This window comes from Mustelus asterias, chromosome 4 (assembly GCF_964213995.1).
Source record: "Mustelus asterias chromosome 4, sMusAst1.hap1.1, whole genome shotgun sequence".
Taxonomy (NCBI): Eukaryota; Metazoa; Chordata; class Chondrichthyes; order Carcharhiniformes; family Triakidae; genus Mustelus; species Mustelus asterias.
Window position 1 is genome coordinate 16,267,362 of NC_135804.1, and position 72,089 is coordinate 16,339,450.

A 72,089-nucleotide genomic window follows, 5' to 3' on the forward strand; every position below is an offset into this window, starting at 1 on the left:
AGCAACATGGCAACAACGCAAATCCCAATTACCAAACTGCATGATTCATATTGAAGATGCCCAAAGGCTAATCATTTTAACATTACACATCTCAATACAAAGTGCCTATGTTATATAAAATTACATTACAGCTTAGAAACAGGCCATTTGTCCCAACCAGTCTATGCCAAAGTTCATAGAATCATAGAATCCCTACAGTGCAGAAGGAGGCCACTTGGCCCATCGAGTTTGTACCGACCACAATCCCAGCCAGGCCCTATCCCCATAACCCCTAGGATTACCCTGCTAATCCCTGACACTAGGGAACAATTTATCATGGCCAATCAACCTTAGCCGCACATCTTCGGAGTGTGGGAAGAAACTGGAGCACCCGGAGGAAACCCCACGCAGACACAGGGAGAATGTGCAAACTCCACACAGACAGTGACCCGAGTCTGGAGTTGAACTCGGATCCCTGGCGCCGTGAGGTAGCAGTGCTAACCAGTTACTTTAACCAGGAGTTAAAGACTCCTCCCATCCTACATCTCATCCCACCAGCATATTCATTCGAATCCTTTCTGCATCATGTGCAGTGGACAAGTTTCTCCTTCAATGCATCCTGTAGAAAATTACCATCAAGCTCGTTTCAAGCAAGTAAAATGAGTGCAGTTGCACATTTTATTGTACTGGCAGATTCCTCCAATTATTTCCTGGTTTCTTGTTTCTCTGCTTGAGAATACTTTGGGAAACTACAATGAGACTCCTGAATTATCCTTGAAATTCCTCATTGGAAAGCAGCTATCTTGGAAGCACAGTGCTTCCAAGTTTCATTGTACAGGACTGGGAGATTTGAATCTAGGCCAGTAGTGAGCCTTGCTGCCGCACAGCGCCAGGGACCTGGGTTCAATTCTGGCCTTGGGTGACCGATTGTGTGGAGTTTGCACGTTCTCCCCGTATCTGCGTGGGTTTCCTCTGGGTGCTCCGGTTTCCTCCCACACTCCAAAGATGTGCAGGTTAGGTGGATTGGCCATGCTATATTGTCCCCTAGTGTCTCAAGATCTGTGGGTTAGGGGGATTAGTTGGGTAAATACCTGGGTTTATGGGGATAGGGCCTGGGTGGGGTGCTCTGTCTGTGTAGACCCGATGGGCCGAATGGCTTCCTTATGCGCTACACAGATTCTATGATTCTATGATCCTGGTTGATGGAGGATCTATGCTGATCTTTGGCCTCCCGGGTGCAGGAGTGGGTCTGTCGAAAGGCCGTGTTGTGGGTTAACACCAAGGCCTTGTTAAAATTGCAATTTGTAGACCCAGGATGGGTGGATTAGATTCACTCTGACTGTCTACCTCGCTTCCATGGCCCTGGAGAGGGACCACAATTACATGCACCAGACATGTTTGAGACATTCTGTGACTGATGGGTATCTCAGGGTTGAGAGACAATAATTGGCAATAGTGTGATATCATTATTATTTGGGTAATGCTGCTGTATTATGGCTGGTTATTTATTGTGAGATTAATATTTGCGTTGCCTTGAAGCACTTGTCTTAATGGTTTCCATTCCTAGTTTGGTGACAATGGGGTAATTCAACATCGCCTCTGTAAGTAAGGCCTGGCTGCTCGTTTGAGTTGGCGGGGGGAGGCGGGTGGGATTTGGTGGTGGGGGGGGGGGGCTTCTATGATATCAGATTCAGCACTGAGTGGAAGCAGAGTTGCTTACTACTGGGATGGAAAGGCGAGGAGTCTCACCTCTTATCACACTTCAGCATCCCCTGCTGGCCAAAATACAATGTTTTGGGGGGAAAAAAATAACTGAGGACTTAGCCAAAGCTGTGCAGTTATTCCCTCTGCTGGAGACAACTGATTTCTTGGTGGTGCTACAGGAGGTAGAATGAGGTAATATTTCTGAAGGATTTTCTCTTAAATACATGGAAACAGAGTAGACTCTGAATTAAACCTGGAATAGACTCCGGTAACTGGTTACAGGCTCTGTATTCAAACATCTCTTTGGGGAGCCTCTCCCTCAGTCTGCTTACACTGAGAACAAAGGCTGGTCTGTAAAACGGCTGCAAATTCTAATTGTTAACATTTCATGAGCTGAAAACCAAGCCAAAAGAAATTTTGTCTCTCCGTTTTCTGTTCCTCTTTTTCTCTTTACCCTTCTATCTCTGCCTCCTTCTATCTGTTTCTCCCTCTCTTTTTGATTTCTCTGACTGTCTTTAGCTAACATGAATAGCAAAGAAAAATGGCAAGTCGAATGTTATCTTGCACAAATCAGTGGAAAGTCCTACGTTTAAGGTAACAGCACTTAGCAGCAACCCTAAGCAAAGTAGCCCATCCGCAGATTTTTTTTTGCGTGAACAAAAGAAAGTCACATGGAATCCCAGTCAGCATTCTTTACAACTCTCGCCGGAGCCCCACTTCCTCAGGAATTACATCATTGTATTTTAGATATTATCAGCTAACGTACAGCACACCAGTGTAAAATTTATCCGCTGCTCTGTGAATCTCTTCGCCATTCGAAAGTGTTAGAGAGAGAGACCGGCAGATTTAGTTTTGTTAAGTAATCTTGTATCGAGTTACCTGTCAGCGCAGTGAGCCCTAGACACATTTTGAAAGACTTTCCGAGGATTACAGCGTTGACCACATTTCAGAAGTACTTCATTGTGGAGCACGTTGAGAAGTCCTGAGGTTCTGGCAGGTGGCAGATCAACGCAAATGTCTCTCTTATTATATTTGTTTGCTAATCCTTCACTTTCCGAAATTGAAATGATATTAGCTCAGGGTTACACAGGGTCCTCTTTAGCCTCGGGGCTTGGGCAGCCACATGGATTGCACCTGCCTACGCCAAGTCTGGCACCGTGCCCAACCTGCCTGGAGCATTTTGAGACATGCTTGACCTTGCAAACTGCTCCCTTGTCCTGGAATCGGTTTTTGCTTATCCACTTAGGCAGTGATTTATTTTTCTGAACAGCTTTCAATGCCTGTGAACATTAACCCTTGCCGAATTGAGACTTCACCATGCCAGATATGTTCCTGGTCAATGAAATGGTTGGTTTTTTTTAATTCATTCTTGGGACACAGCCATCGTGGCTGGGCTAGCATTTATTTCCCATTCCTAGTTGCCTGAGGGCAGTTGAGAGTTAACTACAGTGCTGTGGCTCTGGAGTCACATGTAGGCTGGACCAGGTAAGGATGACAGATTTCCTTCCCTAAAGGACATTAGTGAACCATGTGAGTTTTTCCGACAATTGACAGTGGTTTTGGTCATCAGTAGATTCTTAACTCCGGATCATTTTTATTGAATTCAAATTCCATCATATGCCGTGGCGGAATTCGAACCTGGGTCCCCAGAACGTCAGCTGAGTTTTTGAATTTTTGGTTTTGTCCATTCATGGGATATGGGCACCATTGGCTGGCCAGCATGATTTGCCCATCCCTAGCTGGCCCAGGGCAGTTGAGAGTAACCACATTGTTGTGGCTCTGGAGTCACATGAAGGCCAGACCAGGTAAGGATGGCAGATTTCTTTCCCTAAAGGGCATTAGTGAACCGGATGGGTTTTCGGACAATGGACGATGGTTTTCATGGTCACTAGTAGATTCTTAATTGCAGATATTTGTTATTGAAGTCAAATTCCGCCATCTGCAGTGGCGGGATTCGAACCCGGATCCCCACAACATTAGCTGAGTTTCTGGATTGATAGCCTAGTGATACTACCACTAGGCCATTGCCTCCCTATTAAGTGAGATTGGCAGCGGGGGGGGACAGCATTTTAAGGAGTGGGAGGGCAATAGTGGAAACTAGCCGGGACTTTCCAGACTTGGACTGGAGAACTGTGTATGGTATGGCAGCAGGTCGGCAGGCGACACCTCTTTGTAGTTACATAAGATAGTGGGAAAGGACATAAATTTGCCAATAAACAGGCATGTCACAGTATCATCCAAACGCACTGTTTCACAGGTGTAACATGTCTGTCTACATCCCTGCTTTGAAGTTAGAAATAAATTGCGTTATCGTTTAATTTCCTCTGCTTTGAAATGCCTTAAAACTTTTTCTGAGGATGAAGGGCAAGCAAGTGGCTCCAGCGCACTGCCAATCTTGATTCATCCCTTAGGAAATGTGAGGTAATAAAGATGTGCAGGTTAGGTGGATTGGCCGTGCTAAATTGCCCCTTCGTGTTAGGGGGATTAGCAGGGCAAATACGTGGGGTTACAGGGATGGGGCCTGGCTGCGATTGTTGTCAGTGCAGGATCGATGGACTGAATGGCCTCCTTCTGCACTGTCGGAATTCTATGTTTCTAACTGGATTGACTGAGCTTCAGATTCTCCATCCTCAGGTTAGAGAATAGATTGGCCAGTATTTTACCGCCTCGCCCGCCCCGAAACCTGGGCAGGTGAGACTCGCAGAACAGAACTCTCTGTTGGCCTTGGGCGGGATTTTACGAGCCTTGCCTAAGCAAGGTCATAAAATCCGTGCAACTATGTCTGCACTCATTCATTCCACATAGAATGGCTGAAAATGTCAATATACCGTGAGAAAAACTCATGAGAGACTGCAGACATTTTTTTGAACTCAGTCAGAATAAATTTATGACTTAGTATTTTAATTAATGGTTATATAATCCTTTATCATTGGTAAACAATTGATGGCTGAAAATATTAAATTTCAAGGAATTCATCCATAAAATATTTCTCCATAATGATATTTAACTTCATCATCTCATTGAGTGGTGGAGCAGACTCAATGGGCCGAATGGCCTACTCTGTTCCTATGTCTTATGGTCTTCATCAGTGGAGCAAGGTGTTACCACCACAAGAGCTTCCTCCAATTTATTAGAAATCCAAGACATTATTTAAGATAATAGATGAAGGCTGATTTCAGAATAGGCCACAGTCTTAATTTATGGATTATCAAGTTGAGCCTAGGAAAGAGGATTGTAGTGAAAGTGTAAAGGTTATGGGCAGGATTTTATGGCTTCGCTTGTCCTGAAACCGTAAAATCCCGCCCGAAACCTTTCCACGTTCTGCCCTTCGCCCGCTCCGATTCCCATAGTGGGCAGGACGGTAAAATTCCGGCCTATGCATGAGACATGCTTGCCCTTGCAAACCTGAAGAAAGTGAATAGTTTCAATAGCTGGGATCAGTGGTGCCAGAAGATAGAAGTATGAAAATGGAAATTAAGCAACGAATTAACTCTGGTTGGAGTAATTGGAAGAAGTGCAGTGGAGTGTTATACGATAGCAAAATATTGTTGAAACTGAACGGAAGAATCTATAAGAAAGCCACACTCCGGCGCCTGTTCGGGTACACTGAGGGAGAATTTAGCATGACCAATGCATCTAATCAGCACATCTTTCGGACTGTGGGAGGAAATCGGAGCACGTGCAGGAAGCCCACGCAGACACGGGGAGAACGTGCAGAGAACGTGCAGTCGCCACACAGACAGTGACCCAAGCCGGGAATCAAACCTGGATCACTGGCACTGTGAGGAAACAGTGCTAACCACTGTGCCGCCGGTTGTGCCACCATGCTACCAACTGAATCACAACTGACAATTCAAATGCCTCCATTCTACCAGAAAGATGATGAAGGTATTATTGTTACTCCTCGTCACTTCCCTCATGTCTCCATGCTCAGCAGGCTACCTCCCTTGACACCTGGATTGGCTTGGAAGAAAGCAGTGGCATGGTAGCGGTGGGACTACCTGCGCTTGATGTTCCATGCAGATCATGGTGTGACTGTAGGGCAGTATGTCATCTGAAGTGGAGGCAGTGAAAAACAGGATTCCTCCAATGTACCCCGATGCGCTGACTGGCCGAGCACAATTCCTGATGTCATTGCACTTCCATTTCTAAACTCCTGGCAAATTCCGCTTCCTTGTTTATTTCGCCAGCACAATCAGAATGGCAAAAGACATACACATCCTTTACTGCGTGGGTTTTCTCTGGGTGCTTCGGTTTCCTCCCACAATCCGAAAGACGTGCTGATTGGTACATAAGAGCACAAGAACATAAGAAATTGGAGCAGGAGTAGGCCATCTAGCCCCTCGAGCCTGCCCCGCCATTCAATAAGATCATGGCTGATCTGATAGTGGTTTAGTTCCACTTACCCGCCCGCTCCCCATTACCCTTAATTCCCTTATTGATCAGAAATCTATCTACCTGTGACTTAAACATATTTAACGAGGTAGACTCCACTGCTTCAATGGGCAGAGAATTCCAGAGATTCATTACCCTCTGAGAGAAGAAGTTCCTCCTCAACTCTGTCCTAAACTGACTCCCCCTTATTTTGAGGCTGTGTCCTCTAGTTCTTGTTTCCTTTCTGAGTGGAAAGAATCTCTCTGCCTCTACCCTGTCTAGCCCCTTCATTATCTTATATGTCTCCATAAGATCTCCCCTCAGCCTTCTAAACTCCAACGAGTACAGGCCCAATCTACTCAATCTCTCCTCATAAGCCAACCCCTTCATCTCCGGTATCAACCTGGTGAACCTTCTCTGCACTCCCTCCAAGGCCAACGTATCCTCCAGCAAATAAGGGGACCAAAACTGCACACAGTACTCCAGTTGCGGCCTCACCAGTACCTTGTACAATTGCAGCAAGATCTCACTGCTTTTATACTCCATCCCCTTCGCGATAAAGGCCAACATTCCATTTGCCTTCTTGATCACTTGCTGCACCTGCAAACTGAGTTTTTGCGATTCATACACAAGGACCCTCAGGTCCCTCCGCACAGTAGCATGTTGTAATTTTTCACCATTTAAATAATAGTCCATTTTACTATTATTCCTTCCAAAGTGGATAACCTCACACTTGTCAACGTTATACTCCATCTGCCAGATCCTCGCCCACTCACTTAGCCTATCCAAATCTCTCTGCAGACTTTCAGCATCCTCCATGCAATTCGCTTTCCCACTCATCTTTGTATCATCCGCAAACTTTGTTACCCTACACTCGGTCCCCTCCTCCAGATCGTCTATGTATATGGTAAACAGTTAAGGCCCCAGCACCGATCCCTGCGGCCTGGTGCATTGGCCATGCTAAATTCTCCTTTAGTGTACCTGAACAGGTGCCGTAGTGTGGCGACGAGGGGATTTTCACAATAACTTCACTGCAGTGTTAATGTCAGCCTACTTGTGACACTCATAGATCAACTTCAAACTTTTAAGAACTTTAAACTTATATTTTAATTTCTTTTTGGGTTTTAAATCTCATTTTTATGTTCCCTGGATTTGGACACACATAAGTGAAAACAGCTTCTCTATATCTAACTTATCAAAGCAGTTCATAATTTTTAAGCACTTCTGTCAGGTCACCTTTCAGCCTTCCCTTTACTAGAGAGATGAGATCCAGCCTGTTTAATCTTTTAGCTGTGCCTTATCTTCCTTGTGAGTATTATTTCCACTTTTTTCCCTGCTTCTATATTCTTTTCCGAAGAGGAAGGCCAAAATTTTCCTTAAAGTGTGATCCATCAAAGCTTCTGTACAATTTTAACATAACAAACATCAGGAGATAGGAAGGCAGATATTATGCTCAGTGGAAAATGCCAGCAAGGCTGGAGATGTTGAAGATCCTGCCAAATTTAACAATAGGACCTCATCATAACATGTTTCTTCTGTGTCCCGTCCAGCCATATTGATAGGCTGGCCCATTGACTGCCAGGTGGGAATGCCAGTGGCTAGAGGCTTCAGCTGAGGATCCTTGGATGATCACTGGCAATCGTATGGGGGAGGGGGGGTGGGGAGTGTAAAGAAGTGAGAGTTTGGGGATTGAGGGTGATGTGGAGATGTGCTGGGTAGGGGAAAGGAATTCAGGGGCTGGGTAGGGGAAAGGAAGTGACCATGGTGGGTGGGAGAGGGTGGAAGAGATCAGGACTTGGAAGGCGGTGACTGAGAGAGAGAGAGGTTGCAATCAGCAGCACGGAGACTGAAAGGTTTCTTGAGGGGCTGAGGGAGCACCCCTTCACCTCCAAACCAAGAAGTGCTGCAAAAGTGGATGCCTTGCAGCAAGCTTCATACTGCTCGGTTTCCTGAGCCCTAGAAAATGTGTGTGGCAGCTGTTAATCATAGAAGCCCTACAGTGCAGAAGGAGACCATTCAGCCCATCAAGCTTGCACTGCCTCTCTGACAGGGCACCATACGCAGACCCAGCCCCCCTCCATTCCCTTAACCCCATCATTTACGCCACTAATCCCCGAACCTACATATCTTGGGACATTAAGGGGCAATTTAGCATGGCCAATCAACCTAACCTGCACATCTTTGGACTGTGGGAGGAAACCAGAGCACCCGCAGGAAACCCATGCAGACATGGGGAGAACGTGCAAAATCCACCCAAACAGTGACCCAAGCCTGGAATCAAATCCGGGTCCCTGCTGCTGTGAGGCAGCAGTGTGAACCACTGTGCCACTGTGCCACTCCGCTAAATTTAGATTTGGCTCACCATAGAACTGTGGAAGCCAATTTAAATATGCAAATAGATTGTCCATCTCTTGATAGCAGTTCATTTGCACAATGCAAACATTTGCCACTGCAAAAATGCCAACGGACACGTGGACAGCAGGTTTGGGATGTGAAACCAAAAGAGAAAACGCTGGAAAATCTCAGCAGGTCTGGCAGCATCTGTAAGGTGAGAACAGAGCTGACATTTCGAGTCCAGCTGACCCTTTGGCAAAGCAAGCTTGGGATGTGTTCTCCCAATACCCCATCCTTACCTATTATGGAGTAGTTAATATCAGGGTCAACCTCCTTATTTTTGGATTCTATTCCTGTCGGACAAATCCCAAGCTTTGTGCCTTTATTAAACAAACAGGAAGTTGCAAAGTTGTAGGTTTGCCCAGTCAATCTAATAAATGGGCGAAGCAAAATGTAGTCATGGAAACATAACATGTCAAACAAACTAAATTCCCCTACCCACTGATACCCATCCTCTCCCTTTAATTGGACTTTTTGCCCAGTATTTATGGCTGAGTGTTTCACATTGCCACCCAATGTTGTAAACTTCAGTGCAAGTTCATTCGACCCTCATGTGAATGCAAAAGTCTTTCAGAAATTTGGCGCACAGTGGATTCGATGCTCGAGATTCTGTACCCTGTGCTATTGGACATTGGTGCGCTCTGCGTTAAGATTAGTGGTGATGTGGAGATGCCAGCGTTGGACTGGGGTAACACAGTAAGAAGTCTAACAACACCAGGTTAAAGTCCAACAGGTTTATTTGGTAGCAAAAGCCACTAGCTTTCGGAACAGGCTGTTCCTTCATCAGGTGGGTGGGAGTTCTGATCACAAACAGGGCACAAAGACACAAACTCAATTTACATGAATACATGATAGCCAGGTTCCGCATACATGAGGACGGCCTCAACTGGGATATTGGGTTCATGTCACACTATCTGTAACCCCCACAACTTGCCTGGATGTGCAAAATCTCACGAGCTGTCCTGTCTGGAGACAATACACATCTCTTTAACCTGTGCTTAATGCTCCCTCCACTAACATTGTCTCTACCTTTAAGACTTGATTAGCTGTAAAGACTCACATTCCAATCATTATTCGTGTGAATTGAGTTTGTGTCTTTGTGCCCTGTTTGTGATCAGAACTCCCACCCACCTACGAAGGAACAGCCTGTTCCGAAAGCTAGTGGCTTTTGCTACCAAATAAACCTGTTGGACTTTAACCTGGTGTTGTTAGACTTCTTATTAAGATTAGTGGAACATACTGAACATTTGTCTAAAAGAATATGGGATTCAAAAGAGTTAATCAAGCCCTCTTTACATTCTTCAAGCCAAGAATAACAGTGGAAACTGATGACCAAGGGGTCAAATTATGTGTCAGCATAGGAAACTGTGCGTTGGCACCTTGGAGACAATACATTATACCTGCTTAATTTAACTACATCCAGTAGGGCAGTGTATGATTAAACACAGCCAAACTGCCTCTTCTCCACCCAATTGTGGTTTCTAATATTACATGTATTATTTGGAACTGGTGAAGATACAGTGTGTGGTATTTACATTGTGCCAGTTATTTGATTTTTATAAATATATTTGGCATCTTTTGCCAAGACTGAAACTGATCAGGGGGCAGGTATCAGTTGGGCAGAGATGAAGGCCTCGATTCTCCCATTTTGGGACTAAGTGGCCAGGCAGGCAGGAAAATGGGAGTGTTTCCCATTGGCATTGGCAGCCTCCTTCAGATGGGATTCACTCACCGGTAAGATGCTAATAAGCTCATTTTGACAATCCGCCAGGCAGCTCCGCTGTTCTAGTTCCCTCTTTTGCAAACCACAATCCTTTTAAAGAAATCACAGGCTGTCAATCAAGCTTAAACTCTGTCAACATTGTGGTCAGGATCAATGGGGTACTTGAGATCCATTCAAGTGTGAAGGGAAATGAGCATAAATAAGGTGGCTGGAGGATGATAGAAATCCATTGAGCTGTCAATGGAATCACTCTCAAAGTACTGTACGTTGAATATATTAAGAGATCAAAGGGTTCTTCTGGACAGGAGAGGGTTTCAAAGAATTTAACTTAGTAGGAAGCCTCAGCAACTTCAAATCAAAGCTGAGTACATACACTGGGGCTGAGTGCACCCCTCCAAGTGAAATTAACATCTCATTTCTGTCGGAGGACTTCAAAGGGGTCTGCTCTCACCTGCAACTTCTGACAGGGAGAAAGGAAAATCTCTGCTGCAATGATTTAAAATCCTGCTAAGTGATCGGGGAGATTAAAGTGACCCGGCCACTTCAGAATTTGCACAGCTGACAGGCAAGTATGCAGATTTTGATCAAAGGGCTGCCTGAAATCACCATGATGTGGAGATGCTGGCGTTGGACTGGGGTAAACACAGCAAGGAGTCTAACAACACCAGGTTAAGGTCCAACAGGTTTATTTGGTAGCAAACGCCACTAGCTTTCGGAGCGCTGCTCCTTCGTCAGGTGAGTGGGAGATCTTTAACCTGGTGTTGTTAGACTCCTTACTGTGAAATCACCATGCCAGGGGTGATCTTCAGGTTTGCCAGGTCTAGAAGGGGCAGTCCAGCCATGACACCCCACCCTGGCGGAGACTGGTGAGGTCAGCCCTTTGCCCCCACGCTGAGTCCACCCAACCACTAGGATCCATCAGGGACCCTTCCTTTGCAGCCTAGCAGTAGCGGAGGGTCAAATAGCCACTATATCTACCATTATGAGCACCCTCAGTGCCCAAGGCACCAGGTTAGGGTGTCAGTGCCAGCGTGCCAGGGGAAAGTGCACTGCTGGCACTGCCAAGGTGTGTGGCCTGAAAGGAGGCAGAGTGGGGGGTATCCCCACAAGGATATTAGTGAAGCAGATTGGTTTTTACAACAGTGATAGTTTCATGGACATCATTACTGAAGCGAGCTTGTACAATTCCAGATTTATTGAATTTAAATCCCGCCAGATCACATGATTGGATTTGACCCTGTACCCCCAGAGTAATATTAGCCTGGGCCTCTGTATTATTAACCCAGTGACATTACCAGTGCGCCACATTTCCTTCAAAGAGAGAGCTTTCTGTTCTGTCAGAACTTGCAACTTGCGTCCTCGAAGCAGATGAACTTGGACCTGCTTCTTTCACCAGTAGTGAACTATGGGAAACTCCTGTCAGAGGGTGAGGAGAAGGGTCCTCGGGAGTGCATTGGCTCTGGGTGGAGTACTGCTGTCCTCCTAACTCCACGTTAACCTTTAAAAAATGTTTCAGTCAACCTTCGATCTTCCTGGGAAAATCAGTTCCGGGCGGCCAATTTCTCAGAGGTGCCTGAAACAAATGTTAGGCTCCTGATTAACAGATGTAAGCAGTCTGTTTTGGGTGGCCACCTCGAATGCCTGAGAATTGTCTGATGGCAATTAAACTTGGGACATTCTTTAAGTGCCCTTGGGTGCTTAGCTCCTGATCTTTGAGGACCAATGTCCAGCTGCAATATTCAGGTGAAGCAGTGTTAGAGAATGGGGGAATAATTGGACCAGGGTATGTAACCACCCACCCCTCTCGAGTCACTTTCCACATGGAAAATGCGCTGTTGAGTTCATTTTCTGCTGGCAGAATGAGATCCAGCTGATTTTAACAGCCACTGGACAGTTTTCCACCCACCTCAGATTTGAAGTTGCCAAGAGGTACTTGGGCAGCACAGTGGCACAGTGGTTAGCATTGCTGCCTCACAGCACCAGGGACCTGGGTTCGATTCCGGCCTCGGGTCACTGTCTGTGTGGAGTTCACACATTCTCCTTGTGTCTGCGTGGGTTTCCTCTGGATGCTCCGGTTTCCTCCAACAGTCCAAAGATGTGCAGGTTAGGTTGATTGGCCATGCTAAATTGACCCTTAGTGTCAGGGGATAAGCAGGATAAATATGTGGGGTTACAGGAATAGGGCCTAAGTGGGATTGTGTTCAGTGCAGACTCGATGGGATGAATGGCCTCCTTCTGCACTGTAGGGATTCTATAAGTGCTGGAAAATATCATGGGCCACAAACTGATACCAAAAACATAATGGGACCAGCTGCCAGGGATGTCCTGTTGGAGGTTTGTAATTGGGAAGGGGCAGGGGGTGGCTGGCATGAATCATGGCAGGCGTTTCCTGAGTTTTTCCAGTGAGCCCCATATACACTCTTAGCCCCACAAGGGAAGAAAAATTAAAATAATTAAACTGACTAGAGGCCTCTTCTGACTCCAATCCTTGTTCTCATTAGTTTGGCCAGGGCAGGGAGAAGCTCACTGGGGGCAATTTTCTGAAGGACAGATCTGTGTAAATGATCCTCCAAGGCAGCCAATGTGAAATCTTGGGCTGTAACATCAGCTTAGCTCACATGTAGCGCAAGTCGCCATTTTGGGAAAGGCTTTGAAGCCAGCACTAGCAATGGTTGTTAAATAGCTGATTTCCACTTAAATCGTCTGCTGCGGGGATGGGCAATAAATGCTGGTCTAGCCAGCGATGCCCACATCATAGAATCATAGGTTAAAAGCAAATTACTGCGGATGCTGGAATCTGAAACCAAAAGAGAAAATGCTGTAAAATCTCAGCAGGTCTGGCAGCATCTGTAAGGAGAGAAAAGAGCTGACGTTTCAAGTTAAAGCTTTGACAAATGGCCATCTGGACAGCTCTTTTCTCTCCTTACAGATGCTGCCAGACCTGCTGAGATTTTACAGCATTTTCTCTTTTAGGCATTGAATCATAGAATCTCTACAGTGCAGAAGGGGGCCATTTGGCCCATTGAGCCTGCACCGACAACAGGCTCACCCAGGTCCCATCCCCGTAACTCCACGTATTTATCCTACTAATCCCTCTGACACTAAGAGGCAATTTAGCACAGCCAATCCACCTAAAATGCATATCTTTGCACTGTGGGAAGAAACCAGAATACCCGGAGGAAACCCATGCAGTCACAGGGAGATCGTGCAAACTCCACACAGACAGTGACCCAAGGCCGGAATAGAACCTGGGTCCCTAGCACTGTGAGGTATCCTTTACCCCTTCCCTTACAGGATATCTCTCCTCTACAAAATCCTTTCATCTTGCGTTCAAGAGCTGTTTTTGGGAGCTATCTTCAAAAAGAATAAAAAGACTAGCATTTAAAGTGTCTTTCAAAGACTTTGAAAGACATCCCAAAGCACAACTATTACTGAAACACTTACTGAAGTACTTTTGAAGAGTGCTCACTCTAGTAAGGAAAGAATGGCTAGTGCACTGCAAGAACAGGAGTTAGATAAAGACCAGGTAATCTGTCTGGGATGTTAGTTGAGGAATATTAACCAGGACACTGCCAGTTGGATTGCATAACAACAAGAGTTTAATGATTTTCCCAACATTGGATGTTGGAAAATGTGTCCCTTCACTGACAGGGGATGGGACAATCACGTCATTCATTAACACTGACGTAAAGCCCAGTTTTGCAATTCTCATGATGTTTTCCACTCCCATTGCCGAACTTGATGCAGACAGGAGTGGACAATCCAGGCCCATGTTGATTCTGTCTGATGGCAATATGATTTTCTAAATGGCTTGCTACCACTGTCAGAATAGTGGACTCTTAACCTTTTCCCAATGCCAAAAGTTGGACTATCTGACTATTTGTGTATACATAGAACTTAGAACAGTACAGCACAGAACAGGCCCTTCGGCCCACGATGTTGTGCCGAGCTTTATCTGAAACCAAGATCAAACTATCCCACTCCCTATCATCCTGGTGTGCTCCATGTGCCTATCCAATAACCGCTTAAATGTTCCTAATGACTCCACTATCACTGCAGGCAGTCCATTCCACACCCTAACCACTCTCTGCGTAAAGAACCTACCTCTGATATCCTTCCTATATCTCCCACCACGAACCTATAGTTATGCCCCCTTGTAATAGCTCCATCCACCCGAGGAAATAGTCTTTGAACGTTCACTCTATCTATCCCCTTCATCATTTTATAAACCTCTATTAAGTCTCCCCTCAGCCTCCTCCGCTCCAGAGAGAACAGCCCTAGCTCCCTCAACCTTTCCTCATAAGACGTACCCTCCAAACCAGGCAGCATCCTGGTAAATCTCCTCTGCACTCTTTCCAGCGCTTCCACATCCTTCTTATAGTGAGGTGACCAGAACTGCACACAATATTCCAAATGTGGTCTCACCAAGGTCCTGTACAGGACCTGTGTATGTCTGTCTTCTTCCTTTATTGGAGACTGAGGTTTCATTTCATCAGTGAAACTGTGGCCAGGATATTCCTCAGATTTGTCAGCACTGATACACTACTATAGGCGCAGCAGTGACTATCCTCTGCTTGTGTGAAGAGTGCATTGCTAACCCCGGCATGGGTTTTGGGAGTCAAGTAAACTTTTGCAGGGAGCTCTGTGTGCACCAACAAACTGAGAACAAAGAACAAAGAAAATTACAGCACAGGAACAGGCCCTTTGGCCCTCCAAGCCTGCACCGACCATGCTGCCTGACTGAACTAAAACGCCCTAACCTTCCGGGGACCATATGCCTCTATTCCCATCCTATTAATGTATTTGTCCAGACGCCCCTTAAAACTCACTATCGTATCTGCTTCCACTACCTTCCCCAGCAGCGAGTTCCAGGCACCCACCACCCTCTGTGTAAAAAACTTGCCTCGTACATCTCCTTTAACCTTTCCCCTTGCACCTTAAACCTATGCCCCCTAGTAATTGACTCCTCCACCCTGGGAAAAAGCTTCTGACTATCCACTCTGTCCATGCCCCTCATAATCTTGTAGACTTCTATCAGGGATTAGTAGGATAAATACGTGGAGTTATGGAGATGGGGCCTGGGTGAACCTGTTGTCGGTGCAGGCTCGATAGGTCAAATGGCCTCCTTCTGCACTGTAGGGATTCTATGATTCTATGACCAAAAGAGAAAATGCTGGAAAATCTCAGCAGGTCTGGCAGCATCTGTTAGGAGAGAAAAGAGGTGTCCAGATGACCCTTTGTCAGGTCATCCCTCAACCTCCGTCGTTCCAGTGAGAACAAATCAAGTTTCTCCGACCTCTCCTCATAGCTAAGAAATAAGAAACAAGAAATAAAGCATAGAAATGGATGCTGAAGGGTTGGAAAATGCATGAAGTTGCAGAGCAGAGAGGGCATATTCAACATCTGCTGACATCTCCAAGAGAAAATCCCTGACTACTTTTCCTCTCCTCTGGGGAGGAATGGTCTACGCCAGCGGGCTAAGCAGATTCATAGTGAAACAGCAACAAGTTTATTTGGCGTCTGCTCTTGTTGCGACTGAAGTTCACAGAACAATAGTTCAAACTCGTTTTTGGAGTCTCATTTCCTTGTCCTGCTGAGAGTTTTATGTGATTTGAAATTCAATATCTTGGCAATATTTTCCAAGTCAATGGAGCATTAAAACTGGCACCGTGAAATTCCGACTGCCAGTTCGCCACAAGCTTGTTTTCGCTGCTGGTGTGAACCAAGTTTAGCCCCCCCACCTTGACTTCAATAGGAAGGGAAATGGGGCAGGAGGTAAATCCAGCATCACACCTAATCCCATCAGTTTCCAAATGGATGGCTCCAATTAAAAATTCCCCCACACTTCAGGAGTCATTTGCCAGAACCGATGGTTCCGGATTCATCAGTTAGACTATGTAGGATTCTGTTCCAGCTCTAAACCACAACTGCAACACCCATATCAAGGTCACATTATTCACCACCAGCACTCTGCAGTCTTGAGTCCTGCCCCACACAAAGTGCCACAAATCCATTAACCCTATCCTCACTCATCTCTGGTGCCGAGCAGATAAACCTTACTCATTTTCCAATTCTTTCATGGCTTCACCTCACCTTATCTGGGAAATTTTATCCTTAAAGGTGTCCACCCCTGCTTCCATTATCCCGCACTCTCAGGCCAATCCACATCTACATCCTCAGGCATTCTCTCTTCCTCCAGTCTCCCATTTACTCCTAAACCATTTCCTCTCCTGCTTGCCATCCAACTCATAAGTGTTCTTGTTTTGATTTGATTTATTATTGTCACGTGTACTGGTATACAGTGGAAAGTATTGTTTCTTGCATGCTATACAGACAAAGCATACCATTCATTGAGAAGGAAAGGAGGGTGCAGAATGTAGTGTTACAGTCATAGCTAGAGTGTAGAGGAAGATCAATTTAATATAAGGTAGGTTCATTCAAAAGTCTGATGGCAGCAGGGAAGAAGCTGTTTTTGAGTCGGTTGGTACGTGACCTCAAACCTTTATATCTTTTTCCCGATAGAAGAAAGTGGAAGAGAGCATGTCTGGGGTGCATGGGGTCCTTGATTATGCTGGCTGCTTTTCCGAGGCAGTGGGATGTGTGGACGGGGTCAATGGATGGTAGGCTGGATGCATGATGGACTGGGCTTCGTTCACAACCTTTTGTAGTTTCCTCCAGCCTCAGACAGAGCAAGAACCACACCAAGCTGTGATACAACCAGAAAGGATGCTTTCTATGGTGCATCTGTAAAGGTTGGTGAGAGTTGCAGCAGACATGCCAAATTTCCTTAAGTCTCTGAGAGAATAGAGGCATTGGTGGGCTTTCTGAACTATAGCATTGGCCTGGAGGGACTAGGACAGGTTGTTGGTGACCTAGACACCTAGAAACCTGAAGCTCTCCATCATTCCTACTTCATCCCGGTTGATGCAGGCAGGGATATGTCCTCCATTACACTTCCTGAAGTTGATGACTATCTACTTTGTTTTACTGACATTGAGGGAGAGATTATTTTCGTTGCACCAGTTCACCAGATTCTCTATCTCTTTCCTGTGCTCTGTCTCATCATGTGAGAACCATTGTCATATTGAAAATAGTCAGAAAGTGACTTTTTTTGACAGCTGCAAAAGAAATTTAGCAGAAACACACACACCTAATACAGATTCCCTTCTTCACATTTGCACCTGGCTCCCTCAGCAGTAGTGGAATTAGTCAATCCAGTGGCAGATCATTGCACAAGAGAGAATAGAGTGTTTATTGGCGACAGCTTTGTAGTGTGAAAGTTTTCCCAGGAAACGGTTAAAGGGGATGTTTTGAAATGCCTGTGGGCGGCCGTATATTCAAAATCAGCAATTTGGTCCCAACCCCCGACTGATTGGTGTCAAGCTTCACCAAGGGGAGGGAAACAACAGCAGTGAGTCAGTTTGGGAAGTGACTAATGCGGTGCTTTTTCACACAGGGACAGAACAGTTTGGTTTCTGCATTCCAGAGAGGTCCCTGTTGGTGGTCCACACATTGTGTAGCATGTTCTTCCTTTAGAAGTTTCTGCAGGCTTTTCACATATTGTTCCCTTTTGCCTTTTGGTGCTGTACACTGAAATAACTCCCACCGCCCCCGCCCCCCCAACCAAAATGCACTTGCGCGAAAGAGATAGTGAACACTGAAAATACATCTGCACCAATTCACATTAGGAGGCTAATGAACTGAGGAGGAAGATTATGTGTCCCATTCAAAGGTAATTGGGGTAACTCCCTGTTCATTAGTAGCCGCTGCTCATTTACAATGGAGTTGTGACACACTTGCAGACACAGGCTGTACAATGATCCAAAGTCCGTCTTTGTCGCTCAGTTAGAGACAAGAAAGATAATGGAATACTCATTGAATGTAACACAAAAACATAATGTCCTGTGGGTGCATGAAATAAACTACAACTGTTGCTATGTTTATAACATGGGACTGCATTTTGAGGGTTGCTTAACTTGGGTTCCCTTGCAGTAGAAACCATTCTGATTGTATTGGTTTCATTTTCACAACAGCTGGACCTATTCTAATTGTATATCCTTCCTTCCAAATTTGTATCAATATGAACTGAATTTTGGTGTGCTTCAATGTATAACTGGCAGCACGGTGGCACAGTGGTTAGCACTGCTGCCCCACAGTACCAGGGACCCGAGTTTGATTCAGGCATTTGGTAACTATCAGTGTGGAGTTTGCACATTCTCTCCTTGTCTGCGTGGGTTTTCTCCGGGTGCTCCGGTTTCCTCCCACAGTCCAAAGATGTACAGGTTAGATAGATTGGCCATGCTAAATTGCCCCTTAGTGTGTAAAGATGTGTAGGTTAGATGGATTAGCCATGGGAAATGTGTGGGGTTACAGGGATAGGGTGGGGGAGAGGCCCTGGTTTAAATACTCTGTCAGAAAATCGGTGCAGGCTCGATGGGCCGAATGGCCTCTTCTGCACTGTAGGGATTCTATTATCCCATAAATTTAGAGTCCGATCTCAACCTGGGTGAGATCCATTGGGTGATATTTTTAAACTAACCAGGCTGTCAGGAAACTGATGCGACTAGTTTATGTTACACTGAAGTCCCTGGAAAATAACATGGGTTAAAAGCCCACATTCCAATTAACCCTGTGGGTTTCAGACTCCACAAGTTAGGAAATTATCTCCCGGAGCAGGGGAGTTTTTCCCAGTGTCTGTATCACTAATACAGAATAGTTCTGGTCATTATCACGGTGCTCTTTCTTGGGGCCTTGCTGTGCACAAAATAGCTGCTGCATTTCCTATCTTTCAACAGTGACTGTACTTCATTGCCTCCAAGGTGTTTGGGAATTGCTGAGATCAGGTAAGGACTACATAAAGTAAAGTAAAGTTTATTTATTAGTCACAAGTAAGGCTTATATTAACACTGCAATGAAGTTACTGTGAAATTCCCCTAGTTGCCACAGTCCGGTGCCTATTCAGGTCAATGCATCTAACTGGCACGCCTTTCAGACTGTGGGGGGGAAACTGGAGTACCCGGAGGAATCCCATGCAGAGAACGTGCAAACTCCACACAGACAGTACCCCAGGAATCGAACCCGGGTCCCTGGCACTGTGGGGCAGCAGTGCTAACCACTGTGCCACCGTGCCACCCAATAATAGTCTTTCTTTTTTTCTAAGAGTATTAAAGGCAGACCACCCGCAATGGGTTACACTTAAATAGCTGGGCCTGGGCAAGTGTGGTCAGAGGGTTTGTGCTGCCAAAGTTGTTAATTGCTGCTTCCCAGAAGTCATTTTCTTTTCCTGGTGCCATGAGGAAAGTCTCTGATGGCCATGAAGGAAGCTGCTTCACTGGTCTAATGGGTGTGAGCACTTTCAATCAATCAAAACAGCAGTGAAAACAGCCCCATTGGAAAGCTCTTTGTGCTATTGGTTGCACTGTTGACGTCAGACATACAGGCCCCAGAAACTCCTGTGTTAAGAGAAGAAATTCCTCCTGAGAAAAGCTGGATTATAGGCTGAGATCCAGTTTTTATGGGACTTCCCCCTGTTTAAAACAGACTTCTAAAACCTGATTGGGATTCCTGAAAGTCTTTATGTCAGACCTGCAACATGGGGGAGTTGGGAGAGAGTAGTGTAGGGTATGGGTGAGGGTTGGGGCGGGGGGTTGGGGCGGGGGGTGGGGGGGGGGGGGGGGGGGGGCGGGGGCAGATCATGGGAAATTCCTTCTTTTATGCCCTCAAACAACTTAAGTGGAATTCAGGCCAGTTGAAGCCTGATATGAGCCCCTTTGAAGCCTTCGGAAGGCTATAAACCTTCACTATGGTCATCAATTAAGGATTGGTTGGCTACTTCCTCCAGTGGCTTATTGGCTCCCATGGGAACTGAAGGTTTTAAAGGCAGCAGTTTGCTGTTCGGTACATTAGTGGCTTTTGGACGGGGGATGGGTGCAAGGTTATTAAGGGTGCAAGTGATGCTCTCCTGTGGGAACAGAGATCCACTCAGGTGTACAGATTACTCCATTTGCAGGAGCCCAGCCTTGGGAAGGGAATCCATCCATTTCCCAAAATTAATACCAGTTGAACAATGGCCCTAATAACGCCTCGCTACCGACTGTTGGCAATGAATAAATGGTATATTCTTTCCATTTCTGGGTTACTACTACCTTTGGACTCATCATCGATGTTAACAGTAACTTTGGCAACATGTATGTAGAATGTTTCCTAATCATTAGCCATTAGCAACTGAGGTTGAAACTGTTATTAAATAATTTACAATCTCCATAATTACAATAAGCAATATGATATTGATAACATTTTGTACAAGAAATTGAAGTTATAGAAATCTCTTGAGCCCCACCAAAAAAACAAATATACCAAAATATTAATGAATCTTCAGCAATTTTATTCTTGGCAGATTTGATATACATTTTTTAATTCATTTACAGGATGTGGGGTCACTGGCTGGATAGCATTTGTTGCCAATCCCTCACTGTTCTCCATTTCAGAGGACATTTGAGAGCCAACCGCATTGCTGTGAATCTGGAGTTACATGTGGGTAAGGATGCAGACTGAGTAAGGATGACAAATTTCCTTCCCTAAAGGACATCAGTGAACCAGATGTGTTTCTAAGACAATGGTTATCGTCAGACTTTTAATTCCAGAATTTTATTAAATTCAAATTTCAGCACCTGCCATGGTGGAATTTGAACCTGGGTCCCCAGATCTTGCTCCAGGTCCCTGGATTACTAGGCGATTGACAATATCACTGTGTCACTGCCTTCCCCCGCTTTATATTTTTAAGGACAGGATTATTACACTTTGTAGCTACATGTGCCACTAAGGTGCAATTGTTCTATAATCTCCACTTCACTTTAGTTTTGGAAGCATAAAAATTAGTCCCCTGGTGCAGAATGACGTGGGAAATCTGGCATGTGGACAGCACATTGCTTGTAACTTTCTATTCCTCAGAATTGAAAGGCCTGAGAATTGTGCAGGGCACACTGAATTCTACATCCATTGACTCTATATCTCAGACTGCAGCCTCAACCGTCCCAGCTGATGTCCAATACCCCTGCCCCCAATCTCTGACTCCTCCAGTCCGCCAATCTCCGACTAGCTCCCCCAACCCCAGCACCCCTGGAAGAATGAAATAAAAACAGTAAAAATTGGAAACACTCACCAAGTCAGTCAGCATCTGTGGAGAGAGAGAGAGAGAAATGATGAGCCGGATTCTCCAACCTCGCCCGCGGCTGGGAGTCTCCAGTCCCACTGCAGTGAATGGAGATCATAGAAATCATAGAAACCCTACAGTGCAGAAGTAGGCCATTCGGCCCATCGAGTCTGCACCGACCACAATCCCACCCAGGCCCTACCTGCTAATCCCTTTTTTTTTTACCCGCTAATTTACCTGTTAATCCCTCTAACCTACGCATCCCAGGACTCTAAGGGGCAATTTTTAACCTGGCCAATCAACCTAACCCGCACATCTTTGGACTGTGGGAGGAAACCGGAGCACCCGGAGGAAACCCACGCAGACACGAGGAGAATGCGGAAACTCCACACAGACAGTGACCCGAGCCAGGAATCGAACCCGGGACCCTGGAGCTGTGAAGCAGCAGTGCTAACCACTGTGCTACCATGCCGCCCCTCAGATTTGGCTGAGTACCAAATTCTCCATTCTCGCTGGCAACAGTGAGATTCGTGAAGGGCAAGTCTTGCTCACTAATTTGATTGAATTCTTCGAGGAGGTAACTAAGTGTGTAGATGAAGGTAGAGCAGTTGATGTCGTATACATGGATTTTAGTAAGGCATTTGATAAGGTTCCCCATGGTCGACTCATGAAGAAAGTAAAGAGGTGTGGAATAGAGGGAAATTTGGCCGATTGGATAAGTAACTGGCTATCTCATAGAAGACAGAGAGTGGTGGTGGATGGAAAATTTTCAGACTGGAGACCAGTTACCAGCGGTGTACCACAGGGATCAGTGCTGGGTCCTCTGCTATTTGTGATTTTTATCAATGACCTGGAGGAGGGGGCTGAAGGGTGGGTCAGTAAATTTGCTGATGACACCAAGATTGGTGGAGTAGTGGATGAGGTGGAGAGCTGTTGTAGGCTGCAAAGAGACATTGATAGGATGCAGAGCTGGGCCGAAAAATGGCAGATGGAGTTTAACCCTGATAAGTGCGAGGTGATTCATTTTGGTAGGACAAATTTGACTGAGGATTACAGGGTCAATAGCAGGGTTCTGAGGAATGTGGAGGAGCAGAGAGATCTTGGGTTTCATATCCACAGATCACTGAAGGTTGCCACTCAAGTGGATAGAGCCGTGAAGAAGGCCTATAGTGTGTTAGCGTTTATTAACAGGGGGTTTGAGTTTAAGAGCCGTGGGGTTATGCTGCAACTTTACAGGACCTTGGTGAGACCACATTTGGAATATTGTGTGCAGTTCTGGTCACCTCACTATAAGAAGGATGTGGAAGCATTGGAGAGAGTGCAGAGGAGATTTACCAGGATGCTGCCTGGTATGGAGGGTAGGTCTTATGAGGAAAGTTTGAGGGAGCTAGGGCTTTTCTCTTTGGAGCGGAGGAGGATGAGAGGTGACTTAATAGAGGTTTATAAGATGATGAGCGGGATAGATAGAGTGGACGTTCAGAAACTATTTCCTCGGGTGGATATAGCTGTTACTAGGGGGCATAACTATAGGGTTCATGGTGGGAGATATAGGAGGGATGTCCGAGGTAGGTTCTTTACTCAGAGAGTGGTTAGGGTGTGGAATGGACTGCCTGCTGTGATAGTGGAGTCGGACACTATAGGAACTTTCAAGCAGTTATTGGATAGGCACATGGAGCACACCAGAATGATAGGGAGTGGGATAGCTTGATCTTGGTTTTGGACAAAGCTCGGCACAACATCGAGGGCCGAATGGCCTGTCCTGTGCTGTACTGTTCTATGTTCTAGTGGCAGGTGAGGGAGAACTCCGGTGGATATTTCAGGCTAACATCCTTTTATCAAGATTGGAAGATGTTAGGGTTGTGTAGCTTTTAAGCAAATACAAATTCTGGGAAAAGGGAGCAGAGAATGAATAATAGGGTGGAGGGCAGAAGTGATTGAAATATAAATAGATCTGCACAAGGGTGATCAGTGGAGAAGCAATAATGATGATGAGGGGGTAAAGATTCGTCGGTAAAATGAATTGGCATGGTAAATGTGTGAGGTTACAGTGATGGGGCGGGGGAGAGGTCCTGGGTAAGATACTCTGTCAGAGAGTCAGTGCAGACCCAATGGGCTGAATGGCCTCTTCTGCAATGTAGGGATTCTATGAATCTGTGACAAAATTCAGTTATAAATGGAAAGGGGAGACACAAAAGTTTGGATAGAAGTGGTGTAGCTGGTTACAGCAAATCAATAAAGAAAGAGTTAAGCTTGGAAATTCATAACAAGGGAGGCTCACATAACCAGTAAAGGGCAGCTATGTGCCAATAGGTGATCTCCGATCTGCTGAGTATTTCTATCATTTCCTGTTTTTATTCCTGATTTCCAGTTTCCTCGGTATTTTGCTTTCTATCTTGGCAGGGAATTAGAGAAGGAGACAATGCAATCAGTCTTGATTTCAACGGAACGGGAATTGTTGTCAAGGTATCTTGGGAACTGTCCTATCTTGTTACTAAACTACCCTGTCCTGGAGTATGTCATAACTCAGGAGTTGGGCTATTTGCATTGGAAGTAACCCTTTGTTCCCCCTCATTGTGTTGGAGGTCCTGTAATCCATCAGCTCTCAAAGCTAACCTGCAGCAAAACACATGGAGAAAAACAAATACGTTATGTCACACACCATAATAATCGGTGATTTTTTAACACAGACATTTGTGATTTTGTTTTTAATGTACAGATGTTGCCAGTGTGCATAATCTATGAAGTTAATTGATCTGTTAATTGATCTGTTAGGTTGTAGAGGTTATATTTCTCCTTACAGTACAGCCAGTCCTTGGATTTACCACACAATTGGTTCCTGAAAACCTTGTCTTAAGTTGAAATGTGATAAATTGGGATTGATTTTCCCATAAGAACAATGTTATAAATTGAGTTACTTGATTTTCAACAAAATAACCCAGAATTTTGTATGCAATTAATTATAAAAAAGGACCATAGCAATAAATTAAGATCATAAAATATAAACATTAAAAAAAAGTTTGGCAACACCAACATTCACCAGGTAAAATGCATTGAAACAGCAACTGAGGGGTATATTTTCTGGTCCGGCCCATCGCAGGAATCGTAGCAGGAGGGACAGAATATTTGATGGGCCATTTAAAGGTCCATTGAACTTGGGCAGGAATTTCTCGTTTTGGGGCGCACTTGACTGGAAAGCCCAACCCAGCGTGTCTCGAGTTAGGAAGATGCGCGGTGCAGACTGTCAATTCGCATGTATGATTGTTTGAACTTATTCACTCATGTAGCATTGTAAAGTTGATTTGATTTGATTTATTATTGTCAAATGTATTGGTATACAGTGAAAAGTATTGTTTCTGGCACGCTATACAGAAAGGGCATACCATTCATAGAGTACATAGGGGAGAAGGAAAGGAGAGGGTGCAGAATATAGTGTTACAGTCATAGCTAGGGTGTAGAGAAAGATCAACTTAATGTAAGGTAGGTTCATTCAAAAGTCTGACAGCAGCAGGGAAGAAGCTGTTCTTGAATTGGTTGGTACGTGACCTCAGACATTTGTATCTTCTTCCCGACGGAAGAAGGTGGAAGAGAGAATGTCTGGGGTGCGTGGGGCCCTTGATTATGCTGGTTGCTTTGCTGAGGCAGCGGGAAGTGTAGACAGTGTCAATGGATGGGAGGCTGGTTTGCTTGATAGAAACATAGAAAAACTACAGCATAAAACAGGCCCTTCGGCCCCACAAGTTGTGCCGAACATATCCCTACCTTCCAGGCCTACCTATAACCCTCCATCCTATTAAGTCCCATGTACTCATCCAGGAGTCTCTTAAAAGACCCTATTGAGTTTGCCTCCACCACCACTGACGGCAGCCGATTCCACTCGCCCACCATCCTCTGTGCGAAAAACTTGCTCCTAACATTTCCCCTGTACCTACCCCCCAGCACCTTAAACTTGTGTCCTCTCATAGCAGCCATTTCCACCCTGGGAAAAAGCCTCTGAGAGTCCACCTGATCTATGCCTCTCAACATCTTATATACCTCTATTAGGTCTCCTCTCATCCTACGTCTCTCCAAGGAGAAAAGACCGAGCTCCCTCAGCCTATCCTCATAAGGCATTCCACTCAATCCAGGCAACATTCTTGTAAATCTCCTCTGCACCCTTTCAATCTTTTCCACATCCTTCCTGTAATGAGGCGACCAGAACTGAGCACAGTACTCCAAGTGGGGTCTGACGAGGGTCTTATATAGCTGCATCATTATCCCCGGACTCCTAAACTCAATCCCTCGATTGATAAAGGCCAGCACACCATACGCCTTCTTAACCACCTCCTCCACCTGCGGGGCCGATTTTAGAGTCCTATGGACCTGGACCCCAAGGTCTTTCTGATCCTCAACAGTACTAAGAGTCTTTCCCTTTATATTGTACTCCTTCATCCCATTTGACCTGCCAAAATGGAGCACTACGCATTTATCTGGGTTGAAGTCCATCTGCCACTTGTCCACCCAGTCTTGCATCCTATCTATGTCCCTCGAGAACTTCTGACATCCCTCCAGACTATCCACAACCCCACCAATCTTCGTGTCGTCGGCAAACTTACCAACCCATCCCTCCACTTCCTCATCCAGGTCATTTATGAAAATGACAAACAGCAAGGGTCCCAGAACAGATCCCAGGGGCACAACACTGGTGACCGACCTCCATTTAGAAAAAGATCCATCTATACCCACTCTCTGCCTCCTTTGGGCAAGCCAGTTCTGGATCCACAGGGCAGCAGCCCCTTGGATCTCATGTCCTCTCACTTTTTCTAGAAGCCTTGCATGGGGGACCTTATCGAACGCCTTGCTAAAATCCATATAAACCACATCTACCGCTTTCCCTTCGTCAATGTGTTGAATCACATTTTTGAAGAACTCCACCAGGCTCGTAAGGCACGGTCTGCCTTTGACAAAGCGGTGCTGAGTATTCTTGAGCATACTAAACCTCTCTAAATGCTCATAAATCTTGTCCCTCAGGATCTTCTCCATCAGCTTAACAACCACTGAGGTTAGACTCACCGGTCGGTAATTTCCTGGGCTATCTCTATTCCCCTTCTTGAAAATAGGAACCACATCCGCAATCCTCCAATCCTCCGGCACCTCGACCGTCTCCATCGATGACGCAAAGATCATCGCCAGAGGTTCTGCAATCTCTTCTCTCGCCTCCCACAGTAACCTGGGGTACATCCCATCCAAACCCGGCGACTTATCTATCTTGATGACATTCAAAGATTCCAGCACATCCTCTTTCTTAAAGTCCACATACTCAATCTTTTCAGTCCACCGCAAGCCCACAGTACATCCACCCAGGTCCTTCTCCTCTGTGAAAACCGAGGCAAAATACTCATTAAGCACCTCTGCCATTTCTACTGGTTCCGTACAGACTTTCCCGCCTTCACCTTTTATAGGCCCTATTCCTTCACGTCTCATCCTTTTACTCTTCACATATTGATAGAACGCCTTAGGGTTTTCCTTAATCCTCCCTGCCAAGGCCTTCTCGTGACCCCTTCTGGCTCTCCTAATTTCCTTCTTTAGTCCCTTCCTACAAGCCGTATACTCATCTAGATCCCTATCTTCGCCAAGCTCGCTGAACCTTTTGTATGCTTTCCTTTTCTTCTCGACTCGGTCCCGCACAGCTTTCGTGCACCACGGTTCCTTTAACCTACCAACATCTCCCTGTCTGCTCGGAATGTTGCCCTGTCGAACTCTAGACAGACATTCCTTGAAAAACTGCCACCTCTCTTCAGTATATTTCCCCGAGAATTCCTCCTTCCAATTTACTCCTCTAGTTTGCTGCCTTATGTCTTCATATTTCCCCATACTCCATATAAGCACTTTCCTAGCTTGCCTGATCCTCTCTTTTTCCAATGCAAGCATAAAGGAGATAGAGTTATGATCGCTATCCCCAAGATGCTCTCCCACTGAGAGATCTGACACCTGTCCAGGTTCATTGGTCAGTATCAGGTCAAGTACCGCCTCTCCTCTTGTAGGCTTGTCCACATGGTGTGTTAGGAAACCCTCCTGAACACACCTAACGAACTCCTCCCCATCCAATCCCCTTACCCCAGGGATATTCCAATCTATGTTTGGGAAATTAAAGTCTCCCATCACAACAACTCTGCTATCATTGCAACTCTCCAGGATCTGTTTCCTTATCTGCTCCTCCACCTCCCTGTCACTATTGGGCGGCCTATAGAAAACTCCCAGCAAAGTGATCGACCCCTTCCCACTCCGAACTTCCACCCACAGAGACTCTGTGGACAATCCCTCCACAGCATACACCTTCTCTACAGCTGTGACACTATCCCTGATCAGCAGTGCCACTCCACCCCCTCTCTTGCCTCCCTCCCTGTCCTTCCTGAAACATCTGAATCCCGGCACCTGGGGTATCAAGTCCTGTCCCCGAGACATCCAAGTCTCCGTAATGGCCACCACATCACACTTCCAGGCATCGATCCACGCTCTGAGCTCATCCCCTTTATTCACTATACTCCTGGCATTAAAGTAAACACAGCTCAATCCTTTGTTTGTTAGGTAGCTAAAGGGATCAAGGGATATGGACAGAAAGCAGGAGTGGGGTACTGAAACTGCATGATCAACCATGATCATATTGAATGGTGATGCAGGCTCAAAGGACCAAATGGCCTACTCCTGCACCTATTTTCTATGTTTCTATAATGGTGGTGAAAATGAAAAATACTAACTTTTTGATTAAAACCTAAAGTTAAGTTTTGAAAAAGGACAAGATGCCCATAATGAAGAAATTATGGGCACAAATATTCAACCTCTATGTTTTACCCCCTGGAAAAATTTACTCTTTGCTGATTATTTTATTTAAAATCTTTTTGCTCATAAGTTAACATAAATTACATGTACATACCATAACAACGTACTTTAGTGCAGAGTGATGGGGTTCAGAGATTTATTTTGCTGTGAAGAGGGAAATGGTGAGAAGAGGATGGCCACTTTCTACACAGGATCAGAGAAAAGGACTGGATAGTAATCAGTAAATTTCACTGTGGGCCACTATATAGCAACTGGTTGAAAAGTACCATGGTTGCCTTTCCAGCCAATCAATCAATCAGAAAAAAAGAAAGACTTACATTTGTATAGGTCTTCTCATGTCCACAAATGCAACTGCAGTCCCTGCATTTCCAGACTTGAACGTGATGGACTGGGCTATGTTCACAACCCTTCGTAGTTTCTTGCAGTCTTGGGATCCCAAAACCAATGTTGTAACCTCAAAAGAGGGTGTCCATTTATAAATGTTTTAAATGTTGTTCAATGTAACTCAAACATCACAGGGTCGAGAACTGCTTGTATCATGGGGAGTATCTTATTCCTCTTTTGCATTCTGTAAGTAATGTAATATTGCCACAATGAATAATACTACTAGGGATTTCACACACAATATACTGTGGTAACCTGAACCTATTGTAATATCCTTAAAGGACAGTGCATGCAAACATTTATCTGTCATAAATATCAGCCTTGCTTTCAATCTAATTCTAAGGAATAACTTTTACTTCTGAATAATGGGCAGCAGGGTGGCCCAGTGGTTAGCACTGCTGCCTCACAGCGCCAGAGACCTGGGGGGTTCTCCCCATGTCTGCAAGCAAACCAGAATCAGTGATTTGATTTGAACTTTTTACATGCTATTCTCAGTGTGAAAACTAATGAAAATATTGTTTTTCGTTCAATCAGGTGCAACTGGGTTTTTAGTTGTGTACTTAATCATAATATTGTTCAACAGCCTCTCTGGCCCTGAAAAACTAATTTTATAAATGTGGACTTTCATTCTCTCAGAAGAGCATTTAAAAATTGCTGATTGTTAAAAGTCTTAAACAGAGTTTTTGTTTCAATGTTTGTCTATGCTGTTGTAGTTTCTCTCTTTATCTCATGTATATCCCTCAGTCTTTATTTTGCTTTCTGTGATAAAGTGATTAAAATGTGAATTAATTGCATGCTTCCAAACCAAACTTCCTTGATTTGATTTATTATTGTCACATGTATTAACATACAGTGAAAAGTATTGTTTTTTGCACGCTATACAGACAAAGCATACTGTTTATAGAGAAGGAAACGCGAGAGTGCAGAATGTAGTGTTAGTCATAACTAGGGTGTAGAGAAAGTTGAACTTAATGTGAGGTAAATCCATTCAACAGTCTGACGGTAGCAGGGAAGAAGCTGTTTTTGAGTCGGTTGGTACGTGATCTCAGACTTTTGTATCTTTTTCCTGACGGAAGAAGGTGGAAGAGAGAATGTCCGGGGTGCGTGAGGTCCTTAATTATGCTGGCTGCTTTGCTGAGGCAGCGGGAAGTGTAGACAGAGTCAATGGATGGGAGGCTAGTTTGCGTGATGAATTGGGCTACATTCACGGCCTTTTGTAGTTTCTTGTGGTCTTGGGCAGTGCAGGAGCCATACCAAGCTGCGATACAACCAGAAAGATTTGCTGTCTGAGAGAATTGTCCAATTTGGTTGGTTGATCACCAATTGAACTCCAGCATCTGCTGGAATCTTTCTGGGGAGCTTTGTTTGAGGTCAGTCCCAACCTTCCGATGCTCACCACACAACCCAGATTAATAGGAAACATAAGAGACTAGTCAATGTATAAATGTAATCACGTTATTGTTTTGTTAATCCATGTTGATTTTAATTTAAACTCATAATTGAATTAAAAGGATACAGAGACTGAAAGGAAGATGGTGGATGCAGAAAATTCTCATGTAAAGGTTGACGGACAGGAGTTTACAGCCTCCATCATCCGGAAACCGTAAAATCCCACCATCGTTCCATGGTCCCTCCCTCGCCCGCTCCGATTCCTGCGGTGGGTGGGACAGTAAAATTCCAGCTGAGAAGTTCCACACGGTGGCTAGATCATGGAATGGCAAGAGTTACCGATTGTCACTTGTCACATTAATCGTATTAAAAATGTTACAGAGCAGGTGTCATCGGGACAGAAGCACAAGCAGGGTACAGATAACAAACTGTTGACAGAGAACTTTTGAATGGAAATACAGGATAATATCCTGTTTTTCACAAAATCTAGCTGTTATCTCTCCCTTTGGAGCAAGAGAGAGAGAGAGAGAGAGATGGGCTAATTTGGTCAGAGCATGAGCTCAACCTTTTGCTCATTCAGATAACCTAGTTGTTCCCTCAAGTTCAAATGGATTTACTGACTTCATGTTTTATTGAGATCAACAGAAGATGTATGTTTTCTCCACTGCTGTACTCAGCCACAGAAATAAAATAGAAATGATGTTGATAGTTATATCTATCATTTAAGACTTCCAGAAAGTAAAACCATCACTCAAAATTCACACAATATTCTACCTGAAGGAATAACGAGTGAGACACTGGCTGGAATTTTCCAGCCTCGTTGTGGCTGGAGATTCAATGGCCCAACAGAAGTTCATTGACTTTCAGCAGGATTGAATGATCCTGGTGGTGGGCTGTGGTCAGAAGGTCTCTATTTCTGAAACATATTACACTAATGTTTACTTTACTTATTAGTGTCATAAGTAGACTTACAATAATACAGCAATTAAGTTACTGGGAAAACCCGCGAGTCGGCACACTCTGGCGCCTGTTCGGGTACAGCGAGGGAGAATTTAGCATGGCCAATGCACCTAACTAGTGCACCTTTCGGACAGTGGGAGGAAACCAGAGCAGCCGGAGGAAACCCACACAGACACGGGAGATTGTGCAGACTCCGCACAGACAGTGACCCAAGCCACAAACCTGGGTCCCTGGCGCTGTGAGGCAGCAGTGCTGTCCACTGTGCCACACCACAATGTTTAAAAATGAGACTCTGGGTAGCATACTGTTCTGTCACAGGACAGAAAATTGCATTGCATTCCTCACAGGTTGCATCCATTATCAGGGAAATCAAAAAGGTTATATGCTTGTGTCATCAAATTTACAGCAGCAAGTGTCTAAAGTGTGCAGCAAGTATATTTTACTGAGGTGTTATTTCAGTTCTAATGATCAAATTCACGTGTTTTGCTTTTCAAATCTGTTGCCATAATTGGGAAAGGGAAAATCAAGCTGTAAATTATACCATGAGTCGCAATATATAATAGATAAAGGGCTGGATTCTCTGACCACGCCCGCAGCTGGGATTCTCCAGTCCTGCTGCAGTGGACAGAGATTTGGCTGAGCGTCAAATTCTCCGTTCTCAGTGGCAGCAGCAGCAGGGCATGATCGACCAGAGAATTCTGACCTATATATAATATATAATGTAAAATATATAGTATATAAGTGGCCTAGAACCATAACAACCTGGCAATAATGACTAATCTCGTTGATTTTCACTTCACAAATCGTGCATGCAAAACTGAATTGTAGAGCCTGCTGTTATCATGGATGGGATAACTTATCCAGAGCCAGAATTGGTCTAGGACAGTGATGGGCAACCTAGTCTAGTGAGTGGGCCACATGAGTGGCCCTCCTCCACCTCAGTGAGCCACAAGGTGGAAACCAGAGATGTTCATTAACCATGACCCCATGAATAAGATTGAAAACATTAAATACACGTCAAATATTTCATAAGTTATAGAAAATGCTTCATCATTCAAGTATTAATAGAATTAGCAACCTCAAGTGGTAAAAACAAAATAAATATTTATGTTTGATTTGGACGCAGAGAGAATGCATGCCTCTCACAGTCAATACTGTTTTCAATCAGCACCTCTCTTCACTTATCCTTGCTTTATGTGTCGTGATATCACGAGGGCTGTGTATTGAAGGGACGGTATTTTCAATACTTGCTGCTCCATTTTCTAGAGCACAACTGTCCCTCACTCAATATGGCTGCTGAGTACATCCAGGCCTCACACAAGATGGCCACCAGCAATCCCAAAAGGAACTGGTGACCTTCAACCCAGAAATGCTTCCATGTCAATCTCAGAGTTGAAGTTCAGCTGTAAAACCTCAGACTATATAATTAGATCACCAAGAAATAGTAAAGGGCTGAGACCTTAGGTTGAAAGTGAGGAGGGCACTGGAGTTCCATGTGCTTTGTACAAATTGCTGTGTGCTTTACAGATTACAACCAGGACTGGACAACAAACCCATTTCGGAACCTGACTACAGATTGCATGAGAACCTGCCTCAGTAACTTGAACTCTTTTTCAGTTTATACAACCATGAACTTGGCTACGTGCCTTCATGTACATTAATCAATAAATTGTTTATTGGTTTGACTTGGTCTTCTGGTTGCCTACTTTGTGTCTCAAACCCCACCTATGTCATCACCCAATCCCTTGCTACATCACAGTGTGTATCATGTCAGTCATACCAGTGGGAAAAAAATACTACACGGAGGGAAACCAGTGGAATGTGGCAACCCCACAACAGTCAACAGAATGTCTCATGGGCTGCACTCAGAACCCTGATGGGCTGTATCAGGTTGCCCACCACTGATCTAAAAAAGCTGCAGTAACCTGGTCTTGGTCTGAAAGAATTGGCTTGTTCAAATTTGAATATCTCCATCTTCAACATGGCAATGCCAATTTTCCATAGAGTTTTGTCATATTAGATATATTCAGCACAGTGTAACTGACTTACAGCTCAGCCTTCAACACCATTATTCCTATGAAACTAATCTCCAAACTCCATGGCCTGAGGCTCGGCTCCTCCCTCTGTGACTGGATCCTAAACTTCCTAACCCACAGACCACAATCAGTAAGGATAGGCAACAACACCTCCTCCACAATCAACCTCAACACTGGTGCCCCACAAGGCTGTGTCCTCAGCCCCTTTGTATAATCCTTATACACCTATGACTGTGTGACCAAATTCTCCTCCCAACTTGATTTTGCTAATGACACCACCATAGTGGGTCAGATCTCAAACAATGACGAGACAGAGTACAGGAAAGAGATAGAGAATCTGGTGAACTGGTGCAACGACAATAATCTCATCCTCAATGTCAACAAAACGAAGGAGATAGTCAGCGACGTCAGGAAGCAGCGTGGAAGACATGCCCCTGTCTACATCAATGGGGACAAAGTGGAAATAGTCGAGAACTTCGAGTTTTTAGGTGTGCAGATCACCAACAACCCGTCCTAGTCCCTCCATGCTGACGCTATAGTTAAGAAAGCCCACCAACGCCTCTATTTTCTCAGAAGACTAAGGAAATTTGGCATGTTCGCTATGACTCTCACCAACGTTTACAGATGCACCATAGAAAGCATTCTTTCTGGTTGTATCACAGCTTGATATGGCTCCTGCTCTGTCCAAGACCGCAAGGAACTACAAAAGGTCATGAATGAAGACCAGTCCATCACGCAACCCAGCCTCCCATCCATTGACTCTGTCTACACTTCCCACTGCCTTGGAAAAGCAGCCAGCATAATTAAGGACCCCACGCACCCTGGACATTCAATCCTCCACCTCCTTCCATCGGGAAAAAGTTACAAAAGAATGAGGTAATGTACCAACTCACTCAAAAACAGCTTCTCCCCTGCTGCCGTCAGACTTTTGAATGGACCTATCTCGGACTAAGTTTAAGTCTACACCCTAACTATGATTGTAACATTATATTCTGCACGCTCGCCTTTCCTTCTCTATGAACGGTATGCTTTGTCTGTATAGTATGCAAGAAAAAATACTTTTCACTGTACACTAAAACATATGACAATAATAAATCAAATAAAATCCAAATCATCCTAATATTTATGACACTACGCTTCCTTAAATAGCATCTCTTCTTTCGGTTGAAGGATGCTTTGCGATATGGGTGAGAGCCATTCAGACCAGGCAGTTCCCATTCTTGATCCTGGTCTCTGCTGATAACTCGCTGATCTTGATGGGGTTGAAGCAACAGGGCACCACTTGACCTCAATCAGAGATAAAACCGAAAAAGTTCCCATTGCCATCCAGTGGTGCTGGCCGCCAAGTATGAATTCTGCACCTCACAAGAGGGTAACGTCAAGCTTGGCTGCGATGCCTTGCTTGCTCAAATAGCCTACCAACATCCTCTATCTTAGGCTCAGAACCCTAGACCAGCCTCTATGAGGTTGGCATTGGAGGGAGGCTTCTGCTGTACAACTGCACAAAATCAATGCCTTCAGGAAAGGATTGAAGAAAATTACATTGGGGTGGGAAGAGTACAAAAAAATCTTTTCTGTGCTGTGAAAATGACTTGTTCCATGCTGTTAAGTTTTGAAATATAAGCCTTCTTTATGTATGGAATGTAAACAATATAATGTAAAGGAAATCAAACTGACTCTAGACTTAACAACCCATTTGTCCCATACAGTAAAAAAAAGTGCTAGCACTCCCCCCCCCCCCCCCCCCCCCACCACTCCCCACCAGATTTGCCTTGAACAATCAACATTTTGTGGCTTCAGCACTCTCTGACAGCTTTTTGCCATAGATTAGTATCTTCAATATGAATGTCTGATACAGCTGGCAAAATTTCCCAGGTCAGAATGAAAGTTCTCTTTGTTACCCTCCAACTGTTTCATTACCTGCTCTGATATGATCAGTCGAACTGATTCTGCTCTTTGATGGAAATAAAAGCCTCGGGCATTTTCTAAGTGCCTCAAAAGGGCGGCTGCAGTTTGTTTTGATTATGCAACGAGAAAAAAAAGGCTGTTCTCTCATTCAAAAGAAGTGGATTGCTGAGCTGGCCTCCATCGCTGACGACCATTCCCCTCAGCGCAGGAGGAGGCACGATGTTGATTCTAGGAACAAACTACACTGTAGGCAGTATCAAGAGGGTTTTACACGTACTGCATCCAATCTGTGCAGTTCCTGACATAAGTGTATGCTGCCATCAGGGAGCAAAGAAGAAAGGTCATTCCTACCACAGCATAACATTCAGGCTTCATCAGAGGCAGGTGAATGTTTGGACTTTGACTACTCATCATAGTGTGGCCTAAGGTTATTTTACAGGTGTTATCTATTGTTAAGTTTTAAATCCAGAAGGCGGGTTTTAGTTGTTGTACGAGCCCGATTAAACTTTTGTAGTATGTGGAAGATGACTGCCAAAATCCATCTCATAACATCTCGTTCTTCACTGTGTAACTGTGTTGATACTTTCTAAGTAACCCTGCACCCTCTCCTTTCCTTCTCCCCTATGTACTCTACGAACGGTGTGTTTTGTCTGTATTGCATGCAACTTTTAACTGCATCCCAATACATAGGGTGGCACGGTGACACAATGGTTAGCACAGCTGCCTCACTGCACCAGGGACCCAGGTTCAATTCTCGGCTTGGGTCACTGTCTGTGTGGAGTCTGCATGTTCTCCCCATGTCTGCGTGGGTTTCCTCCGGGTGCTCCGGTTCCTCCCACAGTCCGAAAGATGTGTCGCTTTGGTGCATTGGCCATGCTAAATTCTCCCTCAGTGTTACCCGAACAGGCGCCGGAGCGTGGCGACTAGGGGATTTTCACAGTAACTTAATTGCAGTGTTAATGTAAGCTACTTGTGATGACAATAAATAAACTTATAAAATTTATGTGATAATAATAAATCAAATCAAGTACAGAGCCCAATTGAGGCTGAAATAAACACAGCGGTGATAAGAAAGCAATGTGTGAAACTGACCTAACTTCCTCCGTGTTGGTCAATTTGGAGAGAAACCACGTCGTAACCAAACCAATGCGAGACGCAGTGCCACCTTGATTCCCAATGTGCCAAATATCCACAAATTTGGAAACTGCAGCTGAATCTGGAGTGGAATTCCTTTTCAGTTCAATTGCTTTCACAGATCGCTTCAGGTAGTATCTGTCACAACACCTGTCATTACGTTTGCGCAGTTTAGGCTGAAGGTTGAGTTGGGCAAATTTAGACTAAGTTTACAGGGATCTGATTTCACCCAGTTGAATCTGGACTTCAGCGTTAATCCCCACTGTCATCCCTGCCCCTGATCAGTACAAAAAAAAAAATCACAGCTTGAAAAACCTGTTATGTAATAAAAACTGCAATGCAGACACAGATCAAAGAGAATTAAATGGAGATGGAGAATTAGACAGTCACAGGCCTTCACAGCTTGCTTCTCCAGAAGTGAAAGACATTTGAAGAGCGCAATTGACAACAGTTTAAAATATTGGACCAGAGCAATTACTGACACTAATTGGAGCAGTGTTATTTAACTTTTCATAAATCCTTTTCGCCCTGCATAGAATCATAGAATACCTACAGAGCAGGAGGAGGCCATTCGGCCTATCGAGTCTGCATCAACCACAATCCCACCCAGGCCCTACCCTCATAACCCTCATTTACCCTAGCTAGTCCCCGTGACACTAAGGGGCAATTTAGCTTGGCCAATCCGCCAAACCCACACATCTTTGGACTGTGGGAGGAAACTAGAGCACCCGGAGGAAGCCCACGAGGACATGGGGAGAACAAGCAAACTCCACACAGACAATGACCCAAGCCGGGAATCGAACCTGGGTCCCTGGCGCTATGGGGTAATAGTGCTAACCATTATGCCACCGTGCCATCCTTCTTCATTCCCTTCCATTCACCTTTTATCCAGGCCATTAATGCTGCATGGTTATCTCTGTGCGGATCCACAAGAGATGGGTGAGATCCTAAATTAATATTTCTCATCAGTATTTACTGTTGAGAAAAGCATGGATGTTAGGGAACTTGGGGAAATAGATAGTGATGTCTTGAGGAGTGTACATGTTACAGAGAAAGAGGTGCCAGAAGTCTTAAAGCGCATCAAGGTAAATAAATCCCTGGGACCTGATGAAGTGTATCCCAGGACATTGTGGGAGGCCGGGGAGGAAATTGTGGGTCCCCTAGCTGAGATATTTGAATCATCGATAGTCACGGTAAGGTGCCTGAAGATTGGAGAGTGGCAAATGTTGTGCCTTTGTTTAAAAAGGGCTGCAGGGAAAAGCCTGCATCTGTGGTGGGTAAATTGTTGGAAGGTATTTTGAGAGATAGGATCTACAGGCATTTAAAGATGCAAGGACTGATTAGGGACAGTCAGCATGGCTTTGAGAGTGGAAAATCATGTCTCACAAATTTGATTGAGTTTTTTGAAGGGGTAACCAAGAAGGCAGATGAGGGCAGTGCAGTTGATGTTGTCTACATGGACTTTAGCAAGGCCTTTGACAAGGTACCGCATGCTAGGTTGTTGCATAAGGTTAAATCTGACGGGATCCAGGGTGAGGTATCTAAATGGATATAAAATTGGCTTCTTGACAGAAGCCAGAGGGTGGTTGTAGAGGGTTGTTTTTCAAACTTGAGGCCTGTGACCAGCGGTGTGCCTCAGGGATCAGTGCTGGGTCCACTGTTATTTGTCATTTATATTAATGATTTGGATGAGAATATAGGAGGCATTGTTAGTAAGTTTGCAGATCACACCAAGATTGGTGGTATAGTGGACAGTGAGGAAAGTTATCTTCGATTGCAACGAGATCTTGATCAATTGGGCCAGTGGGCTGACAAATGGCAGATGGAGTTTAATTTAGACAAATGCGAGGTGATGCATTTTGGTAGATTGAACCAGGGCAGGACTTATTCAGTTAATGGTAGGGTGTTGGGGAGAGTTACAGAACAAAGAGATCGAGGGGTACATGTTCATAGGTCTTTGAAAGTGGAGTCACAGGTGGACAGAGTGGTGAAGAAGGCATTCGGCATGCTTGGTTTCATCGGTCAAAACATTGAATACAGGAGTTGGGACATTTTGTTGAAGTTGTGCAGACATTGGTAAGACCACACTTGGAATACTGTGTGCAGTTCTGGTCACCCTTTATAGCAAGGATATTATTAAACTAGAAGCAGTGCAGAAAAGATTTACTAGGATGCTACCGGGACTTGATGGTTTGGGTTATAAGGAGAGGCTGGATAGATTGGGACTTTTTTCTCTGGAGCGTAGGAGGCTGAGGGGTGACCTTATAGAAGTCTATAAAATAATGAGGGGCACAGATCAGCTAGACAGTCAATATCTTTTCCCAAAGGGAGGGGAGTCTAAAACTAGAGGGCATAGGTTTAAGGTGAGAGGGGAGAGATACAAAAGTGTCCAGAGGGGCAATTTTTTCACACAGAGGGTGGTGAGTGTCCAGAACAAGCATTTTGATCGTTACGTGGATAAGATGGGTACAGAGGGATATGGGCCAAATGTGGGAAATTGGGATTAGCTTAGGGGGTTAAAAAAAGGGCAGCATCAACAAGTTGGGCCAAAGGGCCTGTTTCCATGCTGTAAACCTCTATGACTCTATGGGCTACAGTTATTAATCTTAAGGTAATTGTGATCCATTATTATTCTGCAATAAAAATTGTCTCCAGAACAATTAGAAAAATAACCTCCAACTCATACAGTTGACAATGAATTTGACGTGACTGTTCAATACAAATTTTGTTGTCTTTATCCTGGAAATGGATCAGTAGCTTGTGGCACAGTGGTCAGTACTGGTGGCACAGTGGTGAGCACTGCTGCCTCAGAGCATCAGGGACACGGGTTTGATTCCCGGCTTGGGCCATTGTTTGTGCAGAGACTGCAAGTTCTTCCTGTGTCTGCATGGGTTTCCTCCCGCAGTCTGAAAGATGTGCTGGTAAGGTGGATAGGCCATGCTAACTTCTCCCTCAGTGTACCCGAACAGAAGCCAGAGTGGTGAGGGGATTTTCACAATAACTTCATTGCAGTGTTAATGTGAGCCCACTTGTGACACTAATAAATAAATAAACTTTAAACTTAAAAAAATATATGCAGGCACATTTTTCATTCTGCAGGTCTAAGGATCTTGCTGAAGGACAGGCAAGTGAGAGCCAGAAGACTGACTAAAATCCATATCACAAAAGCCATGTATTTCTTTCCATGAAATCATTTTGTGGACTAACCTAAAGTCCTTTTTGCAAAAAAGTACCACGACCACAATATAATAAAATAATATATTTTAATGTCTGCATAATATGAGCAAGTGCGGTTTTTGCACTTGGAAATGTGCTATGCACTCAGAGCATCCATGTCAAATGGTCAATGTAGGTCAGACACAATCAGGATGGATGGGAAGCTTTTCACCGAGAGTGGCATCAAGGATCTTGAGCAAAATGGGAGTCAGTGGGAAAATGGGAGCTTGATTCAATGGGAGTCAGTGGGAAAACTCTTCGCTGGATGTAGTCATATCCGGCACAAAGGAACTTGGTTATGGTTGTTGGATGGAGTTCAATCATCTTAGCTCCAGGGCATCACTGCAGGAGTTTCTCAGGGAAGTATTGCACAGAGTGTTGTAAGTTCAGGAAACCCAGCTCGCCCAAAATAAGGGTGGGGAAACCTCCTATTTTCCGCACTTGGATTTATTTTGGGAAAATTGCTCCCTGCAGCTCTTTTCTTCAACATTGAGACTTTTGAGTGGGCAATAGCAGAAAATGAGGCGTATGCAGCCACCAGGAGTATTATTTGTAATATAGAGTATTAACATTAAATATGTAAAGAAACATTCTTGATCATTCATGATGTAAGATCACATGATAACAGGTCAAGGAGAGAGAGAATTCCATGTAGACCATCATATAAAGACTACTGTGTAAATGGTTAGCATGATGTTAAATAAACATAGACATTGCTCATAGTATTGTCTCCAGCCTTATCTGTAAGTCCAGGACCACAACTACCACATACTGCACCAAGAACAATAGCAGAGTATTGAGCAAGCTGCAGGCAAACTGAAGCAGCATTTCAGATGTCGAGGCAACTCCGAGCTGAATATAATCCAGCCTGACGCAACATAGCTTATTATTCATCATGGCAAGTTGTTTAACATTGCCATCCAGTGAGTCCTAGCAATATAGCAGTGACAGGAGCAAACCCACCTACGGTCAAGAACAATAATTATGCTCTGCTGATCTATAGCCATAGGTGTAAAACTCTGAACATTTAGCACACCTCAGTCATGGTGAAACAGGTTGAAGGGAAACTCTTTGTGCCATATATAGGCCGCGATTCTCCCATTGAGACCGGCAACTTTCCTGTCAGGTCGCGGTGGGAGACGCATGCACCGGGAACGCATGCGCGCCTCACTGAACCGGAGAATAGTCGCCGGTCAGACCAGGCTGGAAACCGGCGGAAAGGCAGGTAAGTAATTTGAATCTTTTCTGCATGTATTTTAAATTTGTTTATTAGTTAATTATCGAGAACTTGCCGGCCCCGATTGATTCTCCCACCCCGCCAGGGGTGCTTCATTCCGGCAGGGTTCAGTCCAGTTCCCCACATTCGGGGAACTAGTGGGAGACTTTGCCGGAATGAAGGGGGGGGCAATCGGAGCCCCCCAGGGGGTCAGGCGGCAGGGGGGGTGGTGCCCACTGGGCATGTGCACCCTAGCAGTGCCAGCTTGTGCCCCCTGGCACTGCCCAAGAGGCAAAGCGCCCATGCCCAGGGGACACCTTGGCACTGCCCATCAGGCAGTTCCAAGGGGGCAGGGCCTATTCTGGGTGGGGCTTAGGGGTGATCGGTGGAGGTGAGGGGTCCCGCTGCCACTCTGCATGGCGATAGGATTGGATGGAGGGAGGGCAGCGATTGGGGTGGGCTGAGGGGGGGTTGTGGTCTGCTGGGGGAGGGGCTGCCTCCAGGGGGGGGGGTCTGACCCTAGGTGGGGGTGTCAGCGGGGGGGAGAGGGGTCTACAGGGGTGAGGGGGGTGAGGGGAATCGCCACTGCTGGGAGGGGTGTGGGTGGAATTTTAACGCAGACAAGTGTGAGATATTGCACTTTGGAAGGACAAACCAAAGTAGAACGTACAGGGTAAATGGTAGGACTCTGAAGAGTGCAGTTGAACAGAGGGATCTGGGAATACAGGTACAGAATTCCCTAAAAGTGACGTCACAGGTGGATAGGGTCGTAAAGAGTGCCTTTGGTATTGATGCGCATCAATTGGACACGAGGCACAAAGCTTCGGTAAAAGAAGGCTTTTATTAACTAACAATGGAACTAACAGAACTTTAACACACTATCCCAGACTGAAGAGGTCCCGCCCAAGCAGGGGGTCTTATACCTCTCCCAGGAGGCGGAGCCCGACTGGGATGTGCCACAACAGTAACAACCACAGGTGTATCAATCCCACCCTCGCCCAACAACAACATTAGAACAATCCCACAGTGGGAACCAACGATGGTTCACCACAGGTACATTGGCCTTTATAAATCGGAGTATCGAGTATAAAAGTTGGAGTGTTATGGTAAGGTTATATAAGGCATTGGTGAGGCCGAATTTGGAGTATTGTGTACAGTTTTGGTCACCTAGTTACAGGAAGGATGTAAATAAGGTTGAAAGAGTGCAGAGAAGGTTCACAAGGATGTTGCCGGGACTTGAGAAGCTGAGTTACAGAGAGAGATTGAATAGGTTGGGACTTTATTCCCTGGAGCGTAGAAGATTGAGGGGAGATTTGATAGAGGTGTATAAGATTTTGATGGGTATAGATAGAGTGAATGCAAGCAGGCTTTTTCCACTGAGGCTAGGGGAGAAAAAAACCAGAGGGCATGGGCTAAGGGTGAAAGGAGAAAAGTTTAAAGGGAATATTAGGGGGGGCTTCTTCACGCAGAGAGTGGTGGGAGTGTGGAATGAGCTGCCGGATAAAGTGGTAAATGCGGGGTCACTTTTAACATTTAAGAAAAACTTGGACGGGTTCATGGATGTGAGGGGTGTGGAGAGATATGGTCCAAGTGCAGGCCAAAAGGCCTATTTCTGAGCTGCAATTTTCTATGGTTCTATGGGCGGTGTATTGGGGTGCTCTGCGACAGCGGGGTGGGGCGGTGGCGAGCTGGCTCTGGAATTGTTGTGGGGGCCGCAGTTGGGCCGCGGGGGGCGGGGGGGGGGGGGGGGTTGGGGGTGGCCGCTGGAGGGGCAGAACTGCGGGTGTCCCCGGCTGGCCAGCGATTGAGCTGTCCAGCAAACGGGGGGACTGACAGATCGGGGCCACTGTGCATGCGCTGAGTTCCAGAACTGTCAGACTCTGGCGAGAATAGGCCCTGCCTCCCTGGGTTTTTAATGAGATTCACGATTGGAACTTCTGCAGTGCACAGAGTGGGGAGATTCGGGTGAGAAGCTGAACTGACAGAACAGTCGGGATTTAGAACAGTTCTCCCATCAATTCAGCACTTTTGGGAGAATCGGGGCTATATTTTCCAATCTACTCAGCCAAATCTTCCCATGGCAGACCTCCTAAGGAAATTAAACTTTGGCCGCATCTTGTTCAAACAGTGCATTAAAAATCAATGAACCTCTTCTTCATTCGTTGGACGAAGACTTCTCCTTTGTGACCATAAACAGGGCAATGGCCTTTGTTGAGGAACTCAAATAACTACCACAGTTTGAAGTTCAGAGATCGGGAGCTCCAGTTCCCAAATGACCTCGGATCTGCTGCGCATGCATTGGTGGGAAGTGGCCACACACACAGTTTAGTTTCTTTTTCATTCTTCAGTCTGGGGACTGGCCCTGAGTGCATGCGCAGGAGAAAAGAAGTGGAACAGTGTGAAAATGCGGATCAAATGATCTGATATGGAGCTCCATCGTCTCATAGGTTTCCCAGGGAGCAGGGCACAGCAGAGGGGGAACGGGTAGGGAGAAGGTTTTAAAGCAGGGAGGGGGGCAGGGGGAGGCCTCAAAAGGAAATTCCGGGTAGGGTCAAAGCCAAGGGATAGAAAGGGATGAAGTTAAAGAAAGGAACAGAGTGATTGCCTAACAAATTTGATTGAATTTTTTGAGCATGTAACCAAGTCTGTGGATGAGGGTAGTGCAGTTGATGTAGTTTACATGGATTTCAGCAAAGCCTTTGACAAAGTCCCACATGGGAGATTTATTAAGAAGACAAGTGCAGATGGGATACAGGGTGATCTGATAAGGTTGATTCATAATTGCCTTAGTGTAGGAGACAGAGGGTGATGATAGATGGCTGCTTTAGTGACTGGAGGCCAGTGTCCAGTGTCCAATCACAGGGATCCGTGCTGGGCCCCCTACTGTTCATCATTAATATAAATGACATTGATCCTACCCCTCACATAGTCACCAATAAATTTGCCGATGACACAAAGATTAATCGGGTAGTTAAAAGTGAGGTTGAGTGTCTTGGGTTATAGGAAGATATAGATGAGATGGTCAAATGGGCAGATAAGTGGCAGATGGAATTTAACCCTGAAAAGTGTGAGGTGATACACTTTGGAAGGAATAATTTGACAAGGAAGTATATTATGAAAGATCTGACACTGGGAAGTTCCGAAGAACAAAGGGACCTTGGCATGTTTGTCCATAGATCTCTGAAGGTGGAAAGGCAGATGAATAAGGTGGTGAAAAAGGCATATGGCACACTTGCCTTTATCAATCGGGGTATAGATTACAAAAGCAGGGAGGTCATGATGGAGTTGTAAAGAACTTTGGCAAGGCCATGCACATGGGAGCACTGTGTGCAATTCTGGTCATCACATTATAGGAAGGATGTGATTGCACTGGAAGGGGTACAGAGGAGATTCAACAGGATGTTGCCTGGGTTGGAACATTTAAGTTATAAAGAGAGGTTGGATAGGCTTGGGTTGTTTTCTCTGTTGGGTTGTTTGCTTGTTTTCTCTGGAGCAGAGAAGACTGAAGGACAACCTGATTGAGGTGTTCAAGATTATGAGGGGCATAGACAGGGTGGATAGGGAACAGCTGTTCCCCTTAGTTGAAGGGTCAGTTACAAAGGGACACAAGTTAAAAGTGAGGGGTGGGAGGTTTAGGGAGGATTTGAGGAAAACCTTTTATCCAGAGGGTGGTGACGGTCTGGAATGCGCAGCCTGGGAGGGTGGTGGAGGCGGGATGCCTCACATCCTTTAAAAAGTACTGGGATCAGTGCTTGGCATGCCATAACATGCAAGGCTATAGGCCAAGTGCTATCAAGTGGGATTAGGTGGGTAGGTCAGAGCCTTTCATGCATTGATGCGGACCCGATGGGCTGAAGGGCCTATTCCGCACTGTAGTATTCTGTGATTTTGTGATTGGTCTGACTTCAAGAAACAGCTGCAGGGAGCAGACTTTCAGTGAAGTGGGCATCCCATGAGCCCTGAAGGTCTGAGAAGGCAGCTGCATGTTGGTGACTTGGTGCTGTAGGCCATGGGAACAAAGGTACCCATTTAGAGCAGTGGTGTTCTACTTGGCCCTGCCGAAGATCGAGATGGTTCATGGAAAGTGAAACTTGAATGTACTTGGAGACCCAGGGGGAAAGAATGGAGAAGGTGAGATTGAAACCCTGTAAGGTGAGTCATTTTTGAAGAGGTCCAAGTGTGACAGATGTTTGAAGAAAACTCTAAGGTGAGATCTTCATGTATGGAGATTGGAAGACCTTGAGAGAAAGATGAAGTTTCAGTGAGATTGACTGGCTCACAATGTTCCAGATGTTTAGATTGTTGAGAAATCCATGGAATCAGGTTTGGTCGCACCTGTCATTTATTCTGTAGTGTGGTGTGTTCGGCCGCATTTCTTCTGTTAATTCACACATAGCTCATTCTTACCTTGAATGTTGGAGCATAAGCCAGATATTATAAATTGTCTTACCTTTCTGAACTTGCAAACTGAAGTTTATTTTTTGCTTGTTCAAATCCTGCAGAATCTTGTGGCTTTATTTACTTATGAAGCATCTTGAATCTTGAAATTTATCTACTTCAAACAAATTATTCTTGGTTCCTCACCGGATCTTCCCCCAAATCCCAAGGTCTGGACAAAGATCATAACACCTTGCCTACATTTCCTGCAGTCGCGTCTTCAACATGGCCTCTGTGAGGCACTCTGTAACCGTGTCACCTGGAAGAGTTCTTTTCTGCACCAGGATTTCCTCATTGGCCAGCAGGAAATACATTACCCCTTTAAATAGCAATCATTGCGCTTTAAGAGCTGCAGCTGTGCACAATTTCCTGACCCCACTGGCATTGGACTCTGGCTGATTCTGGGAGTTCCTTATGAACATGTAATTATCCTGACACCAGGATGTCAGGCAGAGTTGGCTGGACATGATTGTGGCAAGCAAATAGCTCATGGCACTCCAACTGAGGACTGGAAAATATACTCTATAGAATAAAAGGGATAAAAAGGTGCCAAAAACTGGGAACTGAAATGAAAATCCTTCCTAGTTTTATCACTGCTTATACGAGGCCTCAAAACTATGCAACAGGGTTGTAGAACATAAACTACCTCGCTCTCTCGCCGTAGTTCTCTGGTCTGGCATTCCCTGCCAGCGAGAATGGAGAATTGGGCGCTCAGCCAGATCTCCATTCACTGCAGCGGGACCGGAGAATCCCAGCTGCGGGCGAGGACGGAGAATTCCGGCCTCTATTACTTTATTAGAGGCCTTAACACATTTAACCAGGTTCCTGTTAGAATCGTGGAGGAAGGAATTTCATATGAACATGCTAATTGTTCATGCACTGATATCCCACAGTGTAAATCCAAAATCTTAGTGATTAACAAAAGCTCCAATCAAACAAGGTGTTCAGCTGATGGCTGGGAGGACTTAATAGCATGTATATTCAAGACCCAGATTCTGGCTTCACTCTCACACACTTTGCTAATTTATATAAAACATACCAAACTATTTCAAAGTAATACTAACTTTCATTTTTCTGCTGTGTTCTGTTCTATATAAGGCTGACTGTTTGGATGTTTGTTAATTTGAGGCATTTGGGTATTTAACTAAAGGTATTAATAATTGTATAAGGTCCCCTCTTGAGAGAATGCCAGGCAATAGGCACTGTGGGATTACAAGTTTATTTTGACAGCAGTTTCTTCCTGGTTGCACAATGATTAGCACTGCTCCCTCACAGTGCCAGGGACCCGGGTTCGATTCCCAGCTTGGGTCACTGTCTGTGCGGAGTCTCCCCATGTCTGTGTGGGTTTCCTCCGGGTGCTCTGGTTTCCTCCCACAGTCTGAAAGACGTGCTGGTTAGGTGCATTGGCCATGCTAAATTCTCCCTCTGTGTACCCGAACAGGTACTGGAGTGTGGCGACAAGGGGATTTTCACAGTAACTTCAATGTAAGCCTACTTGTGACACTGATAAATAAATAAATGTTGAACTTATTATTATATCTGTATACATTGCATGAATAATGGTAGACAGGCATGAACCAACGTTTGCCACCAAATATTTTATACCAGAATTTAATGAACCCTTTGATGTCCAAAAGATATTTGAAAAGCATTTAAATGATACGGTATTTCAATTCTTAGAGCATCTCCATGGAGATGTCTGAATATTGAAAATTTTAAAATTTTAAAAGAGCTAATTTTGAGAATAGATAACAGGTCTGGCAGCATCTGAGGAGTTAATAGAGTTAACGTTTCAATTCCAAGACTTTGAAGAGTCATATTTTTGAATAGTCTTAATTGGATTGAATGAAGTGTACAGAGCAATCAACATTAAATTTCCATTATTACAGTGATGGAAATATGAATTTAAGATACAAAATAAATTGCTTACATTTATTCTAGAACATGCCACAGTGTTTACAGAAAATGAAACATGTTACAGAAGTTTTATGAAAAGTACAATTGCAGTGAAATAACTTTCTTGAATTGTTATTTTGCATTTTGTGTTTTTTATTTGGTGTTTCAGTTTTAAAGTAATTTTCTGAGAGTGATCAGTCTGAGGATTTGCCTGAACACTGAAAATGCTGGAATTTATAAAGCTTTGTCTTTCCAGCGTTGCTAAGAACCAGTTACAGTTCACAGAATCACCGAATCACAGACTACTACAGGGCAGAAGAGTTCCTTCGGCCCATCAAGTCTGCACTGACACATGAAATGCCCTGACTTGCCCACATAATCCCATTTGCAGCACTTGGCCCATAGCCTTTAATGTTATGGCATGCCAAGTACTCATCCAGGTACTTTTTAAAGGATGTGAGGCGTCCCACCTCCACCATCCTCCCAGGCAGCGCATTCCAGACCATCACCACCCTCTGGGTAAAAAGGTTTTTCCTCAAATCCCCCCTAAACCTGCCAACCTTCACTTTTAACTTGTGACCCCTCGTAACTGACCCTTCAACTAAGGGGAACAGCTGTTCCCTATCCACCCTGTCCATGCCCCTCATAATCTTGAACATCTCTTGAATAGTCAGTTATTGAAGATACTTTTGTGGACGAGGATTAGCAGCAATAAGGGCAGCACGGTGGCACAGTGGTTGGCATTACTGCCTCACAGCACCAGGGACCCGCGTTCAATTCCCGGCCTGGGTCACTGTCTGTGTGGAATCCGCAAGTTCTCCCCGTGTCTGTGTGGGTTTCCTCCGGGCGCTTTGGTTTCCTCCCACACTTCAAAGATGCGCAGGTTAGGTGGACTGGCCATGCTAAATTGCCCTTAGTGTCCCAAGATGGGGCTAGGGGGATTAGTGCGGTAAATACATAGGGTAGGGCAGGAGGGGTAGGCCTGGGAGGACTTGATGGACCAAATGGCCTCCTTCTGCACTGTAGGGATTCTATGATGAAAAGGGTGGGTGCGGGCTGGTGCTTCTAATGTGCTTCCTCAGGGGTTCAGCCACAGTAAAGCTGGGGAACTGTTGACTTGTTAAAAAAAAAATCAGGTAGGAAACTATGCCATGAGTGTCTAGGCAGCACGATCACACACTGGCCTCAGTTCCCAGACACATTTGTTAATTTGATTTGAGCCCTGACTTTTGGTTCTGCCCTGGATCGAGGTTACAGCTAAACTGCAAAGGCCGCCTTGCCAATCAGCCCACCCGCCAGAAAGGCAGCCAGGCAACCTAAAATCCCAATCAATTGTTGTTTAATGAATTCAGATTGGCTTCTTCATTGTTGGTGGACGTGCTTCCAACTTATGTCCACACCCACTGAAAGTATTCCACGAGGGCATGAATACGTCAAGACACACGATTCTACTCGCTTCCGGGATAGACGTTCGCCTGAACGAACAAAGTTAATTTCTGGCCTATGTTAAAGTTTAGTTCTCATCCAATTGAAAATGTACTGGCAAAGAAACTGTGACTGATCCATAATGAAATGTACTAATTGATGAACTGGTGTATAAACACCCCACCTATGAAAATAGCAGCAGCCATTCATTATCATAGAATCATAGAATCATAGAAACCCTACAGCGCAGAAAGAGGCCATTTGGCCCATCAAGTCTGCACCGACCACAATCCCATCCAGGCCCTATCCCCATTTGAGTGTGTCTTTAAACATGGATTCCTGACTGAATATGTACTCACACCAAACAATACAGTGCTTTTTGATCCATAATTATCTTAGTAAGAAGTCTCACAACACCAGGTTAAAGTCCAACAGGTTTACTTGTAATCATGAGCTTTCGGAGCACTGCTCCTTCATCAGATGATAAAGGAGCAGCACTCTGAAAGCTCGTGATTCCAAATAGACTCACCTGATGAAGGAGTAGCGTTCCGGAAGCTTGCGATTCCAGATAAACCTGTTGGACTTGAACTTGGTGTTGAGAGGATTTTTACTGAGTCCACCCCAGTCCAACGCCGGCACCTCCACATCATAATTACCTTGTCAGTGCCACATATGTTCCAATTCTACCATTCTTTGGTCCCCGCTCCCCAGGATTATTAATTCACAGAATTAAAAAAATACAATATGAGTGACATGTTACGAATTAATGTCGCAAGTGACTGAACTGCTCTGTTTTTATCCGACAGGTGCGGCTCGGGGCATAGGAAAAATTGAGCTACTTCCTATGGAGCATATTCACCCCCTATTCTTGTCTACACACACTCTCCTATGTATGCATCCACACATTGAACTGACAAAAGTGTCACCAAAAATAAATGCATTTTTCACAGTGGAATCAGTGCCGAAAAACAGGGTTTTATTCGTAGTAAACCTGCACGTTTTAAATGGTTAATGTTTATTGTTCTGGTCAAGCTTGATCCATCTAGCTCGACAACTTAATCTGCACAGCCACAAAGCACCAGGAAGGGGTATGCCTCAGTGACCTACAAGCAATTCAGTGCATTTTCTGGTAAGCAATGTACATAATATAATATGTAGTTAAAGACCAGTAAAATATGTCTATCACTGCCTCTAGTTTTACTTACTACAATATCCTCATTAAGTCTGAATAATATTGTAACTGAGACTGTAATGAGGTGGAATATTTTCCACCTCCTACCCTGGGAGTTGGTATTTTAGATTCTATATAGTATGCTTCATAGAGAGTCATGGAGGTTTACAGCATGGAAACAGGCCCTTCGGCCCAATTTGTCCATGCCGCCCTTATTTTTTTTAAAAACCCCTAAGCTAATCCCAATTGCCCACATTTGGCCCATATCCCTCTATACCCATCATACCTATCTAACTATTTAAATGCTTTTTAAAAGATAAAATTGTACCCGCCTCTACTACTACCTCTGGCAGCTTGTTCCAGACACTCACCACCCTCTGTGTGAAAGAATTGCCCCTCTGGACACTTTTGTATCTCTCTCCTCTCACCTTAAACCTATGCCCTCTAGTTTTAGACTCCCCTACCTTTGGGTAAAGATATTGACTATTTACCTTGTCTATGCCCCTCATTATTTTATAGACCTCTATAAGGTCACCCCTCAGCCTCCTACGCTCCAGAGAAAAAAGTCCCAGTCTATTCAGTCTCTCCTTATAACTCAATCCATCAAGTCCCGGTAGCATCCGAGTAAATCTTTTCTGCACTCTTTCTAGTTTAATAATATCCTTTCTATAACAGGGTGACCAGAATTGCACACAGTATTCCAAGTGTGGCCTTACCAATGTCTTGTACAACTTCAACAAGACATTCCAACTCCTGAATTCAATGTCCTGACCGATGAAACCAAGCATGCCGAATTCCTCACACATCTATTTTCTTCCAGTGTGAAAATAGCGGGAACAATTATCCCAAATAATTTCTGTGTCGAATTTGTGTAAAAACTGAAGTTAATCCCGTTGTTTCTTTTCAGTGGGAATTTCAAAATGAATCTCTCACACTCTGTGCACCGCAGAGTGCACAAGCGTTAATTAGTCCAAAAATCAGGGATGGGACCTATTCCCGCTGGAGAAACCGGCAGCATAACATTGAGTGGGCCACTGCGCGTGTGCTGTTCTGTCAGTTTTGAGATCGGCGCATGCGCAGTGGCCCCGCACTGCCGGCCTCACGATCATTGGCCAGCTCGATTGCTGGCCATCCCCATAACCCCAAGTCACAGCTGCTCCGATCACCCCATGGTCCGATCGCTGGCCCCTCGAACATGGCTGGGCCAGCCTTGAGCACCTCCCCGCCCCCAGCCTGCCTCAATGTTCCCCTGTGCTCACCACCCCACAGCCTTAATCTCTCGATTTCACCCCCCCCACCTCCCCCCCCCCCCCCCCCCGGGCAAGCTAGCCCCCCCTATACACCAAAGGCCAATCCCAATCACTGGCCTCCCTCCTTCTGTCACTCAGCCGAAATGCAGAGTGGCAGCAGGACCCCCACCTCCACCGATCAACCCCCAGAGGCCCCCGCCCCATCCGGCCTCACCCCCATTAGGGCCCGCCCTGATGGGCAGTGCCAAGGTGCCCCCTGGGCATTGACACTTTGCCCCTTGTTCAGTGCCAGGGGGCCCAGGCTAGCACTGCCAAGGTAGCAATGCCCAGGGGACAACCCCCAGCACCCAACCCTCTGGGAGGCCTCGATTGCCCCCCCTTTCACTTCAGCGGGGTTGGGCTGTCAACTCCCCACAAGTGAGGAGCTATACTAAACCCCGCTGGAATGAAATACTCCTGGTGAGGTAGAGGGGGGGTGGTGGGAGGTTGGGCGGGGAGGGGGGGGGCGGGGGGGGGGCGGTGCGTGGCGAGGCTAGTGGGCCATCGATTTCTGGCGCAGAGCTGACAGTGCCAGAAATCTAGCTACCAGAGAATTGCAGAAGCCGTGGCGCAAAGCGGGGCGCCCACAAAATGGCCTCGGGCTCGAGTCTCCCGGCCCACTGGGTTACAAAAGCAGCGTATCAGGATGGGAGAATCGCCCCCAGCATTCAAATCCAAATCAAGTGGAGCTTAAAAATTAAAATATACTGAAGAAGAACCAGGAATTCTTGCCAATTTCCACTTCACTGCAATACCAGTCCCTTGATGTGTGAATTCTCAATGTTCTTAGTAATCTTGCCAAATCTGGCTCATATGTTTTTGAATATATCTTTTAGCTCAGAGGTTAAAGTACTAAATGTAAGATAAATGGAATATCCTGATTGAGAAACTGATAATAACTCTGTTGTAAATGCAATTGGAACAAACTTGGAGTTGATTTAACTTTTAACAGGTAATTTATGTTTATCTTCAAGGTCAGAGTTGAGAAAGTCCTTCCATCTTAACATAATGGAGCCAGAAGGTCTATCCTTACTTCAATAGAAGATTAAAATTATGTACATAGGCCAGGATTTTCATTCCGGAGACAAGTACTGGGAATCAGAAAAATTCCTGGCTTAGATCACTCACCTCTGGAAAAAGTGACAGCAAAGGCAGCATCTTCATTGTCAGGGGATGGGTGCAGGGAGGAGTCAACCCAGTCATCTTGGGAAAGAATTTGCAGGCTACCAGCTATGAGGCAGACTGTTTAAAAGCCTGCCTCAGCGCAATGGGATTTCATCGCAGTGAAGATAAAGGTCCTCAAGTCCTCATCCACCATATACATTCACCCTCCAAACACTCCACAAGCCTCCTTCATCCTGCCTCCCTCTGCCATCCTGTGGGTTCTCATGTTCCCTATCCACCCCCCCCCCCCCCCCCCCGCCCCCCCCGGCTCCCATGCCACACTATGGCACTTTAAATACATTTTTAAAAATTCACTTTTTTTAAATTCACTCATGGGACATGGGCATTTCTGGTTGGCCAGCATTTATTGCCCATCCCTAGTTGCCCTTGTTCAGAGGACAGTTGAGAATCAACCACATTGCTGTGATTCTGGAGTCAGGTGTAGGACAGACCAGGTAAGGATGGCAGGTTTCCTTCCCTAAAAGACACTAATGAACCAGATGAGTCTTCAACAATCGACAATGGTTTCATGATCATCAGTAGATTCTTAATTCCAGATATTTTTTATTGAAATCCAGTTCCACCAGCTGCCATGGCAGGATTTGAACCCAGGTCCCCAGAACATTAGCTGAGTTTCTCGATTAATAGTCTAGCGGTAATACCATGAGGCCATCACCTCCCCTGCCCCTTCATGCCCATTCACCCACTATACACTGTATAGAACCAATGAACAAACAGCGAAAGCATGATATGTTTTTAAAAAACTTTTAGAAAAGTAATTCATTCATAACTTTCTACTACATTGTATTAGGATCCCGGACCTGAACCCCAAGACATAATATGAAGTCAGATTAGACATGCAACAATTTTTTTATTTTGACATAAATGTGAAGAAAGTATACTTTGCTTCAGGAATAATTTCACTGACACACAAGGAATCTTTTATAAAGACAATCTTTATTAATTACACAGTTTAAGCATAACTCTAACAAAATGAAACAGTTTAATTCAGAATCTTTGAACAATCTTTAAGCATGAAAATAAAGAACTCTAATTTCTAAGTTATCATATTTCAGTTCCAAATAAGCACCATTCTTCTTATAGACTTATATTCCACTTTAAATGTAGTTAGCAAACACAGGCATACTTGCTATTAATTAGTGAAGATAGTCTTGAAGCTGTCAGAGAGGCTTTGAGATAGAGATAGAGACAGCACATTTCTGTCTTTAAACAGCTCCAGCCAGCAAGTGAACACAGAAAGCTGTTTCTCTGCTTTAAAACTAGCTTCTTTCATCAACTTCATGATCACATGACCTCGTATACCTAAACTCACCTTCCATTCCCTTAATCAAAGAAAAAGACCCAGGGGAAATCTCCATTTACAAACAACATTCCATTAGCCTTCTGCTAGCAGAGTCATGCTACATGGCTAAAATGAGTAATTATTCTGCTTTCCAGTATCTGAGCTGCATGTTTTCCAAGCACACTGACTGCCCATAAAAAACACAACTCTAAAACATTCTAGAGAAGCATCAAATGTATAAATAGCACAGTTTCATCATAGTTGAAAAAAGTAATTGAACTAAAAACAAATAAAATGTCAATCATTCAGAGTCAATAACAAAAACCACAAACCCTTGAAACAACTTAAAGCTGTATAAATAAATATTGTGAACTTGACAGCAGAGATCAAAGAGCCTGAGCTGTCAATCAAATAAGCAAGCTTAGTTGTTGTCTGGGCTGAAAGCAATCCCCAGAGTGAAATCAGCCAGGTTGGGAGTGCCAGATGCGGGCTTTTGACAGGAACCAACCCACACCTTTTAGAGACACTCCCAAAAGTCTGACAGCCCAGGATTGAGGCCAGGAATTGGGACCTGCCCAACTTTTTTAAAGGGCACCTGAGTCATCCAAACTCGGTGAAAATCCAGGACAAAGTTTACAGGTGAAAGGAGGCAGAAAGAAGCTTTGTAAACATGGGCTGGAATTTTCTGACTGTTTACGCCCTGTCACCACAGCCAGAGAAGACAGAGAATTTGGCGCTCAGCCAGATCTCCATTCACTGAAGTGGGAAGGGAGAATCCCGCTGGCATGAACAGCCAGAGAATCCCGCCCATTGTGTCTGTTCATGGACCCAGGGAACCTGAAGAATGTGTCAGAATATTTCATTCGCAATATAAACTATTCGTTTGTGTTACAGCATCAAAGAGTAGCACGTAAGGTAAAACAATTTATTATTAGTTCTGTTTGCAGACATTGGAAAGTATGCCATACTGCCATAGATAATTGTTGTGGGGATGAAAGGTTCTCTTGTTATAATTTTCTGGGTGTATTGCTGACAAGAACAGGCAGTTACAGCTTTGCTATGGTGTAGACTGCTGCTGACTAGATTGGAAGAGCCTACAGGAGATGATAATCAGTTAGACTCACCCTTGAAGCAGAGATCGTATTGACTTCATCATTCACCAAATGGAATGTTGGCATGGCTCTATATCAGTTTGTATTTCATCAGAGAAAAGCAGCTGGAAGACTTGCTGTAGTTTGTAGCTAGTGCAAGAAATCTACAGTCATCCCCACATAGCCTTGCGCTAGAAATCAGTCAACAGAGGTAGTTTAGAAAGTTGTGGGGTGGCAGTTGGGTGTCTGGCAGCAACTTTAACAAGAACTTGAGCCATCCACATTTGTGGAGTCTGTACAGGAAAGGTAGAGGTTCATTAATCCACAGAACTAAATGGAAGGACACACATAGAATGTTACCTTGGAGGAAGGCTGGACTACTAAGAAGAATTAAAGTGAATTCCAGAGGGCCGTGGCATACTTTCAGTATGATAAGTGAATGCACTTTCATGGTTGTTGTAACTTATAAAGAAAAAGTAAAACTGAGTTCATATTATATGTAGTTGTAAATGGCAGCATTACATTAATAATGCTCACTTTGTTTAATTCTTTTTGATATATGGCAAGGTTTGTTTTTGGTTAAAAAGCATGAAAAAGTGAGGCATATTTCTGTTGGTTAATGATTGGATCTTCAGGTTTCTCTTTAAACAGTCCCGAACAGATCATGACAGCAATAACAAAACAAGTGTGAAAATGATTCCATTCTGAGTGAGATAGATAGTCAGCACAATGAATGTAAAATCAAGTATTATAAACTCAGGTTCTAAAATACACCTACATCAATAAATGATTCATTGGATTTTCTGGCCCTTCCTGCCAGTGGGATCATTTGGTTCCACCAAAAGTGACCCACCGCAGTGGGTTCCCTGTTGGCGGGATGAGCGAGCCATGCGAAATGCCGTAGACATCGGCGGGACCTGGCGATCCTGGCAGCGGCCAATGCCGAGCTGCCTCCGCCACCGGAAAACAGGGCCAGAAAATCTCGTTGGATAAGTTTTGGTTCTAATATATTATACCACAACAGTGAGAAACAAAACATAACACATGGCATGTGATGTACACCAGAAAAGGAGAACCAGCTTTGTATGTTTTCCTTTAAATGGCCAAAGTGTTTGAAAATTTTTCAGAGTTCCAGGAAAGCAGGAGCATCATCGATCTTTCTCTGCAAGAATTTATCATCTTCATCGCCTGATTGTTGCACCATTGCTCTTCCTCACTGTTTGCCCAGACGCCATCTTCCATCCAAGAGGGAGACCTGAGTGACCCAACTGTTTAAACATTCCTTCAGAGGTCCTGAAGCCTGGTGCCTCTTGTACATTGCATATATAGTTATACATATAAATATAATGAGTATTTCTAAGGTCGATGCATTGTGCAGATAGCATTTTACAGAGCAGATTTTTGCTTCCATTAAGCAGTGCACTGAGAGCATTTCCTCATACTTGAAAAGGCAATCCTTCATTACAGGCTCCTAGAAATAAATAATTAAATATATGATGAATGCACAACAGAGTGCTGTACACTGAACTATTGATACAATGTAAATTCGGGCAAAACAGCATTTTGATGAATATACAAAAAAATACAAAACATTCTACAATGTGGATGAAAAATCAGAAATGCTCAGTCTGCATCAGGAAGAGGAGACAAGCTAAATATTCTGAATCTGAATAAGAGTCTCCCTAATCTTTTCCATTTCAGCTGTAAATTGAACTTAAATGTTCACTTATTAGTGTCACAAGTAGGCTTCCATTAACACTGCAATGAAGTACTGTGAACTTGAGCATATTTCTATCATTTTCTACCTTCATTTCAGAATTCCCACGTTCAAGGTTTCTTTTTGACTCAATCTGTCATATCCTCTATTTACATTATATGAACCTACGAAACAAAAGAGGTAGAACAGGCTTTATTATCTCCAGCCCACCTGAAAACTAAGAGGTCATTTATACCAATTACTATCCTTTACCTGCCCAAGAAATTCCAACTGTATCTTCCTGATCTTGGTGTTCTAATCTCCAGAAAAAAAAAGCAGTGGGTAACTCAGGAAAAACGATGGCAAATTCCTCTCCTGCCCTTCATGTCAATGTGAAGCTCGAGACCACTGCAATAGGCTATCACTCAGCATTATCATGGTTAACAATTTCCCTTCTATAACTGGAAATGTCCTCTTCACTCAAGGAGGTAGAAGTTGTCCCTTTGTTTTGTCTCTTCCTCAGGATCCTGCAATTATTCAGGCATCCCTGGTGGCCATCTAAAACAGGTGCAGAGACTCCTCGCACGTTTAAGTGAAGGGCCTAACAGTTGTTTTCACACCACTCTGCTAAATTGGGCTGCCCTGGGTAGAGCAAGCCCGGGAAGCAGTTTCAATCAAAAAGCTATGGTGGCACAGTGATTAGCACTGCTGCCTCATAGCGCCCGAGACCCGGGTTCAATTCCCGGCTTGGGTCACTGTGCGGAGTCTGCATGTTCTCCCTGAGTCTGTGTGGGTTCCCTCTGGTTTCCTCCCACAGCCCGAAAGATGTGCTGCTTAAGGGGCATTAGCCATGCCAAATTCTCCCTCAGTCCAGCTGAACAGGCGCTGGAGTGTGGCGACTAGGGGATTTACACAGTAACTTCATTGCAGTATTAATGTAAGTCTACTTGTGACACTAATAAAATGAACTTTATAAAAACTTAAGTTACTTTTTTTCACTCTGGAGGAACATCATTGCACGCCTGAGAGTTCACTATGTCATGCATGACATCACTCCCGTTTCCTTTCACTCCCACTCTTGGGACTCATTTCTAATTTTTTTAAAACTGGGTTAAAAGGATATGGGGAACAGATAGGGAGGTGGATTTGAGACCAGGAAGAGATCAGCCATGATCTGATTGAATGGCGGAGCAGGCTTGAAGGGCTGAATTTGCCTAATTCTGCTCCGAATTCCGATGTTCCGATGCAGCATCCAATATTCCACAGCTTCACAGAAGCACCTCAGTAGCAACTTGCACTGTGGAAGCAGATCAGTCTTTATTCAGTTTCTGTTGACAGTCTGCAAGGATCAGGAGGATCACAGGGAAGTAAAATGGCAGCTCCCCTTTGATGAATCTGGGCAGTTGTCAGCTCTAGGTCGCACAGACCGTCTGTTTAGGCACAGATCTATTTGCCTATTACGTGCCAGATGCAATATTTACAAAAGAGAGAACACAGTGAAAAAAGGTTGTTGACTTTGACGGTTATCCAAACCTCAACATTACTTTTTTTTTCAAAAGGTTAGATTTTGTTTCCAGGCGAATGATTAAATAAACACCTACAAGCTCACTTCTGCTCCATGTAACGTTCAGAAACACGGCATGTTCAAATCTTTGTGCTAACTGCCAATTATTCAAGTTGCTGCCTTAACAAAACCAAGCAATTTTATCTCAGCATCATCGTTGTGAGGTTAAACGAACTTTTAATTTCTGTCCCTGGTGCTGTTCAAATAATCCGTAAACAGGGATCAGGCCAAAGGCAGGCCTGTTTGAACTTGGATATTTTGACCCATTTGAATTGAAACCAAGCTCACGTGGATTTGTGTTTTCCCTTTATTTTTAACGGGAAACATGGAAATATAATGATGGGAATTGTTTTTACTTTAACGCTGAGTTGAAAGGAGTAAAGGAAACTGTAAGTGTTTGGCCACAGCGAGGATTTGATTTCTTGGTGTCCTTCTACCTTCCTCATTTTGACAGTGTTTTGAGATTTCCACTTCTGGGAAGGTCTCCTGTGCTGTTCTCATGCACAGTGACAGGCAATCCGTTTGCCTGCAATTGGTTCATTTATTTAGACTCGGCACAGATATTCATAGGTATAAATCTGAGAGGTCAGCAGCAGAGCTGTGTGTGCCGTGTTCTGCTCAGACGCCAACTGAGACTGGATCACATGACACAATTCCCTTGTAGTGATGGCATGGCTACTGAGGTGCTTCTGTGAAGCTGTGGAATATTGGATGAAACACAGTGCCGTACAGGAACATCGGAATTCGGAGCAGAATTAGGCAAATTCAGCCCTTCGAGCCTGCTCCGCCATTCAATCAGATCATGGCTCATCTCTCCCTGGTCTCAAATCCATCTCCCTACCTGTTCCCATATTCTTTTAACACAGTTTTTTAAAATTAGAGATAAGTCCCAAGAGTGGGAGTGAAAGGAAATGGGAGTGATGTCAGTCATGAAATAGTAACTCTCGGGCATGCCATGGAGTTCCTCCAGAGTGAAAAATAAGTGATGTGTAAGAGTGACCAAGATTTGACTAATTTGTGCCCCACCCTACCCAGAAAAAGAAGCTGAACCATATCTATCGCCCGTTCACTCCCCTTTCCTGGGTTCAGTGCCATAGGACTTGATGTGGAACTGTACATATGGTGTAATGCTTGGCTAATATGTATACAACTGTTTTGCACCCCTGCCTATTGTTATAATATGCCTTTAAGGGATGGCAACATGCCATCACTGCAGGGGAAGTGTGTCATGTGATCCAGTCTCAGTTTCACTTTGGCTTCTGGGCAGAACACAGCACACACAGCTCTGCTGCTGGTCTCTTTAACATTTATACCCATGAATATCTGTACTTATGTGCCAGGTCTAAATAAATGAACCAACAATGTGTCGACCCAATCCCTAATGAGTGATTTATGTTTTAACATTATTAGATTATAGGGGAACACAGTGGCAAAGTGGTTAGCTCTGCTGCCTCATAGTGCCAGGGACCCTGGGTTTGATTCCAGCCTTGGGTGACTGTGTGAAGTTTGCACGTTCTCTTCGTGTCTGCGTGCGTTTCCTCTGGGTGCACCGGTTTCCTTCCACAGTCAAAAGATGTATGGGTTAGTGAGGATGGCCTCAACCGGGATCTTGGGTTCATGTCACACTATCTGTAACTCCCACAACTTGCCTGGACTTGCAAAGTCTCACTGGCTGTCCTGTCTGGAGACAATTCACATCTCTTTAACCTGTGCTAATGCTCTCTCCACTCACATTGTCTGTACCTTTAAGACTTGATTAGCTGTAAAGACTCGCATTCCAATCATTATTCATTATTCTGTAAATTGAGTTTGTGTCTTTATATGCCCTGTTTGCTGTTTATGAGCAGATCTCCGACTCACCTGATGAAGGAGCAGTGCTCCAAAAGCTAGTGGCATTTGCTACCAAATAAACCTGTTGGTCGTTAACCTGGTGTTGTTAGACTCCTTATTAGGTGGATTGGCCATGGTAAATTGCCCCTTAGTGTCCAAAGATTTGTAGGTTAGGGGGGATTAGCCATGGTGAATGTGCAGTGTTATGGGGACAGGGCAGGGGAGAATGCCTAGGTAAGATACTCTGTCAGAGAGTCGGTCCAGTCTCTCGCTGTGAGCTCAGCAAAGCTCTTTACAACTCCAACATGGCTTCCCTGCTTTTGTAATCTATGCCCTGATTGATAAAGGCAAGTGACCCATATGCCTATTTCACCATCCTACCTACTTGTCCTTCTGCTTTCAGAGATCTGTGGACAAACACGCTAAGGTTCCTTTGTTCCATAGAATTTCCTAGTGTCCTACCATTCATTGAGTTCTTTTTTGTCAAATTACTCCTTCCAAAGTGTATCACCTCACTCTTTTCATGGTTAAATTCCATCTGCCACTTATCTGCCCATTTGACCATTCCGTCTATATCTTCTTGAAGCCCAACACACTCCGCCTCACTGTTAACCACCCGTCCAATCTTTGTCTTATTCGCAAAATCCAAAATGTTTAAACATACAGAGGCATGGACTGGAATCCTCCAGCCATTCACATCGGCGGGATTCTCCAGTTCTACTGTAATGAACGGAGATTTGGTTGAGCCCCAAATTCTCCGTCCTCACTTGCAGCGGTAGCAGGGCGTGAGCGGCCGGATAATTCCGGCCATGGTTTCTTGATTCAGATTTGTCTGAACTGGGGTGGCACGGTGGCACAGTGGTTAGCACAGCTGCCTCACAGTGCCAAGGACCTGTGTCTGATTCCTGGCTTGGGTCACTGTCTGTGTGGAGTTTGCACATTCTCCCTGTGTCTGCTTGGGTTTCCTCTGGGTGCTCCGGTTTCCTCCCACAGTCCAAAAGATTGGCCATGCTAAATTCTCCCTCAGTGTGCTCGAACAGGTGCCGGAGTGTGGAGACTCGGAGATTTTCACAGTAACTTCATTGCAGTGTGAATGTAAGCTTACTTGTGACACTAATAAAAACTTAGATTCTGTGCAGATTCTACAAGTCATATATCCAGATGTGGAAGGCTGTGGCTAAACCTATTACTGAGCAACTTCCAGCATACAGAGTTTCACTAATTGTATGTTCAGGATCCATAGTTCCAGAGGGCAAGTACAATCAATGCTCCTGCATGACAAAGAGGTTCTACATCATGGGGACTAAAGGTGCAGCGATTGTAGGCTCTCCAGCATGCCGTAACCTTGCACTAGCGATAATTCAGTCAGGCCTTATAAGGCAGAGTGATCTCAGAAACTACGATCATCTCAGTTCATGATCGAACATTGTGCTACAAGGCATGAGATGATCCTTGATGTTCTGGTCAGATCACAGCAAAGTCGCACCTTTGGAGTGTGTTGGCAATGTGGTGACGAATGGTGAATATAAGCTTTGAAGACACAGTAAAGAGATAATGCTCATATAACAAAAATGACTAAATTGGCAGTTTCAAGGGAGCTGCAAAGTTTTGTTTGCAGGAGAATGTAAAGTCTTCCAAGATTCTCCAATGGAGAGTCAATGCAGTCTCGATGGGTTGTGTGGCCTCCTTCTGCACTGTTGGGATTCTATGATTTTGTGCAACACAAACATCGTCAGTTACTAGAAGAAATGGCAAAAGACTCCACACTAAAGAAACTGTGGAAAACCAGCATAGAAGGATGTTCTGATTCAATCCAACATGTCTACAACTGCTTGAGACAATTTTGGCTTTATCAAGATGAGCTAGGCATCTCCTGGGGAAAGTAGGCAAACTATCATAACAGAATCTTTGCAACCTGAAATTCTTCAGCAACTTCATCCTTCATACATGGGCATAGATTGGAAAAGAAGACTCTAAAGAGAGGCAGTCTGTTGGCCCGTTATGAATAATGATGACATTGAAGTTGTCGTCAAGAGGTGCGAGGCATGTTAAGGGCAAATGCCACATCAGCACAAGAACCATTGATTCCACATGAAGTTCTCAACCATCCTTGGTCAAAAATTGCATCTGACCTCTTTCATGCCCATGACTTCATCATGATCATCAACTATTTTATCAAGGACTCCATTATTTGACAATTGCACAACATACAACTGTCACAAATACACAAGTGCTACTTTCAGTTTATTTGGTGTGTCGAGAGAGTTCATTGTGGATAATGGTCTTCAATGTATTGGCAAGATATTTTGGGTTATGTGTGAGAATTGGAATATCAATCACACTACTTCTTCTCCTCATTATCCTAGTTCAGTAGCCTACTTGAAGGAGTGATCCACACGGCGAATTGCTAATTCTCAAATGGAGATAGACAAAGCAAAATCCACGCATTGCCAATTGTTATGGTTCAGGTCAGAAACTCCACAGGGTTTTTTGAAGCCCGCTTGGATCATAAGTTCTGCACCCTGAGTTTGGCTAGGATAAGCATGATCTGGTTCACCTCAGGTATGATTCAAATGACCCACTAGGGAGCTTTTACCAAACAAAGTTATTTAATATTGTTAAAATGTATAGTAAGAATATTAGCAATAACTGTTATCAATTACAAATGAAATAAAACAACTAGAATAATGTATAAGCCTTAACAAATATATTTAAGATGTTCCAATCAAACCAATCCCATAAACAAAACTCTTCCACAGGTTTAACACAGCAAGGACTAATGCTCACGTGATATTGGAACTGAGCCCTTTAGATGAATGCTGCAGTTTTCCTGATATGCTCAGAACAGTTTGAAGTCAGAACAGCTTCCTAGAACACCAGAGAGAGACTCTGTTCAAGCCACCAACAGCAGATTTTCTACTGCAGGAAGGCCAGAAGCCTTGCTTTCAGCTAACCAGCAGAGAGAGAGAGACACTGTTTTCAGTTTGATGGCCATTCCCTTTTAAACTAAACACTGCTGCCAGCCAAAAACAGAAAATGAAGCCTTTAATTCCCTAGGAAGGAAAAAAAAATTGCATGGGACGACTTGAAGAAGAGCAGGCCATTCTACTCGTGTATTGACAAATGTTCCTTCCTCAAGCAACACCACATAGTTTTTTTGAATGCTTTCATGCAATGTGGACATCACTGGCAAGGCCAGCATTTATTGCCCATGAATTATTACCCTTGAGAAAGTGTTGGTGAGCCACCTGCTTGAACCAGCTGGCTGTCTGATGCAAATACACAGTGTTCTCAGGAATGGAGTTTCAAGATTTTGATTCAGAATGACGATTTAGTTCCAAGTCAGAAAGGTGTTTGGCTTGAAGGGGAACTTTCAGGGTGGTGGTTTTTCCATGTGTCTGCTGCCCTTACAAATCAGTGCCATGTATTTCATATTGTTTTTGTGAGATCTTCCAATGCAGAAATATGACCAGTCTTCAAATGTAATTCATTGGTTGCGAGGTACTTTGAAACATCCTAAGGATGTCATAAGGTGATGGCTTAGTGGTATTATTGCTGGACTGTTAATCCAGAAACTCAGCTAATATTCTGGGGACCCAGGTTCGAATCCCACCACGGCAGATGGTGGAATTTGAGTCCAATAAAAAATATCTGGAATTAAGTATCTACTGATGACTATGAAACCATTGTCAATTGTCACAAAAACCCATCTTGTTCACTAATGTCCTTTAGGGAAGGAAATCTGCCCTCCTTACTTGGTCTGGCCTGCATGTGATTCCAGAGTCACAGCAATGTGGTTGACTCTCAACTGCCCTCTGAACAAGGGCAACTAGGGATGGGCAATAAATGCTGGCCAGCCAGAGACGTCCATGTTGCCATGAACGAAAAAATAAAAATAGAATTGTACTTTCTTTTACATTCAGAGTTTCAAAAATCTAAATTTATAATTACAGAGAAAACTTTGAGAAAGAAAATTGATGATCTCATCACAGAAAGATAACCTGTTCACTGACAACTTTTATCCTGGTCAGGAACCAGCTGACCTGGGTAATGTTATGACCCAAAATTTGGTGGCTAGCAAAAGATTATGTTACAATCTTTAAACCATTGCTTGTAAATATGAAACACAATCGTTTCCTTCCCCCACCTCCACCCCCCCCAGCGCCACCCCCACACCCCCCCCCCGCCCCACACACACACACACACACACACACATAGGAAGCTGGGAATTATTTCAGTAAAACAAGTAAGTGAAAAATTAAAGAAAATTTAATCTTTAAGTAAGGAAGAATGTACAGCAACTGGTCAGGCTTGCAAAAATGAACAACCAGCTATCTAATCAAGGATTTGCAAAGTAACTTTACTCAGCCACATTCGGTTATGAAATTAGCAAAGAACAAAGAACAAAGAAAATTACAGCACAGGAACAGGCCCTTTGGCCCGCCAAGCCTGCACTGACCATGCTACCCAGCTGAACTAAAACCCCCTACCCTTCCGGGGACTATATCCCTCTATTCCCATCCTAGTCGTATCTGTTTCCACTACCTCCCCCGGCATCGAGTTCCAGGCACCCACCATCCTCTGTGCAAAAAACTTGCCTCATACATCTCCATTAAACCTTGCCCCTCGCACCTTAAACCTGTGCCCCCTTGTAATTGACTGTTCCACCCTGGGAAAAAGCTTCTGATTATCCACTGCCATTTACCAGTGTAGATTTACCTGTGGATTCTTTCAAAGGGGAGCTCAACAGATTTACACTGCTGTAGGGTTAAATAAGGATAAAATGGCATACCAGGGATCAAAATATTATGTTAGTGAATAAACCTGTGAAGGGGCCTGTCTGCCAACAAACTGAATCAAGCTTTGATAGGCTTATTGTTTTTCTTATTAACGACCTTTTCTGGTCATTAATGTATTTTCATTTGAAGAAAGATGGCAGGGCATATCAACACGTTTGGAGACATCTGCTGTCTGACTACGGCTCATTAATGGGTGATTAATGGGGCAGTTGGTACAGCAAAGGGATGAGGTCACCTTGGGTGACCAGGGTTGCACTGCAGCTGAATAAACACCAACTCGCTTAAAAGCAGAATAGTTTGGTCTTATCAGGAAATTTTGTGCCCTGAAAATAAATGATAAAAATTGCGTACATGAATATCACTGCTTTACAGCTGAATCGACTTCTTGGCCAGATTCAGAAATCGTAATGAATTGAGAGCGTTGGAATAAACTGGAAAATGGAACCATAACCCAGTATTGAAAAGCACCTTTCAGGAGCAGAGCAGTAATTTGGATAAGGTAACGAATGATTGCTGACGCATGCTGACCTACTCTCCAGTATGTGTCGGTGCTTTGAAGGTGGGGTGTAGGGATGGGCAGAGCAAAAAAAGGGAGAAGAAATTCGCTATTTTTAGCTTTCCATCTTCTTTCTAATTTGAACATTTAACTGAGCCACAGTTTTGAAAGGTTTTAAGACCAAACTAAAAATGTAAAATTATCTCAGACCAATCTGCTTAATTGTTTGCCCACATTCTCCATCTCAACTATTAAGCAGCACTAAATACACTCTGTCGCTGAGTGGTAGGAAGGTCTGCTTTGCAGTATTGCCTGCAAATATATCTTTCGTTATAATGTTTTGGTTTTGCTATCTGGGTCTGGACATTCAGGCCCTGTGCCATTTTCCCGCAGCGGGTGCAGCAAGCCATTGGCTAGTATTGGAAACTTCTGGAGCCATGTTACAGGAAAAACATTGGCTATGGAAACAGACAAGCACATGTTTTGTGTGCATCATGCATCATAGGTGCAGGGAGCTTCTAAGTATCTGATGTGAATTCAATGTGTTATATTCTGTAATTAAAAAATGATGATTAAAAAAGACAAAGTTGCAGTTAAACATATGTACTACATATAAATACAGTAATAACTTATCAAAGCATTGTTGCTTCATTCAAAATAATGGTCTTTCACTTCTTGTCTGGGATTTTCAGCGGGAGTTTAAAAATGAATCTCCCACACACTGTACACTGGCATGAATCACGTTAAAATTCAATGGGTGGGGCCTATTCCCACTTGAGAGGCCGGCAGCATAGCGCTGAGCCGGCCACTGCACTGCACCAATCTGTCAGCGCCGAATCTTATGCACTTAGTCATTGAAAATATGGGCTATACAGTTTCTAGCTGCTGCAGGCAATGGGATGGGCTTAATTCAACAGCCAGTCTGCAGAGGGAGCTATTGCGCATGCGCAGACCTCTGTGTTAGCACACATGCAATAGCAACTATAAAGGGAGCTATTGCGCATGTGCACACTCTGATGCTGCACATACACAATTGTAATAGCAGGGTCTGACAGACAGAGAGAGAGCTCTCGGGCCCCTGTTGATACAGGCAGCCTCAACACAGCCACCCCACCCCCACTAATTGCAGGGGCCCACGGCTGACTGCCCGAGAGGCAACTCTGCCGCAGACCTCCCATTGCCCAGACCGATCATACCACCCTCCCCCCCGATCCGATTGCCTTCATTGGCCCCACCCCCAGTGGCCAGTGTCTAGGTACCCAATTATCATTGCCCAGGTGCCAGGCTGGTAGTGCCAATGTGCATTGCCCAAGGGACAATCCTCCCGTGCCCTCAGCCTCTCCAAGGGCCCTCAATGTCATGCGATTCCACCGGCGAGACCAACACGACTGTTCCCTGTTCATGGGGAGCAGGTGTTTTTCTCGCCAGAGAGAACTTCTCCCAGTGAGGCCATAAAGGCAAGTGAACCCGGGCGACTCAGCGCCGGGCTCGCTAACCTCATGGTAACCCTTATTAAAATATATTTGAATGAATTGATTATTCAGCCTCTCACCCATTTCCAGCGAGAGGCTGACCTCGCTGAAAATCTCGTAAAATCGCGCGAGCTGAGAAATCGCACCTGACCCTGACTTCTTGGCTATCGCGTGATTTTATCGGCTCGCTTGATGGGTAGAGCGAGCCTGTAAAATTCTGCCCAATGTCTTCTACCAACCATGATGAAATATATCCTAGGATTCTTTGGGAGGCAAGGGATGAGATTGCAGAGCCTTTGGCTTTGAGCTTTGGGTCCTCACTGTCCACGGGGATGGTGCCAGAGGACTGGAGAGTGGCGAATGTTGGGCGGCACGGTAGCACAGTGGTTAGCACTGCTGCTTCACAGCTCCAGGGACCTGGGTTCGATTCCCGGCTTGGGTCACCGTCTGTGTGGAGTTTGCACGTTATCCTCGTGTCTGCGTGGGTTTCCTCCGGGTGCTCCGGTTTCCTCTCACAGTCCAAAGATGTGCAGGTTAGGTTGATTGACCTTGCTAAAATTGCCCCTTAGTGTCCTGAGATGCGTAGGTTAGAGGGATTAGTGGGTAAAATATTAGGGATGGGGGTAGGGTAAGGGTGGGATTGTGGTCGGTGCAGACTCGATGGGCCGAATGGCCTCTTTCTGTACTGTAGGGTTTCTATGATTCTATGATTTCCTCTGTTTAAGAAAGGGAATAGAAATGACCCTGGTAATTATAGGCCGGTTAGTCTTACTTCGGTGGTTGGTAAGTTGATGGAAAAGGTCCTTAGGGATGGGATTTACGACCATTTAGAAAGTTGCCGATTAATCCGGGATAGTCAGCATGGATTCGTGAAGGGCAAGTCGTGCCTCACAAATTTGATAGAATTTTTTGAGGAGTTAACTCAGTGTGTTGATGAAGGCAGTTGATGTCATATACATGGATTTTAGTAAGGCGTTTGATAAGGTCCCCCATGGTCGGCTTATGATGAAAGTAAGGAGGTGTGGGATAGAGGGAAAGTTGGCCGATTGGATAGGTAACTGGCTATCTGATCGAAGACAGAGGGTGGTGGTGGATGGAAAATGTTTGGACTGGAGGCAGGTTGCTAGCGGATCAGTGCTTGGTCCTCTACTATTTGTGATTTTTATAAGTGACTTAGAGGAAGGGGCTGAAGGGTGGATCAGCAAATTTGCTGATGACACCAAGATTGGTGGAGTAGTGGATGAGGTGGAGGGCTGTTGTAGACTGCAAAGAGACATAGATAGGATGCAAAGCTGGGCTGAAAAATGTCAGATGGAGTTTAACCCTGATAAATGTGAGGTGATTCATTTTGGTAGGACTAATTTAAATGTGGATTACAGGGTCAAAGGTAGGGTTCTGAAGACTGTGGAGGAACAGAGAGATCTTGGGGTCCATATCCACAGATCTCTTAAGGTTACCACTCAAGTGGATAGAGCTGTGAAGAAGGCCTATAGTGTGTTAGCTTTTATTAACAGGGGGTTGGAGTTTAAGAGCCGTGGGGTTATGCTGCAACTTTACAGGACCTTGATGAGACCACATTTGAAATATTGTGTGCAGTTCTGGTCACCTCACTATAAGAAGGATGTGGAAGTGCTGGAAAGAGTGCAAAGGAGATTTACCAGGATGCTGCCTGGTTTGGAGGGTAGGTCTTATGAGGAAAGGTTGAGGGAGCTAGGGCTGTTCTCTCTGGAGCGGAGGAGGCTGAGGGGAGACTTAATAGAGGTTTATAAAATGATGAAGGGGATAGATAGAGTGAACGTTCAAAGACTATTTCCTCGGGTGGATGGAGCTATTACAAGGGGGCATAAGTATAGGGTTCATGGTGGGAGACATAGGAAGGATGTCCGAGGTAGGTTCTTTACTCAGAGAGTGGTTGGGGTGTGGAATGGACTGCCTGCAGTGATAGTGGAGTCAGACACTTTAGGAACATTTAAGCGGTTATTGGATAGGCACATGGAGCACACCAGGATGATAGGGAATGGGATAGCTTGATCTTGGTTTCAGATAAAGCTCGGCACAACATCTTGGGCTGAAGGGCCTGTTCTGTGCTGTACTGTTCTATGTTCCATGTTCTATGTAACCAAGTGTAGGAATTTGAAGCCCTAATCAGCAAAACTATGGAATGTATTTGTTCATGCATCTTAAAGTGAGGATTGTCAAAGTCCCAAAGCAGTGAATATAGGGCAGCACGGTAGCACAGTGGTTAGCACTGCTGCCTCACAGCGCCAGGAACTTGGGTTTGATTCCTGGCTTGGGTCATTGTCTGTGTGGAGTTTGCACATTCTCCCCTTGGATGCATGGGTTTCCTCCAGGTGCTCTGGTTTCCTCCCACAGTCTGAAAGACGTGCTGGTTAGATGCAATGGCCATGCTAAATTCTCCCTCAGTGTACCCAAACAGGCGCTGGAGTGTGGCTACTAGGGAATTTTCACAGTAACTTCATTGCAGTGTTCATGTAAGCCTACTTGTGCCACTAATAAATAAACTTATAAAATTAATAACTGTACCTTCATCCAAATTGCCAATCCCAGCTATCATCTTTCCCATTGAAAAGCCCTTCTTAAAACATTTAGATCCAGTACTTGTGTCCTGCACCATGAATGACAACCATCTCTGACATAATAAAGTTGATGCTTGGATGTAGCTGCTACTGCCTTGGTTCATTCAGTCCATTGAGCGAATGGTTTCCATGCAACTGTTTAACTATATTTGAAATTGTACCATGGAATCTAACTTGTTCGCCTGAAATTCCTCTCTTCATTCTTTTGATTGTGGTGTTAACTCATCAGAGTTAAAAGAAGGAGGAATTCTAGCATGCTCATCTTCATATGTTACAGAATAATTTGAAAACACATGCATTACATTGCACGTAGTTAACCTGCTGTTTTATAATTGAGTCACAATCACTCACTGTAAGTTCTTATACATTGCTTCTGTTAATTTCTCATTACTGTGTCTGATTTGAATGTCAGAAAAATATAAGGTTGCAGTAAGACTGTAAAATAATCTTATTTTCTATTATTGCTCCAATGTAAAAGGACTCAAAGAAACCTTTGAGGCACAAATATTGAAGTATTCACTGAATTTTGGTAAACGAATTGCCAATTTGCAAAGAATCTTTATGTTCACAATACTCAACATTGAATGAATAAATAAGGAATGACTTAAATTGAATTCTATGTCTGGGTGAAAATTATACTTGGCATAAATGTGGACTGCTGGATGTCACGAATATGTTTGATTTTTCTGGTGAAACAGTGGAGACTTATCTAAATTGGACTGTTAGGACTTTGTGTTAAAATATCAGGTTGGCTTGCCTGAATTAGAAAGGGAGAGAAATCTTCCACAAAGGTCCTTGTTCGAGAAAATGTGCAGAAATTAAGCACGAGTGTTGCAAAAACTGGTATGATGTGCCTCGAGGAAATTCAAGTTGACTACATAATCTTGTTAGGTGTTATTTTAATGTTTGTGCCAATTTTACTTGATTGCATATTCCTTACTCCTGCAATGGATTTTGCCCATTTTTATCAAGTGGATGAAACAGCCCTGATTGCGATGTTTCCTGCTGACCTTGTGCAATGATGCGAGGTCAAGTCATTATAATAAGTATTTGACACTCTGAAAGCACAGCTATTGGTATGCTGGGATTGTGGAGAGTTTGGTGGCGGATTTGGCAAAACCAGAAACTTTTAAATGGCTGTTGGTCACCTTTACTGGCGGACTTGTAGGCAAAATAAAAATGGCTGAAGACAGATGAGGTGTAAGACCTGCCTCCATCCTGTGACTCTGCTTTGGATGTCCTGCAGAATAAATGGCTTCGATTTAAGAAGCAAAGGACATCCTGCACAAATAGCTGCCATGAACAACATAGAAACTAGAAGCAGGAGTAGACCATTCGGCCCTTCGAGCCTGCTCCGTCATTCATCTTGATCATGGCTGATCATCGAATCCAATATCCCGATCCCCCTTTCCTCCCATATCCCTTGATCCCTTTAGCCCCTAAAGTTTTATCTAATTTCATCTTGAAATCAGACAACATTTTACCCTCAACCACATTTTGTGGTAGTGAATTCCACACATTCACCACTCTCTGGGTGAAGAAATCTTTTCTCATCTCAGTTCTAAAAGGTTTACCCCTTATCCTCAAACTATGACCCCTAGTTCCGGACTCCCCCACCACTGGGAACATTCTTTCTGAATCTACCCTGTCTAACCCTGTTCGAATGTTATAAGGTTCTATGAGATCCCCTCTCACTCTTCTAAACTCCAGTGAATACAATCCTAACCGACTTAGTCTCTCCTCACATAATGGAGGTGACAGAGTGAGTGAATACTTGCCACCTGAACCAAGGATTTTGCGAGGAAATAAAGGTGCAGGGCCACACAAAGTTGTTCAGTAAACTGCTAACAAATGGCTTCATTTTTCAATGTTGACACACAATGCGCATTAACTTTGCTTCATTCTAAATCGTCAATGCTTTCTAGATGCACGGGGAGTATTCCAAGCCATTGTGTGATGATGCCATATCAATGTGCTCACCACATAATCCATTAAATACAGCAGGCAGAAATGCAGAAAGCTGAAAGTGGCACAATGTTTTTTTTATTCATTCATGGGCGTCGCTGGCTGGGCCAGCATTTATTACCCATCCCTATTTGCCCTTGGAGGGCAGTTGAGAGTCAACCACATTGCTGTGGATCTGGAGTCACATGTCGGCTGGACCAATTAAGGACAGCAGATTTCCTTCCCGAAAGGACATTAGTGAACCAGATGGGTTTTTCTGACATTCAACAATGGTTTCATGGTCATCAGTAGATTCTTAATTCCAGATATTTTTTACTGAATTCAAATTCCATCTGCCGTGACGGGATTCGAACCCGGGTCGTCAGAACATTAGCTGAGTTTCTAGATTAATAGTCTAGCGATAATACCACTAGGCCATCACCTAATGACGTCGTTAGGATGTTTCAAAGTCACTCATAACCAATGAATGACTTTCGAAGACTGCTCATATTTCTGCATTGGGAAAATCTCATAAAAACAATATGAAATTCATGGCACTGATTTGTAAGGCCATCAGACACAAGGGAATACCACCACCTGAAAGTACCCCTAAGGGGCAATTTACCATGACCAATCCTCCTAACCTGCACATCTTTGGACTGTGGGAGGAAACCGGAACACCCGAAGGAAACCCACACAGGCACGGGGAGAATGCGCAAACTCCACATAGGCAGCCACCCCCGGCCAGAATTGAACCCAGGTCTCTGGCGCTATGAGGCAGCTGTGTTAACCACTGTACCACTGTGCCCACCTAATTAATACTTCATTTTGTAATCTACGCATCTATGAAATTAAACATGGAACCAGAGAACATTATTTTCCCGAAATTGGCCTGGTTTAGTCACGAAAGAAAAACTTAGTTAATGAAATTCCGTTTCAGACAGCTCTAGAATAGGAATCCGCAAACTCCACGTTATGAAAGTAAATGCCTTTCTCAGTGTCCTACTAGACCTGTGCAGACAAAGTCTGATATTTAGGTGCCCCTCGGGCTTATGTAACAATTGAACATTCATTTGATAATTATTGAGTTGACAACTTATACTGCTTTGATTTGAATCTTGTAGGTGATGAGAAATATCATTAAAGCCTGACAAGACTAGGCAACCATAAAACAAGTGGATCCCTATTTTGATTATTAGTTCCGATGCTATGCTCCCTCTCAGATTCAGATGAAAGAGACAGAAACGCACGGACCTCCTGTCTCTACTGCAGCATGGATGCAACTCTCAACGTGTTCACTCTTTGATTGCTGAAACTTGTGATCTATTGAAAGAGGCTTTCAAGGCACAATTTAAAAGAAAAACTTGGCTTTTCCACTATCCATGGTCTCTTAAAATCCATCATCACCCTCTGGGTAAAAAAGCTTTTCTTGGGCAAGGTGAGAGAGAAAGAAGGTTGTTCCAGCCAGATACGGAATTATGACAAACATCGCAGGGCAAGCAACCTGCCAGTCCTCCAACCAGGAGAGCC